We start from the raw sequence: 72,089 nt of genomic DNA, 5'->3' as shown, positions 1-72,089 counted from the left end.
AAGAACACAGGTTGTAAAGACTATACATGGACTGACCCTGGGCTCCAACCTCATAGGTAGCAATGAATATCCTAGTAAGAGCACCAGTGGAAGGGGAAGCCCTGGGTCCTGCTAAGACTGAACCCCAGTGAACTAGACTGTTGGGGGAGGGCGGCAATGGGGAGGGGGGGGAGGGAACACCCACAAGGAAGGGGAGGGGGAGGGGTGTTGGCCTGAAAACCGGAAAGGGAATAACGTTTGAAATGTTAATAAGAAATACCCAATTTAATAAAGATGGAGAAAAAAAAAGAACACAGGTTGTTCTTCCAGAGGTCCTGAGTTCAATTTCCATCAACCACATGGTGGCTCACAACCATCTGTAATGGGATCTGATGCCCTCTTCTGGTGTGTCAGAGAACAGCTACAGTGTACTCACATACATAAAATAAATAAATATTTTTTAAAAAGGGCCTGATGAGACTCCAAGGCAGAAAAAAAGTAAGCCGAGAGAGCCATGGAGAGCAAGCCAGCAAGCAACATTTCTTCATACTCACTGCTTGGATTTCTGCCTTCAGGTTCCTGCCATGTTTGACTTTCTGCCTTGGGTTCCCTCAATGATGATCCGTGAAAGGGGTGTGAGAGCCAAGTGAACCTTTTTCTCTCCGGTTGCTTTTAATCATGGTCTTTAACACAGCAAGAGAAAGCAAACTAAAACTGCTCTCTACTGTCTTCAAGGGATGCAGTATGCACTTCATACACATTATGTTCCTTAATGTTCAGGACAACTCTGAGACAGATACTATTTTTAGAGAGGAAACTGAGACACCAAGCAGCTTGCCCGAGGGTACCCAGGCAATAAATGAGAACGAGAACTTAAACCCGGGGCCCTCTGACTCCACACTCTTTTCCTTTTCCACCATTGTCCCACTCCTTCCATCATATAATTTTTCTAGAACTTTCCATGTGTGCTGGCTACTGTTCTTTTTAAAAAAAAATGTTTTGTTATCATGTGTGAATTATACATAGTAACAGGTTTCATTATGACGTTTTCATACATATGTGGAATGTTTTTAATCGTATTCACTCCCCATTAGCCTCTTGTCTTCATTCCATTAACCCTTTTACCAACTTGTCTCACCTTCTAACTTCCTCTCCCTGTCTCTTTGGTGCTGGCTGCTGTTCTTTATGCTAAAAATACAGGGATGAACAAACCAGACGTGTCTCTGATCTCCGCTTTTAGAGCATCTAATCTCATGGGAGAAGCAATTTTTTTTTTTTTTTGCTTCACACAGCTGTATTCTCCTAGTTTCTGCTGGTCTACTCATCCCAACTCTCATTTGTAGGAAGTTTTGATTTCAATTAACTAGATCACGTGCCCTTTCCTCCTTCCTTTCCTTCCTCCCCTCTTCCTTGATTACAGAAACAGATACTGAGAACCCACACAGGGCAGAGTCTTTTACACAATTAGAGATTGTGTCTAATGGCATTTGTGATTTCCCTGCCCTTTGTGCCATCCTGCCTCTGCACCATCACTCCCGTCATGCCTTGAGTTCTCCCATTATCTTCTTCATGGCCCTGTGCCAAAATTCAAGCCAGTTACCAGGGCCCACCTCAAATCTTGCCTCCATGGTGGTGTCTCTCTTGACCCCTGGCCACAGTCATCCTTCTTCTCTCTGAAGTCATCGAACAATTCCCTGCGAAACTCAAGACTCAGAATAATTTAGCACAATAATTCTCACATCTATATATGGATCTTATGTCTAGACCCAAGAAGCATTTACTGAGTGCTTATCATGGATTTCAGGGGTGGGAAAGGTGGCAAACCTTTGTAGAGGCTTTTCCAGTTGACAAAGGGCTGTTTTATCATGATTGTCACGAAAGCCGCTTCCATTTCATCTTTCAACATCTAAAAGATTGTAATTCAAATGACTTCCTGAAAATATTCTCATCGGGTAAGTGAAAGAATGATCTAACTGCTGTGCTCTTTGATCAGCCCCACTCCCGTGACAGACTCAAAGATACAGAAGCAGAAGATGAGGCTCAGAGAACGGACATGGTGTGCCTGGGCTCACACAGCCTAGTGAACATGAGGGATTGTTCAGACTCATTTCCCCTGGGCTGTTCTCATTTCCCCTGGGCTGTCTTCCAAAGGGCAAGAACCATGTTTATCAGGGGTTCAGTGATAAAGCTGGGGCTGAGGAATCTTTAATCAATGAATTCCCCTGCACATGCCTTTGCTTTGCACAAGCCGTTGTGCTCTGAGGTTACACTTGACCCTATCTAGTCAGTGAAAACTCTTATCATCTCTAGGGGCTCTGTCACTGGGACCCTGAAAGTCTCCTTCAGGAACTTCCACAGCAAGTCGAGACCCGTCAAGCATTTGTTAAATATATGCCATCGAAGGGAATACTAGGTACGGTGTTGTTGAGGAGCTAAGACTTGCCTAACACATCCCACACACTTAGCCGACGGGCCAGCACATGCCCAAATTCTATATTATGCCCTGCTGGTGACGTTCAAGCCAGCAAGCAAATGGCTGAAGCGGTGTTGGGAAGGCTTCTTGGAGGAGGTGGGGCGGACTGCAATAGTTGGCAGGCAGCCTGGGTGGTGAACAGGCTGCGTGAAGAAGCGCGCCCTCTGTAGGCCATTTCCGGAAGGGCGGCTAGAAATCAGCCTGGAGGTGGCCTAAGGGAGACGGAAATGACGGGTATTCCGCGGCCGCCGCTCTTTTGGGTGCACCACGCTGTACTGCTGCTTCCTCTGCTTCTCTTTTGTCCAGTCAGACGCCAAGCGGCTTCCAGCCCCCTTTACGCCCATCGCACTTGCGATTTCCGCTCGGGGCGTTCCCAGCCTTCTCCCCTATTTGTCCTTGGTTTTAGGCGTGGCGAGCAGGGGCGTTTCCTTCAACTCCTCGCCACTTTCCCAGAGGCGATTGTGTCTGCCTGCTACCAAGCAGAAAGCGCCTCGACAAACTTTCCCAGGCAAAGGCCCGCCATCTGAAAAAACCAGATGGGCGGCTACTCAACGAACACGAAAACGGCTTCGGTTTTTGTTTGTTTTGTTTTTTTTTGCTTTGTTTTTACCCAGGCTTCTGGTAAAATACTAACTCTTTTAATCCTCAGCGCTAGACAGGTGGCGTTTCTCAGGCCATTTTACAGGAGAACAAACGGAAGTGCTGAGAGTTGAGTGTCTTTCCCAGAGTCACGCATCTGGAAAGCAGCAGAACCGCTGCAGAAGCCCCTCTCCATAGGCAATTCTGATATGTAAATGCTGGGTCAGTACCCAAATAGGCCCACATTTCCTGGTCTGAACCACTCTCACTTCTAAAAACCTCTGGTCATTTTCCAGACACCAGACCATAGATGGCTGCTGGCTTTCTTGAAGTGGAAACCTATGTGCTGATTAGTTTTTTTATTTATTTTTGTCAGCTGACAAAACACCTGAGTATCACCTGAGAAGAGGGAACTTCAATTGAGAAAATGCCCTCATCAGATTGGCTCTGTACAAAAGCCTGTGGGGCATATTTAAAATTAATGATTGATGTGAAAGGACCTAGCCCACTATGGGTGGTGACATCCCTGGACAGGTGGTTCCAAGGTTTCATTCGTATGTATGTATGTATGTATGTATGTATGTATGTATGTATGTATGTATGTATGTAACTGGATACCTCGGTTTCCCGATCTGGGAGATGGTGATTACAGCACCTGCATTTTAAGACTCTTAGGGGAATTAAATAGGAGAGGCCACATTCAATTAGAGGAAGGTCCGCCCCTCCAGCAAAAGCTGAAGAAATGACAAAAAGCATTATTATGAGAGGGAGCAGCATACAAGAAAAACAGAGCACACTGGCTTTTTAAGCCAGTCAGAGCCCTCATATGCACTCCAGCTTTTCATCTGCTTTCTTTGGATGGGCTTAAGAGTAGGGCACTTTAGGCTCAGGCCTAGGAGCACGCCAGGTCTAATAAGCCCTAGTTAGTCACATGGATGTGCAGTTGGTACAGCTCTAATGGCAGTGTCCTCAGGTGCTCCAATAATATGATTGCTCCTCTCCTCTTGGAGTGCCTTGAATCATCTTGTGTGATAGCCAGTGTTCATTACTGTAGTCAGCACAGCCAGATGCCCATCAAGTACTACACGGAGGGCTCTGTGTTAGAAGTTCAGGAAGGAGTGGCCGGCATATGTTCAAAGAGTGGTAAAAGCATTTGAAGTGGAGTTATATGGGGTCCACAAGGTATGGGGAGGGGATCGTTTCATGCCCCTGCCTCATGTAACAAGGCAAAAGAAACCGTGCCCTGACCAAACTCCTATCATATTCATCTAAGCACACATCTACTCCATGGGTTAGGTTCTCTGTACGGTGTTAGGAATATAAAGAAGAACAAGACAGAGCACCTAATGGAGACAGACAAGGAGATGCTCTGTTCCCATAGGATGAAACAATTACAATAATTAGTTGAACAAATGTTTCTTTCTTTTTTTTTTTTTTTTTTTTTTTTTTTTTTTCCGGAGCTGGGACCAACCCAGGGGCCTTGCGCTTTGCTAGGCAAGCGCTCTGCCCGAGAGCTAAATCCTCAACCCCTGAACAAATGTTTCTTAAATATCTATTACTTGCTAAGTACTGTTCTGCCTAGGCACTGAGGATACAATGGTAAATGAAAGAGAAAAAAATCTCTGCCCTAATGGGGCTGACATAAATGGAGTATTTTAGTGGCCGGGGGAGTGTAGGCAAACTGTAGAGGAGATGTGGTGTGAGCAGAACTTAAAGGCCTGTGCATGAGACCATAAGCATGTGCCAAGTTACAGAACAGAGGAGTATGCTGCTATCTCTCTATCCAAGGTACAGTCTGGTGCTGATGAGATGGCTCTGGGGATAAAAGTACTTGCTGACTGAGAGAACTGACTCCTACAAGTTGTTCTCTGTTTTCCACGGGTACACCGTGGCATTCGTGCATCCCTCGCAGAGATAAAGAAATACAGGTTTCAAAAACGAAGAGCTACAATCAGAGCAAATAGTCCAAAGTCAAAGTCTTGGTATTTTTTTTTTCCTTGAGTGCCACCCTGGCTTAAAAGTAAAGGGCTCCCAATGTCATTTGCTCCTTTGTTTGTACTTGTTAACTGGGGCCTCACCCAATAGGTTAGTCACTCCTATCCCCAGGAGAGGCGCTTAGCAGGGTAGGCTAAGACCCTTCATTTAAAATGCAAGCCTAGGGCTCGGTGGGGAAAGATGTTTGTCGTCTAAACCATCTGCTGAGTTCCATCCTAGGGACTTGCTCACATACACACAAATAAATAGTTTGTAAAGGCAAGCCAATTTTGGAGAAGCTGAAGAAATCTGAATAAAATAAAGCCGCAATCTAGAGCTCTAGCTTTGAGTATTTTGTGCAACGATGATTCCTAACTTTGGCTAAAATAGAAAAACCACCCACATGCTAAGAGTGGTCCCTGTAAGCAGGGCTTTTTATAATGCAAAATTCTGTTTGGTATCTGTCAAAAGGACTCTGTTGGTGGATACTAAAACTATCTGGTGGCTTTCATTGTTATTTTATTTTGTCACTATAGGTAGCCTATGAACTCAAGATCCTCCTGTTTCTTGAATTCAAGAGTTACAGGCCTACCACCATGCCTTGCGGACTTTCAGATTTCAATACGTTTTATGGCTCATGCCTGACATTTCACCTTGAAGTTCTCCTAGAGCTCTTCTGATAAGGCAGCCAGTACAGAGCACATTCCTTTACCTCGCTACAACTCAGTTTTATCAGCTGTAAAATGGATCAACTAATACCACCTACATAGCAGGGATATGGGAGAGGTCAAAACAATGGGCCATGATCTTGAATCTGTAGCTTGAGAGGAATTCCTGGTATGTAGTTGTAGCAATTATTTATTTCATCACCAGAATCGCATTCTCTTCAATCTGTCTGGTTCTAGAAACCCTGGAAAGAACTATAGCCCTATTTAAGAAATAACCCAGAAAAAAAAGAAGAAGAAGCTGGATGTGCCGGGATATGCCTATAATCTACCCCACACCCCACCCCCAGCACTCAGAAGGCTGAGATAGGATAATCAGAAAGATTGCCAGTTGGGAATTTACCTGGGTTACATAGCAAGACCTTGTCCCAATCAACTAGCTAATCAGTCAATTGATCTACTAATATAAAATTCACCTTTGTGGGTAAAAAGATGCTTTCTTGGATGTAATATGCTCTCTCACACGCAGACATACGTATATACATACACACACATAAATACATACATACACATACACAACTCACATGCATACATGCAAGCACAAAACTGGTTGCCAATTTTCTTGATGGAAAAACTGATGGAATGCGACATGATTCAAGAAAGCCATGGGGCTGAAGTAGGATTATAATTTCTATGGCCAATTGTCTAATTGGCAAGCAGAATGCTTTTACCCATAAGCTCAAGTGCTTATTATCCCCTAACCTTCATTTCTAGGGTGAAGCTACATACTACCAGGTCTTTTAAAAATTATTTTTAAAAATATTTTTGGAGTGTCGAACATTGAACATTGGCCTTGGGCTGGCAGGGCAAGCACTCTCCTCACTGAGCTACGTTCCCGTACAACTTTACAGCTTAGGTTTTTTTTTTTTCTTTTACAATGAATGGACTCCTGAACCCTGAACTTACTTGCAAAAGTGAAAGGAGATTACTGCCTTTAAAGGTCTCAGGGGGTTGTCTATTCTCAGCAGTTTCTTTTTCTGGGGAAGGAGTGAAATCACAGGATTGGGCAATCAGGCAAGGGCCTCACAGATTCCTTGAAATACAGCTAGAGCAAAGAGAGCGACAAGAGCCCTGGCGATTGCACCGGGTTGGCTGGCTGAGCAGTACAGACTGCCTGGAGGCAGGCCAGATAGAATTTTGGCCTTTGCTCCCTTTCATAATCAGCGTCGTAAAATAAAACCACATGTGCCCGTTGTCCAGTCCATTCCAGGAGTGTCATTTTCTTTCTTTACAACCTTTTGCTGATTCACTTTCTAGCCAATGCATCTGGAATTTTCTAGAGTCTGCTTTCGAAAAACTGCAGATTGAGCTATGGACATAGCTTAGAATTCTTGCCTAGAGCGCACAAAAACCCTAAGTGTAACTCCAGTAGTGTAGGAAAAAATAAAATGTGCAGACGGAGAATACATCGTTTATGCTATCTTCCCGTCAGTGACATGAAAATAAAATATCTTGATAAAGCAATTAGCTGTGGTAATGGTATTAAAATTGTATGGAAGCTTGGCCGTACAGCCTAGTTATATAGCATGTGCCAAAGTGAGACCTTGATCCTGCTTCCCAGCATAGGTAGGTAGGTAGGTAGATAGGTAGGTAGGTAGGTATGTAGGTAGATAGATAGATAGATAGATAGATAGATAGATAGATAGATAAAGACAAGTGAGCAAAGACCAACAAAAAAATAAAGTTGCTCAGAATACGTCTTTAACATTGTTCTAAGAACTTTCTACATATTAATCCCTTCAACATGTTTTCCCTGAGGTAGATTCTATTTATTCTTGTATTCCAGATGGAGAAAGTGAGGCACAAAAAGCAGCTAGGTAACAGTTGACTATCAAGTGAAACACCGTAGCAGTTGAAAAGCCTGTGAACAGTCCTGAACAGGAAGTCTAGGAGTGGTGGGTTCGGCTCTGAGAGAGAACGAGTAATAAGGAAGTCCCCAGCTTAGGTCTGCCACTCCCCTGGTAGACTGCGCTGGCTGGAAACCACTTCATCTTCAACTCCACAGCAGGAATGGATCCAGGGTTTACAGAAATGTTAGCTTATAGCATTTGGGAGCCTGTTTTTAAAAGCTTATGCAAAGTTTCCCGAACCATCGGAACAAATGAATGCATTGAGGGTCCCTTTCTAAGTCTTGGGGGGGGGGCCTCTGCAAGGGATGCCTGTGAGGAGGATGCAGCCTTAGCATCATCTCCGCCTGTGTGGCTAACATGTCTCCCTTCTCCGCAGCCAGCCATTGGCGCTCACTCAGACAGAAGAGTTCTCTTTTCATTCCCGAACATGGGGGCCCTTGGAAATTGACCTCTCAAGAGCTATTTTGAAGAGACTTTGCTTTGGGTATGTCCATTCTGGGAGTAAAAACAGGCGGTGAAATGCTTTTTTTAATGCGACCAGGTTTTAAATCTCACAGCACTAAATGTATTCCCTGCATAGGCAAAGACTCCTCCTCCCCTACCCCAGGATGGATGATCAAGACCTGCTTCCATTGCCTGCTCTGTTGACAGTCATGGGGAAAACTACAGATTAATAGGCTCTTTTAATTCAACTCAGTCTTGCGTCCGAAAGGGTCCAGTGAAAGCAACCACCCAATCTGTCACTTGAACAGTGTTTATATTTGTTGCTGGGATACCGAAGGCTCTTTTGAGCACTTGGCTAAGAGGGGCACCATGCCTCTGACCTTGTTCACCTGCACACGCAGCAAATAATGGCCAAAATGTTAGGAAAGCGCCTCCAAACATTTGGAGTGTAATGTAAGGCATCTCCAAATTGCAGCATTCGGTATTTGTTGTTTAAATAAATCTCAACTTGAATACATAAGTGCACATTACACATAATAGGATGTTAATTATTTGGCGGTAAATCGGATCACCTCTGACCTACAACCCTGAGCTATAATTTCATGCCTTTGCCTCTTGGTCCTGAAATTGATGTAAATCTTTACATTCGTAATTTTCCTTGCCAACACCAACCCACCCACAGTCTGTAAATGACTGCCCTGAGTCAGAAACGATGCAGTTACAATTGTGTTAGGAATTTTCAAATGTGTTCTGGGAGGATTAAATCACCTAGTCCAAGTCCTTTCGTTGCGTCTGCATTTTCTGTAAAAATAAAAATGATGGAGCTGGGGGATGTTTACACTGGAAGGGACTTTAGAGTTTGTCCTGTCCCCAGATTCAAATCTTTCATGGATGACAAAGTAAGGCTCCAACGTTAGAAATGGTTTGGGGATTTGCCCCCTGGTTGTTCTGTGATCATGGCTAAAACCTTAAACAAGGAAAGTATTGGTTTGGGTGTTAATAAAGGCCACACTCAGTAAACCTTGCTTAGAGTCTAGAAGCTACCTCTTCCCTGCCCTCTTGCCTCCGACAACATCTGTGAGTCTTGGCTCTGGCTTAATGACACTCTCCTCAGGAAAAGAAAATCATGACATTTAAAAATTCAACTGGTGAGAATATGGTTCCGATAAATTAGCTACTGTTGGAACGATAAGCATCAATTTGAAGAGGGTAGATAGATCAGAAACTGCCAATAAGGAGGGAGCTAGGTACGGAAGAGGAAGATGCAAAGATATTTACTGTGCATTTTGTACATTTTCTTTATGACCTGGCTTTGATTACGATATACAGACATTATATTAAAAACTAAAAGGCAACTTACAAATGCCATACATACCCACAAATATCAAAGGAGAAATAGAATGCGCTCTAGTAACACGGATGTTTGAAAAGCCATTGCCCGTTACATCAATACTTAGAAAATATTTTCTTTTCCTCTCAAAGTATCTGCAACAGCTAAGGAGATTGAATGGACTTCCCCGGGGAGTCTGGGGGAAGTGCCAGCAATGGTCCTTGTTTACAAGAACTCACTTTGCTATTTAGCTTTTTAAAAAATACTTTCAAATTAATAAACACGTAGTCTAGCACATCTGCATCTCTTTTAGTCCAAAAATAATGGCTTAAATGACTTACCCTCCACGACAGCTGCCCCTCTGGGAAGGCACCCCTTGTTTCTTTCCCCAGCGGTCTGGAGCACCCGCAGCACACCGCTTCCAGAGGCTGAGTGGAGAGGCCCTTTGGAATAGGAAGCGCGCTCTGCACAAGCTGACCTGTATTCTGGCTCTCTCACCTGGAATCAGGCTCCACAGATCCTGTTATGCATTGAATAGTAACAAAACAACAGCATAAATTAGAGTGTTGCTAAGATTGTGTACCATCAACGTTTGCATGAGCATAATGGACGTAATGAATTCTATAGCACTATCCTGCACAGCTTGGAGAGATTAAAATCACTTTGTCTTTAAATTAAATTTCAAAAATCATTGAACAACAAGAATAGCAAGAACAACAACAGAAACCCCCACCTCATCTGTGTCAGCCTCTGTGTCAGCCACCCAATGACAGGAGGTACCACTTCTTGCTTTCTGGTCATTAATGCCCAGTCCTACGTTTATTTTAATAGCTGGCAGCTCACTGAGTACACATCTATTGTAATAACCATAAAGGGGGCTTGGGTCCTCTTGTATTGTGTTTGAAACCCTAAGTGGAGAGCCTCTTGTTCCCTTTCAGGAATAAAATCTGTAACTGAAAAGCCTGGGCTGAAGTTTATTTTATATCAGTGCTACACAATATGGTATGTCTAGTTTCCTTTTGAGGTGGGCTTGAATTTATTCATAAATACTGCTGTACTTTGTTCACTAGAAATGGATGCTGAATAGAAAAATAAAACTTCACATTTGGGGTGTTGATTAGATGCCATGATTCAGACCTACTTGTCACCAGGCTTCATTATCCTCGTAACACCCCCAAGAAATATGACTGGCATTGCTAGCTTGCCATTTTACCAGTGAAGTGACTGAGACTCTTGGAGAATAACCGACTTGCCTAAGGTCATATACAGTTTGACAATCCAGGCACTTCCGATCATAGAATTGTCAACTACCTCCTGATGATCACAGGGACCATTTAGGGAGTACTTATGTATTGTGTATGTTCTAGGGTATCTGGTTCCCATAAACAAATTTTGCCTTTGCAATGACCCTCTGAAACAAGTGTCATTATCCTTGTTGCATACATAAGAAAAATGGAAGCTTAGAGAAATTAAGAAACTTGCTGAACCCAGAGTCCGAATTTTAGCCGAGGTCTCTGTAATACCAGAACAGCATTGCTTTTAAAATACTTCCCTCCAGGGGCTGGAGAGAGGGTTCAGTGGTTAAGAACTCTGACTTCTCCTCTGGAGGTCCTGAGTTCAATCCCCAGGAACCACACAGTGGCTCACAACCATCTGTAATGGGATCCAATGCCCTCTTTCGCTGTGTTTGAAGACAGTGATAGTGTACTCATATATATAAAATTAAAAAAATACTTCTCTTCAGAAACATCTCAGATGATGCTCTTTATCTTTGCCTGAACAAAGAATGACTACCGAAGATGAGTGGATTGAGGCAAAGCAACCCCGAGTGCTAGCTTTACACAGGAGAGAATGCTGTTACCTTCTTGTCAATACAGAGCTCTGAACTAAGAAATCCTGTTACTCAAGTACTTGGCCAGTCAGTGCACAGCATCTCCCAGGCATTATTAATCAATCCTATTTGTCTATGAACAGCCTTAACATACTTCAGTGAGCAGGATGTGCTCACAAGCTGTGCTTGGGATCACCCATCTTACTTCCTATGCATACTGAGACTTGGCAGGATACTTTATTTTTCATATAAATCTCATGGTTCTAATAAAACCAACTGGATTTCTGAGTCCTAATGAAGAGCTTCCAAATTTGCAATGCTCCCCTGTGAATCCCAAATAAAAGCTTATCCAATAGAAACAGGGGCATTCTCCACTGACAGGCTATGGTACAGGTGGCTGTCATCCAGCACTCTCCATAATCTTTTATTTTTTTCGGAGCTGGGGACCGAACCCAGGGCCTTGCACTTGCTAGGCAAGTGCTTTACCACTGAGCTAAATCCCCAACCCCACTCTCCATAATCTTGACCGGCACTGCAATCTCAGCACTACAGAAAGGTGCCAGCCCTAATCCTCTGCTTTGACTGAGATTAAAAAAGGGCTTGAGCCAGGTGAAGATGAAAGACGGCAAGTGGATGAAAGCAGAACTATGTTATAAGTCATTATAATGACTTATATAATCATTATATATTAATATAACCATAGGAGTAGGGAAACTGGAACAGGATGCTTTCTGGAAGCTCATGCAGCCATGACAGGTTACAAGCAATGAATCAAAAATCTTCAGATACACTGATCCCAAATTTTATTTTGCTAATATATTGGGAATTGAGGGGTACATATCCAAGTTATTTCTTGCAAAATTGTGACGAAGTCCTTTCAGCCAGGCAACGGTGATACATACCTTCAGGCACTCAGCTCTCTGAATTCAAGACCAGCCTGGTCCAGAGTTCTAGGACAGCCAGGGTTGTTTCATAGAGAAACTTGCAAAGAGATACTCAAGAGATACTGCTGTCCTCTATCCAAAGGCAGTGCGCTCCCCTCCCCCACCACATCCCCCACAAAGCAGATTCTTATATGGAAACAAACAACAAACAAAATTGGTTTTGGATATTTTTATTTCTTCAATTTTTTATTATCAGGAGTGACTGAAATAAAAAATATAATTGAGTCCCATCATTATTGTCATTATGGAAATGGCTTTAAGAGAAAACTGGTCAGATGAATATTATTGCTTCCCACTTTTCAACTGGTAAATAGTTGCCATTGATAAAACAGACAAACCCAGAGAATCTGTCCAGAATGTTCAAGAATATGGTCTATTATACAACATGCCTGTTCTCGGGGAGAACACCTAGGACATACTTATGTGTACTTCTTGATCTCATCATACAAGACAAGCACAAAGGCACCACCCATGCCTCTGAGAACGTTGGACCATGCACCCTTGAAAAAGGCCTTGCCTCCTTCGTCTCGAGCGATCTTCCGCCAGCAGTCAAGTGTGCCTGTATACATGATATCAGCTGCAAAGAATAAAGACATGGAACTGATGACTAAAAGCCAGTGACCACCTCCACAATCCTAACACTAAAGAAAATAGAGCCCCACCTTTAAAAAGTAATTTCACGTACATGCTAAGAAAGCTCTACAGCCAATATGGACGCTATGCTGTCCTCCTCATTCTTTCACAGCCCACAGCATTTTAATGATACCGGGGCCTTGAGTATGATGGGCTAGCACTTTACCACTGAGATGTTTCTCCAGCCCCAGACCGCAGTTATTAAAGGCAGCCACCCACTCATTTGTGGCCATAACTTGCCCTCCTCCTGTGACTTTTCATCTTACGCTCAAGCAGAACCTACTTCCTTTGCGTCCAGACTGCATCATCATACGACGGCGAACCGTGTCAAAAGGATAAGAAGTCAGGCCAGCAACAGCAGTGACAGACTGTGCAATCATCCAGCTGATGAAGATGTGAGTATTCTTGGGATCCGGGAGCATTCCTAAAGAGATTTAAAAAAAAAATTCAAAATGTAGTTTTGCTGACCTATTTTCTACACCCAACCAACATTTTATCTACCATGAGCTTCAGACTGGAAGAATTTGGCTTCCTTCAGCAATTAAAAACAAAATGAAAACGTTGAACTTCTGTTAGGTTGGAAGGATCTAGCTACACAGAGAAACCCTGCCTCAAAAACCATAACCAAAAGGAAACCCCCCAACTAGCTTTAGAGCTTAGTTTGATGAGATGGTGAAAAAAAAAAAATCAGGTTCGGTGGTTGATGTCCTCAATCCCAGCACCCAGGAGGCAGAGGCAGGTGAATGGCTGTGAATGGGAAGCCTGGTCTACGTACTGAGTTCCAGGCCAGCCAGGGTTATATAGTGAGATCCTGTTTCAAGAGGGGTGGGGTGGGGAGAACTCAGGGCTTGGGGATATAGCTCAGCACTGGATTAGTATGCAGGAGGGCCTAGGCTGAGTTTTTAGAACTGCAAATAAATACCCCAAGCTCCCACTGCTCCTAAGCATATAGCAAACTTACCCTTTGCAGTGTCATAGATACCGAAGTAGGCAGCACGGTAGATGATAATGCCCTGCACTGACACATTAAAGCCTTGGTACAGGCCCTTAATCCCATCAGATTTGTAGATCTTAACCAGGCAGTCACCAAGGCCTTTGAATTCCCTTTCAGCTCCAGCTTTGCCCACATCAGCTGCTAGATGGGTACGGGCAAAATCAAGAGGGTACACAAAGCACAAGGATGTGGCCCCAGCAGCACCACCTGATGCCAGGTTCCCTGCAAAGTATCGCCAAAACTGGGTCCTCTTGTCCACACCACCCAAAAAGATCTGCTTGTATTTATCTTTGAAGACATAGTTGAGAGCCTGGGTGGGGAAGTATCTGATGACATTGGCCAGGTTACCACGCCAGAAGGACAGGACTCCCTGTTCCTTGGGGATACGAACCACAGTCTATGATGCCCTTGTATTGCTTATCTGCCGTGATTTGCTTGCTGGCGTGCTGCACCTGATGGACAGGAAGGCAATAGGGACAGTTATAACCAGAGAAGGGGAAAGGGAAGAACACACATAAAATCTTTAAGGTTGGTTCCCCTTTCTCCAAATCTAGCTTTCAGAATCACATGAGCCGGACAATTCTAACTGCTGACACTATTGGGGGGAGGGGGAGTGTTGAAGAATTGAGCGACTCCACCAGAAGTAGTAAGCCTCCACCTCTGTGAGTGGGGCACCCTCAAGTGTACCTATGACCTTTAGACCAGGAAGAAAGGTCATTCCCTCCAGGTCAGGTTCAGAGGCATTAGGGTGGGACCCGCATAGGACACAGTCACCTTGGTGACCACAGTCAACTTCTCCAGTCTCCTGAGCTGCTCCCTTTCCGCCCCACCCCCACTTCTGTCGGGAGGGGCGGTGGTGACGACGACTAAACTCTCGCCCGCGAGCGCCCCCTAGAGGCAGTGCGCGACGAGCGCGCGACAGGAAGGCTGGCGAGGGGCTGCGCGGGGGCGGACGTAGCCGGCACATGTTCTTCCCGGCGTCCACTTCCGGCCTGCCGGCCGGCAAGCCTACACCGCGTTGTTCGCCGGCTGCGTGGCCGCGGAACCGGTCCGCGTGGCCTGCCCAAAGCTGTAATCTCCTTGCCGTGACCTTGAGGTTTTCGGTAAGGCCAGGTGTTCTGTTTTCCAGCGCCTGCTTTCAGGCCTATTGCCCTTGACTCTAAATCCTGGCTAGACAGAGTCTCTCGGGCTGCCCCATCCTAGTTCTCTGTGCTGTGAATGGCCCCAAGCTCCTAAGTTCTCTCTGGTCCCCACCACTTGCGACACTCAAACCCCAGGTCCTTAAAGGCACCTTCCTCCGGGAAACCTTTCAGTCTGACACTGTGGCTGGGCCCGGTCTTCACCTTGCCCCAAATCTAAAGACTGAGCTCCACTTTCCCGCTAGGGTACCCCCTTTCTGTGCAGATCCTTTACTTCCTGCCTGGGCCCCTCGATCCCAAGACGTACCTGCAGCAGCAGCTTGACCCGCTCGATGGGTGCTACCGCCGTCTTGGAGATGGCCGCGGCCACTCCACCAGCCAAGAAGTCCTTGGCGAAGGACACAGCGGCATCTGTCATGTTGAAAGCAAAAAAGAAGAGGCAGGCGACTGCAGGACAGGACTGGGTTGACAACCGGCTTTGACTCCCGGACTCTGGGGCGGAGCAAAGCAAATGGCCGACTTATATAGTGGCAGCCAGGCGCTGAGCTGCCGGCGTAAGGGGCGGGCCGAGGCGGGCGCCCAGTACAGGCGCGCGGAATGGCAGAGCTGCTGAGTGGCTCGGGACACGCGGGAGGAGCCTGGGAGGTTGCCCTCCCAGCCTCGCTTGCCCTTGGCACCTGATCAGGCTAGAGTAAGGGGCGGCCGCAGGGAGTACCTACCTACAACTTGGGACCTGGACCCTGAGAAAGGTCAGGAATGGGGAAAAAGAGTGAAGAGAAGTAGTGTGCCCAAACGACAAGACAGAAAGAAGAAAAAGAAAAAAACCAACCCAGGCCTAGGGTGAAGACGCTTCAGACAGACAAAATCTCCCCACACTTCAGGAATCGAGATAAATATCGAATGGTATACTAAAAAAATTCATTCAAACATACTTAAGGTCCGCACTCACCCATTTTTGCAAAGAAAGTTAATTGAAGAACCAGGACTGGTATTACAGTGAGGCACATGAATCAAGGTCATGCTAATACAGGATGGGATCCCTGTCTTGGTAAAGTTCCTAACATTAACAATCCAAGTCTTTTTTTGCATTGGCTTGAGTTTCAAAAGCGTCGCATTTATACATGAAGTTCATTTATCTTGGTTGCTGAGTTGTTCTGGGTCAAGTTCTGTGAACTTCACCCTAAGACCTGGCACCACTTTGAGGCTTTGTCTTCAGGGCCAGAGAAAACTCAGGTACCAGCAGGGCGCGAGCCTGTCAGCATGCCCCAGACTGGTTTGCAAATAGCTTCCAAAGATCTCTTAGGGAACTGGCCTCAGAAAGTCCAAAGGACTGGACTCAAGGTGAGGAAATCATTTTAACTGGAAGCCAAATACAGAGCATCTAGAAGGATAAGAAGCTGTGAAAGGTTAAGATTGCAGTTGGCAGTCGACTCTTTAGACACCAAGTAAAATGCTCTTCCCTTGTTAGATGGCTCAACTTCCACTGTAGTGGCAATGGACCTATTTTCCCTGAGCCCCTGAATCCTGAACTGAGTAAATATCTGTTACAAATAACCTTAAGATCAGGAGTCCTCCCTCATGTTCAGGATGGGAGCAGATAATGTGATCACAAAACTGCTTTTTAAATAAGCAGTGTTTATGTTATAGAAATAAAGGCGACAGTTGAAAATAAAGGCACCTGACCCTATGTCTCCAACTTTCAAAATTCCCAAAGGTAAAATGCCAGTGAGCCCGTCCACACATAGACAAAGTGGGTGTTTTAGTTAGGGCTCCTTCTATTTCTGTGATAAAGCACTGTGACCCAAAACAACTTGAGGAGGAAGAGTTTATTTCATCTTATAGCTTGTAGTCCACGCTGTAGGCAAGAGCTCAAATAGGGCAGAAACCTAGAGGCAGATGTTGCAGAAGCCTTGGAGGGGAGCTGCTTACTGGCTTTTTCCCCCATGGCTTGCTCAGCCTGCTTTTCTGCAGCACCCATGCCCACCAGCCCAGGGGTGGCCCCACCCACAATGAGCCAGGCCTACTCATATGGCCATTCTGGTGGAAGCATTTTTTTCAACTGAGGTTTCCTTCTCAGATGATGCCAGCTTGTGTCAAGTTGACATAAAGGGGGACTGCAGGACTGCATTTTTTTTTTGTAAAAAGTCACTTGATTAGAGCTGTGTGGGTTTATTTTGGGGTCCTCTATGCTATTCCATTGGTTTATGTGCCTGTTTTTGTGCCAATACCATGGGGTTTTTACATTTTTTATTTATTAATTAATTGATTGATTAATTAATTTTTACAATGACTCTGCAGCTTGAAATCTGGCATCGTGATCCATGTGGTGTTTCTGTCAAGAACCAGCAAAAAAAATTCTAAAATTCATATGGGTGTCCGCAAGATTCCAATGCCTAAAGCAATCCTGAGTTAAAAAAAAAAAAGCTACAATTTGTTTGTTGACTTTGTGTCCTGAAACTTTGTTGCGAGTCTTTTTCAGCTGTGAGAACTTTCTGCGGGAGTCTTCAGGGTCTTTTAAGAACCGGCATTATCATTGGTAAATAGGGATGAATTGACATTAGTGAATTTTATTTGAAGCATGTGGATTTTATATTTTTCTTTTCCCTCTCTCCCTTCTTTTCTTTTCCTGTTCCCTTCCTTCCTTCTTTCTTCTTTCCTTTCTTTCTTTCTGAAACAGAGCCTCACCATGCAACTGCTGGCCTGGTGATTACCATGTAGAGCAACTCACGGAGATCAGCTTGCCCCTGCCTCCCAATTACTGGATTAAAGACAAGTACCGGGGTTGGGATTTAGCTCAGTGGTAGAGCGCTTGCCTAGGGAAGCTAAGGCCCTGGGTTAGGTCCCCAGCTCCAAAAAAAAAAAAAGAAAAGAAAAAAAAAAAAAACAAAACAAAAAGACAAGTACCACCACACCTGGGTGATGGACTTAAAAATTATTCATCCATCCATCCATCCATCCATCCATCCATCCATCCATCCATCCATCCATGTGTATGTGTTCTTGTGTGTGTTTATGTGCAGCACATGCGTGCGGGTGTGCAGGTGCCTACAGGGTTCATCAGAGGACATCAGATTTCCTGGAATTGAAGTTGGAATTGAAGTTAGAGGCAGTGCGAGCCGCCTGAAGTGGTGGATGCTGGGAGCCAATCCTAGCCCCCTCTGCAGCAGTTCCAGGTCCCCCAACTACTAAAACGGTCTCTGTAGCTCCAGTTTTTGCGTTTTTTTTATAATTTTTTTATTAACTTGAATATTTCTTATATACATTTCGAGTGTTATTCCCTTTCCCGGTTTCCGGGCAAACATCCCCCTCCCTTCCTTATGGGTGTTCCCTCCCCACCTCCCCCATTGTCGCCCTCCCCCCACCAGTCTAGTTCACTGGGGGTTCAGTCTTAGCAGGACCCAGGGCTTCCCCTTCCACTGGTGCTCTTACTAGGATATTCATTGCTACCTATGAGGTCAGAGTCCAGGGTCAGTCCATGTATAGTCTTTAGGTAGTGGCTTAGTCCCTGGAAGCTCTGGTTGCTTGGCACAGTTTTTGCGTTTTATATAGTGCTGGGGCTTGTGCCTTGTAGATAGCAGGTAAACATTCTATTACGGAGCTACATCTCTAGAGGGTTTTAAAGATTTTATTTATTATTATGTGAGTACACTGTAGCTGTCTTCAGGCACAGCAGAAGAGGGCATCAGATCCCATTCCAGATGGTTGTGAGCCACCATGTGGTTGCTGGGATTTGAACTCAGGACCTCTGGAAGAGCAGTCAGTGCTCTTAACCACTGAGCCAGCTCTCCAGCCCCCATCTCTAGAGGTTTTAAAACTTTTATTTATTTTCTTTTTGGTTATTGCAAATGACAGGATTTCACCATTTGGATACCCTAGCAACACTCCATTGTGCGTAAGTGCTACATTTTCTTTGTGCTACATTGTCTCAGGGCAATGGATATACTGGCTGTGTCTACTTAAGGGTTACTGTTGTAATGCCTGAAATTAATCTGTAAGTCTTACCGGCTCAAGGACCAGGTAACTTCCTGGAGTACTGGGAGTTGTAGTTCTTAGAAAATAACAAAGCCTCATGGGAAAGTATGGTAGCTTATGGGTTTTGTCTATATAAGTGCCTGCAACACGTGTCTCAGGGTCACTCAGCTGGGAAACTCCAGGGAGTGGTCCTGGTCCAAGCCCACCTGTTGGTCAGTGTTTAGTATTTAATAAAACTTGTTTCCGATTTGGTTCCAAATGAAGGAATTGTTTTTTCCTCTGGTGAATCTCAGGATTAATATTATGAATAGTATTGAAATGAATATGGGAAAGATGTCTCTTCAACATACCAAATTGCATTTCTTTTGAATATATACCTACTAGTGAGATTGCTAAATTATATAATGCATCTATCTTTTGAGGAATCTCCAAAGTTTCCCAGGGTGGAATTACTAATTTATATCCTTACCAATGACATGCAAGAATCCTTTTCTCCAGTGTGTTACTAGAGTGTGTTCTCTTTTGTCTTTCTGATAAGAGCAATTATTGTCTCACTCTGGTTTCAGTTTGCACTACCTTAATAATTAGTGGTGTGGAACACTTTTGTTTTCATGATTATTGACCAATTTACAAATCTTCTTTTAGGAAAAGTCTGGTTAGGTTTATTGCTATAGCTTCTTGTATAGGAAAAACCAAGTATAGGTTTATTGCTCAGTCTTTCCTTCCTCCCCCTCCCCTCCTCCTCCCTCCTTCCCTCCTTCCCTCTGTTCCCTCCCTCCCCTTCCCTTCTCTTCTCCCCTCTTCCCCCCTCCTCCTCCCTCCCTTCCCTTCCCCCTTTCCCTTCCCTTCCCCTTTCCCTTTCTCTCTCTCCCTCCCCCCCTTCCCTTCCCTTTCCCCTTCCCTTCCCTTTCCCTTTCTCTCCTCTCCCTCCTCCCTTCCTTCCCCTTTCCCCTTCCCTTCCCTTCCCCTTTCCCTTCCCCTTCCCCCCCTTCCCTTCCCTTTCCCTTCCCTTTCCCTTTCCCTTTCCCTTCCCTTTCCCTTCCCTTCCCCTTCCCTTCCCTTTCCCCCTTTCTCCCTCCCTCCCTCCCTTCCCCTTCCCTTTCCCCTTCCCTTCCCTTTCCCTTTCTCTCTCCCCTCCCCCTCCCCTTCCTTCCCTTTCCCCTTCCTTCCCCTTTCCCCTTTCTCTCCTCCCCTCCCCTCCTTCCCTTCCCTTTCCCCTTCCTTCCCCCCTTCCCCCTTCCCTTCCCTTCCTTCCCTTCCCTTTCCCCTTCCCCCTTCCCTTCCTTCCCTTCCCCTTCCTTCCTTCCCTTCCCTTCCCCTTCCCCTTCCTTCCTTCCCTTCCCTTCCTTCCTTCCCTTTTCCCCTTCCTTCCTTCCTTCCTTCCTTCCCTTCCTTCCTTCCTTCCCTTCCCCCCTTTCCCCTTCCCTTCCCCCTTCCTTCCCTTCCTTCCCCCTTCCCCTTTCCCCTTCCTTCCCTTCCCTTCCTTCCCTTCCCCCTTCCCCCCTTCCCCTTCCCTTCCCTTCCTTCCCTTCCCTTCCCTTCCCTTCCCTTTTTTTCTTTCCTTTTTTTAAAAACAGGGCTTCACTGTGTTGCCCTAGCTCTCTAGAACTCACTCTGTAGATCAGACTCAGAGATCTAGCTGCCTCTCTCTCAAGTGCTGGGATTGGTTCTTTTTTTTTGGTTCTTTTTTTTCGGAGCTGGGGACCGAACCCAGGGCCTTGCGCTTCTTAGGCAAGCGCTCTACCACTGAGCTAAATCCCCAACCCCAAGTGCTGGGATTAAATGTGCCCACCAACACTGCCTTGCTATTGCTTACTTTTTTTAGCAGCATGTTGACAATCTTTATTTTGCTAACACACACACACACACACACACACACACACACACACACACACAGAAGCAATACAACAGTTTACATAGTCCATGGTCTCTAAACACTTAATCACCAACAGTCACTCTGAGAAAGTCCTGTGCCGAGTCTCGTGGAGTCCACTTCTCTTCCTTGCTCCCCACAGCATCAGAAGTCTTGGCAAATGTTTTCCTTGTTCCCCCCACCGCCCGCCCCGTGCTGCTGCTTAATTTGATAGATTTCATTCTCCAGATGTACAACAGTCCACTCCATCTCCTAGTTCTTACTCACCAGCGACACCCAATTTGACTCCATTCTCTCTCAACTTAGCCCCAGCTGTAAGCCGCATGTTCTTGCGCTGCCGGTGTAAATCCTGAATATGTTTTCTTAACTTCTGAAGCTCTTTCTGTGCATGTTCAATCATATGAACAAGATGTTCGTTCTCTACTTTCCAGGCATTACATCTATGCCGTGACATCAGCTCCAGATTCTCAGTCTGACCTGCCTGATGCTCCAACTGGGCCATAGAATTGTTTACACAGTCTTGCCACGCAGTAATGTCATTTTTTTGACCCGAGGAAGGGACTGGCAGTTCATATTGTTTCATGCTGAGTCATTCAGTCGATTGTCGAGCAGCCAGTCTTTCAAATTCACTCCTCATTCTGTCTGTTTCAAAGGCAGAATAATCTGAGCCTGTCAGGTTGCTCAGGTACTTCGTGGTAGGTACGCATCTGCCGTTCCTCCTCCAACAGGGCCGCAGTTGCTTCCCGCACGCCAGGCATCTCATAGCCTTGGTCAAAGTAAGGTAGCGTATCCACCACCACCTCCCGGGCTACCAAGCTGGTGCCCGCCATTGCGTGGTACTCTGCTCCAAGAGTGCCTGTTGCTTATTTTGTAGTTGTGTTTTTGTTTCTGTTGAGATTAGGAGTTCCTTATATTACAGTGGATGTCAACCCACTTTTTTTTTTTTTTTTTTTGGTTCTTTTTTTTTTTTTCGGAGCTGGGGACCAAACCCAGGGCCTTGCGCTTGCTAGGTAAGCGCTCTACCACTGAGCTAAATCCCCAACCCCGTCAACCCACTCTTAAATGTATCCTTTTTGCAAAACTGGGAATTTGGCTTAGGGCCTCATGCATGCTAGGCAAATGCTATACTATACTCCTAGCCCCCTTATACTATTTTTCCAAAATTTTAAAAAAGAGTTATTTATTTATGTGTGTGAGTATACTGTAGCTGTCTTCAGAACTACAGCATAGGGAATTGAACTGCTGCAACATTTTTTTATAAATCTGGAAGTTAAAATTTTTCAAGGGGGCTGGAGAGATGGCTCAGTGGTTAAGAGCACTGACTGCTCTTCCAAAGGTCCTGAGTTCAAATCCCAGCAACCACATGGTGGATCACAACCATCTGCAATGAGATCTGACACCTTCTTCTGATGTGTCTGAAGACAGTGGTAATGTACTCATATAAATAAAGTAAATAAATTAAAAACTTTCAGAAGAAAAAAATCAGGAATATGAAGAGGTCAGGAGAATAACGAATAATATTAATGATGATGATATGGATGATTTACATTTAGTCAGTTCATTAAAATCTCACCCTCCAGAGAGACATAGTGGAACTCTATATTAGTAGTTATTGTGTTTTGGGGAGCTCTGGAAAATACAAGTATAATAAAGAAGCAGGAACTGAAGTTAAAGCACTGCCTATTAGTTCTGAAGGGAAAAAAAAGGAAGAAGCTCAAGCAGTACCTAGGGCCTTGGATATCTCTGTACGAACACCTAGAATGGAGGTAATAAAATGAATGTAAAATGTTAATGCAAGCAGGAAAACCCCATATTGTACACATGGTTCAGACACTGTGGAATGAAAACTCCTGTCTGACATAGTAAAGGAAAGGGATGAGAGATACCACAGGGAAGTGAATGAGAACAATGATTTACCAAGACAGTATTGCCAGTAAGTTATTGACTGAAATGTGAAAAGCATTCACAAGAAGAAGCTGGCCCTTGGGCACTCTGGAGGCTGAAGCAGTAGGACTGTAAGTCTGAAGCCAGCTGACACCCTGTCTCAAAAATAACTAAAGAAGGACAAGCAAGATGTTGCAGGGGTTGAAAAGAACAGATGCGGCCAAATTATCCTGACTTCTGCACATGAACCATGGCACAGATGTACCTGTGTTCACTTTCAGACACATTGTACTCTCTCTGTCCATTTCTCTGTCTCTGTCTGTCTGTCTGTCTGTCTCTCTCTCTATCTCTCTATCTCATAAAACAAGTTTGCTTGTTTTGTTAGTAGGCTCCTTACTATTGGATCAGGCTAGCCTTGAACTCAGAGAGATCCAACTGACTCTCTTTTTTTTTTTGAAAAATTATTTATTTTATGTATATGAGTTCACTACCTGTCTTCAGACACACCAGAAGAGGGCATCAGGTCCCATTACAGATGGTTGTGAGCCACCATATGGTTGCTAGGAATTGAACTCAGGACCTCTGGAAGCATGCACCACTGAATCTAGCTAAAACAAATCCTTCCTTCCTTCCTTCCTTCCTTCCTTCCTTCCTTTCCTTCCTTCCTTCCTCTCTTTCTCTCTCCCTCCCTCTCTTTCTTTCTTTCTTTCTTTCTTTCTTTCTTTCTTTCTTTCTTTCTTTCTTTCTTTCTTTCTTTCTTTCTTTCTTTGGGTTTCTCTGTGTAATAGTCTTGGCTGTCCTGGAACTTGCTTTGTAGACCAGTCTGGTCTTGAACTCACAGAGATCTGCCTGTCTTTGCCTCTAGAGTCCTAGTATTGAAGGCATGCATGACCACACACAGCTAAAATAAATTCTTTTTTAAAAAATTAAAATAAATTATTAAAGAAAAATTACTAAGAATTTCACTCCTGGCATGGTAGCATACCATGTAATCTCAGTATTCAGAAGTCAGAGGCAGGAAGATTGCAGTTTCAGGCTAGCCTTTGGTACATAGTAAATTTCAGGCCAACATGGGCTACACTGGAAGACCCTACACTCCCACCCCCAAAGAAAAACATCACAAAAATAGGACCAAAGAATAAAAGGGAGATAGGAAAATGTAGTTGTGAATATGGATAAGACACAGCTCAGCTAGATGAAAGATATACACAGTACTGCATATAGCTAGCTGTCAGAGGCAAGACATTATGACAACAGACATAAACCACCCATACTGGATAGTTCATTCAGATAGCAACGCATCTGATAAGTTCTTTTCAGAATTTAATTGCAGTTCTGTATTCATTACATGCATATTGGCATGTGTGTGCCATGATGCGTATAGAGCTCAGAGGCCAACTTGCCAGAGTCTGTTCTCTCCACCAGGTAGGGCCGAGTGACTAAAGTCAGGTCATCCAGCTTGGCAGCAAACACCTTTACATGGTCCATGTTTTCTAAATTTCTGACCCTTTTCCTGATAATTAATAGTTCTCGTACTAAGGAGAAACAATGAATGATGTTGCTAGGCTGGACTTAGTGCTGACAATGTGTAAAGATCTGGTTAGTAAGGTGTGAGTGGCAAGAATCTGGACAAATGTGACTGTGGTCTGGCTCTCCTCAACAAACACTGAGCATGGTCACATGGGGTAAATTGTGTGCATACATGCATGTCTGTGTCTGGGTTTAAGGTTGACTTCAGAGAAAAGATAATGTGATAGCCTAGTCAGATACCAAAAGAGAAAGAAAATTCATGAGGGAGAGTAGTCCAAAGAGAAAATTTAGATTTGTACAGAAGGACACCTACTCTTCCCAGGATGAAGACCAACACACCACAGACTTCTGGGAATTGAATACAAAAAGGCAAAGTTCAGAATAGGCTCAGGTTTATAAAATGGGAAGGACCACAATAAAGGGTTTTAACATTCTTTTTAGAGCAAGACATTTAAGGATGTAGAGATAGGATTTAAAGGTAGCAAGAGGTCTTTGAGTACTGGATTGATTGATGCTCAGTGGTTACAAGCACGTAAGGGTTACAAGCTCTTTCTGTTCTTCCAGAAAACCCAGGTTTGATTCCTAACACCCACAGGATCACTCACAACCACCTGTAACTCCAGTCCCAGAGGATCCAGCACCGTCTTCTGGCCTCTTCAGGCACTAGTTTCACACATGGTGCACATACATACATGTAGGCAAGACATCCATACACATAAATACAGTTAAAAGGAAAGAGAGAAAGAGGGTTGGGGATTTAGCTCAGCGGTAGAGCGCTTGCTTAGCAAGCTCAAGGCCCTGGGTTCGGTCCCCAGCTCCGAAAAAAAGAAAAAAAAAAAAAAAGAGAAAGATAACTTGTCGAGTCTTGCTTGAGTTAGACTGATATGGTAGAGAACATAAGATCAGGGAAACTTGGAGTTCTACTTTGTCTTTGTTGGTCAGCCTGTAGTGTCAGGTTCACTTCTGAGTACCACATTTAAGAGGACATTAAGAAACTAAGACAGGCTGGATGAGGTGGCTCACATCTTTAATCCCTGCACTCCAGAGGCAGAGGCAGACAGATCTCTCTGAGTTTGAGGTCAGCCAGGTTTATAGAGCGAGTTCCAGGACAGCCAGGGCTGTGCAATGAAACCCTATCTCAGACATACATACACACATATACACATACATACATATATATATATATATATATACACATACATATATATACAGACACACACAGAGAGAGAGAGAGAGAGAGAGAGAGAGAGAGAGAGAGAGAGAGAGAGAGAGAGAGAGAGAGAGACTAAAATAAAGTCAAACAAGGACATCAGGAAGGTGAAAGCGAAGTGATGAAGGATAATTATTATATCATATGAGAAATGTCTGAGTGGATTAGAGACATTTAATTGGGAAAGGGCTTCGGGTAAAGGAGAGGCAACATAATTTTCCTTATCATAAAAGGACTGTTGGAGTATTCATGAAAGTAGACTTCAGCCCAACAGGAAATTATTTTTTTGGGTGGGGCCAAATGTGAGCAGATTATAATATGTGTAAAATGTCATAATGAAACCCATTATTTTATGTGGCTGGGGGATGTAGTTCAGTTGGAAGGGTACTAATTTAGCATGCACAAAACCCTGGGTTCAGACTCCAGCCCTGCATGAACTGGATGTGATGATGCATGCCTATAATCCCAGCATTTAAGATGTGCAGACAGAAGGGTCACATATTCAGTGGTATTCTAGGCTACATAGTGAGTTTGAGGGAAACAAAGAAAATAAAAAAGGAGAAGAAACCAATTATCTTTGTAGAGTAAAAAAATAAAATGAACTACAGAAAGATATTGTTTTTTAAATTATGAATGGTTTCAAGGTAATATGGGCTGTATGATGGGGTGAATTAATTATTATGGAAATGCTAACTATTCAGAAAGAATAGTCACATACTTAGCAGGGACTCTGGAGAAGAGGTCAAACAAAACCTGGTACACAGTAAGCATTCAGTGCAGGTCTGATTTCTTCAATTGATTTCTTCAATATTAAGAAAAATGCAGGTTGACTGACAAGATTGATTGACAGATTGATTGACTGATAGGTTGCTGAGGATGGATCCCAAGTCTTCCTTGGGCATAGTAGGCAAGCACTGCATCACAACTATATCCTCAGCCCCCCAAATTTGAATTTTAGCAAACAGTCTATTCTAACTTTGCTTACCAAGGTGGTAATCCGTTTAACCTACTTGGCAGTAATGTATGAGACTACGGAAGTAGGATGTGAATTTCTAGTAAGCACCCAGAAGAAGCACTGTTCATTTTCAGGCCTGACTCACATTCCCCATTGAAGCTATTGTCACAGTTGTGTTTGCAGTATAATTATTGAGAAGGAATCTTCTTCTGCCTACTTGGTTGGTATATTGCCTTCTAGACTATTCTTACTTCTTACCAGTTTGTGTGTTTGTTTATTATTATTATTATTATTATTATTACTACTACTACTACTACTACTACTACTACTACTACTACTACTACTACTACTACTATTTTGAAACAGGATTTCACATAGCCTATGATGACCTTAAACTAATTATGAGCCGAGGGTGGCTTTGAACTCCTGATCCTCCAGTTTCCATCTCTCCAGCACTGGGATTACAGGCTTCTGCCACTCTGCCTTACCTCTCATATAGTTTTTATTATATCACATATGTTTCTCCAAAACCTACAGACCTCCCTTTGCTTACTGGATCAAGCCTAAACTCAGATTAGCATTGGAAGCCCTTGCTTTCGTTTTCTCTTTGTACGCCAGTGCATGGAAGGATTTGATTTCTGGAAGGTTAAAAAAGTATTTGATGGATTTCAGCCATGGAGGACTGCTCCAGATAAAGCAAATCAAACAAAACAAACAAGATTTACTGCAGTGCTGTTGATATACAACACAACTGTACAGTCTTTTCTTGTTTGAGGGTGCAAGCCTAAGGCATTATGCAGTTATATATGAAAGGCAAGCATTGACCTACATCTTCCCAGTCTTTGCTTTTTTTTTTTTTTGACAAATGTTGCAGGTCTCATTGTAACCACTGTAATTTAATCTGCTGTAATGGAAGCATGACCTGTATTTCAATTTAGCCACATTGACCAGTTCTGGACATTGACCAACAACAATGCCCATTCTTATGTACAATGAGTCTTCCAATCTTTGTTATTGATACAGGCTCTTACAAGGTAGCTGAGGCTTGCCTCACACTCCTGACTCTCCTGCCCCAGCTTCCCAAGTACTGGGATTATAGGCTTGTGCCATTACCCCCATTAAAAATGTACATATTTGGGGTTGGGGATTTAGCTCAGTGGTAGAGCACTTGCCTAGCAAGTGTAAGGCCCTGGGTTCGGTCCTCAGCTCTGGAAAAAAAAAGGTACATATTTGAAGGGCACAATTTGACAATGTTTACATATGCGTACACTGACAAAACTGTGGCAGTTACATAGTGAAGGGATCTATTACCAAAATTACCACATGTCCCTTTGTAACCCCTCCATCCAAGCAAACAGCTTTCAAAGATTTATTTATTTATTATATATAAGTATACTGTAGACACACCAGAAGAGAACATCAGATCCCATTACAGATGGTTGTGAGCCACCGTGTGGTTGCTGGGACTTGAACTCAGGACCCCTGGAAGAGCAGTCAGTGCTCTTAACTGCTGAGGCATCTCTCTAGCCACAAACAGCTTTCAGCATACTGTCACTTTAGATTAATTTACATGTCCTAGGCTTTTGAATAAAAGGAACCATGCAGTATATATGCTTTCCTTTGTCCTAACTTCTTTTGGCATATTGTCAATTGATGAATATTTGAGCCATTTCTGTTCTTTGCTTATTTTATGTAAGCATACCCAACCAGCCTGCCTTCCTCCCTCCCTCCATCCCTCCCTCTCTCTATCCCTCCCTTCCTTCTATCCTTTCTTCTTGTCCGTGTGTCTCAAACCTGTTTTCTTTTCTTTTCCTTAGAGTTACTGCACCATTCATTGTACATCCCTAACAGAATGGCACAAGCATTTCATTTCTTCTATCTTTAGCTTCTGCCTCCTTAGTTGCATTTCTTGTTGTTTTTCTCACTCTAGAAGTTTCTTCCTTTTCCTTCTTTTAGTAGTCTTGTTCAATTCCTCTGTTTTAATTTTTTTAATTAGAATGTCATATGTGTTTGAGTGTTTTGCCTGCATGTGTGTCTGTGCCCCACATGCATGTGTGGTGCCTGCAGAAGTCAGAAGGCATCAGATCCCTGGAATCTGAGTTATAGATGTTGTGAGCTGGGAAAGGAACCTGGGTCCCTCAAAGAACAGCTAATGGTTTTAACCACTGAGCCCCATCTCCGTCCCCAATCTCTCTGTTTTAAATGCCATTTGCTTGTTGATGACAGTTGTGCTTATGCCTTTCACTATTACTTTTCACCAAACTTCTAATCTGACCCTCTTATTTTAAAATAAATACTATTAGGGTTCTGTTAGTTTCCTCTTGCTGCTGTAATGACTTACCACAAGCACCGTGGGTAAACAATAAAGATTTACTGTGCTACGATTCTGGAAGTCACACCTGTGAAGCAGAAGTCAATGCATTCATTTCTGGAGGCTCCAGGGGAAAACCCATTTTGTAGCTCATTCAAGTTATAGAGTAACCATAGCTCCTTTTGGTTATAGGACTGAAGTTCGTGTCTCCTTACTGGCTGTCGCCTGAGGGTCATTCTTAGATTCTTTTTTTAAAAGAATTATTTATTCATCTTACATGTATGAGTACACTGTAGGTGTCTTCAGACATAGGAGAAGAGGGCATCAGACCCCATTACAGATGGTTGTGAGCCACTATGTGGTTGCTGGGAATTGAACTCAGGACCTTTGGAAGAAAAGTGCTCTTAACCATTGAGCCATCGCTCCAGCCCCATTCTTAGAATCCTGAAACCATCCATGTTCTTTAGTTCCTGGGCACCACTGTGTTCAGAGTCAGTCCTTGTCATGTCTCTTCTGTCCTTGCATTTCTAGTTTACTCCCTATGCTCTGAGTCTCTTAGCAATTTTTGATGGCTCTTGTGGATAGATTGGATACACCCTGACAAACCAGAATACTCTCTCTATCTCAATGACTATAACTTTAATCACTTGTTCAAAATCTCCATTGTCTTAGAGAATGGTGCCTCATGTCTGTAATCGTAGTACCTGAGAAGCTGAGGCAGGTGGCTTGCTATGGGTTGTAATAGTAAGACTCTGTTTCGAAACTATCAATCCTCAATTAAATCAATTAAAATTAACGAAAAGGTCTTGGGCATTAGGATATGGATACTTTGGGGGTCATTATTTCATCTACTACAAATTGGGCAATTGTAGGGACAGTTTAGACTGTGGCCAACTATCAATTTTTTCACTTGGATTTATTCTGGGCATTTTGAATTTAATGTATTACCAATAGAACTTTTAGTTCTTTCTTTCTTTCTTTTTTTTTTTTCCGGAGCTGGGGACCAAACCCAGGGCCTTGCGCTTGCTAGGCGAGCACTCTACCACTGAGCTAAATCCCCAGCCCCCTTTTAGTTCTTTCTTGAGCAAATCTCTGACCCTCTCTCATTTTTCCCATATCCGCAAATGGCAACATAATTTGATTTGTTAAATTAAAGGCCAAAGCATTAGATCCCAACCTCAATGTCCCCCTTTTACTTCCTGGATTCATTTGTTCAGTAAATCTTTCTAAGTCCAACTGCAAAACATATTTTAGTGTTATTTTTGTTTTTACAAATATTATATTTTGCATGTGGGTGTTCTGCCTGCATGTGATTTGCTATAGTGATAGAAACCCTAAGACACTGCCCTTCTCAAGGGCTGGAGTATAATTTCTAGGACCCACACTAGTTGGCTCATATGCATGTACATACATGCAGTGATGAAGGAGAGCAGAAGAGGTTGTTAGATTCCTTAGGGACAGAGTTACAATTTTGAACAGCATGTGGGTGCTGGGAATTGAACTTATATCCTCTGGAAGATCAGCCAGTGCTCTTAACCACTGAGAAATCTCTCTATCATCTATTTTTATTATATTTTAAAGTGTGTGTGTGGGAGGGATGTGAGTGTGTACAAGTGACTGCAGATGCTTTTGGAAGCTAGAAGTGTCAGATCCCTCTGGAGCTGGAGTTAGTAGCAGTTGTGAGTCAACTAGTGTGGGTTCTCGAAATTATACTCCAACCCTTGAGAATGGCAGTGTCTTAGGGTTTCTATTGCTGTGACAAATCACCACGACCAAAAAACAAGTTGCGGAGGAAAGGGCTTATTTGGTTTATACTTCCATATCACTGTTTATTATTGAAGGAAATCAGGACAGGAACTCAAACAGAGCAGAATCCTTGAAGCAGGAGCTGATGCAGAGGTCATGGAGGGATGCTGCTTACTGGCTTGCTTCCCCTGGCTTGCTCAGACTGCTCTCTTATAGAACCCAGGACCACCAGCCCAGGGATGGCACCACCCACAATGGGCCTTGATCACTAATTGAGAAAATGTCTGACAGCTTGGTCTCCTGGAGGCCTTTTCTTAACTGAGGTTCACACTTGCACTTGTTTTTTTCCACTGCTGGGGATGTTCCTTCTGCCGCTCTCTGTGGTTGCCTCATTCTCATCATTTAGGCTTTATCTCCAATTATCTCAGACTCGCCTTCCCTGGCTCCCCGATTGATTGATTTTTACCTTTCTCCCACATAATCCCTTAATTAATGCACTATTTTCCTTCCAACTACAATGTAAAACTGCCTTATTTTTAAATAGTCGTCTATTGACATCTGTGCCCACGAGGATGGGATCTCCATGACAGTGGTCAGTCACATTTGCCTTGCATATCACTGCACGGACAGCGCCCAGCAGTTGTTGGATAAATGCACAAAGCCAGTCTTCTCTCTGTTTCAAGCACTCTTTGCTTGTATCCATCGCTGAGATGCTGCCTATGTCCTTGCATTAGTTACTTTTCTGTTGCTGTAATAAACACCATGATCAAAGCAGTGTGTAGAAGAAAGTTGTTTTGGCTTATCATTCCAAAGGGCTCAGGGCCAGGGGTACAATATCAGAGAAGGCATGGCAGCAAATCAGAAAGCTGAAAGATAACATCTTGCAGAAAGCAGAGTGGAAGTGGATGAGCCTTCCACTCTGCCCCCAGTGACACACATCCTCCAGTAAGGGTGCTCCTAACAGTTCTGTAATATCCAAAAAAAAAAAAAAAAAAAAAAACAAACAAAAAAAAAAAACCACTAACAGCGGCCACCAAGTATTCAAGAATAGGGGAAGGACGTTTCTCATTCAAACTGCTACAGTCCTTCCTTCAAAACTCCATTCTTATTGCCCTGTACAAAGCTTAAGTCCAAGTGGATCAAGGACCTCCACATAAGACCAGATACACTCAAACTAATAGAAGAAAAACTGGGGGAGAGCCTTGAACACATGGGCACTGGGGAAATTTTCCTGAACAAAACACCAATGGCTTATGCTCTAAGATCAAGAATGGACAAATGGGATCTCATAAAACTACAAAGCTTCTGTAAGGCAAAGGACACTGTCATTAGTACAGTTGTCAAACTGCAACCAGCAGATTGGGAAAAGATCTTTACCAATCCTACATCCAACAGAGGGCTAATATCCAAAATATACAAAGAACTCAAGAAGTTAGACTGCAGGGAGACAAATAACCCTATTAAAAATGGGGTACACAGCTAAACAAAGAATTCTAAGCTGAGGAATATCGAATGGCTGAGAAGTACCTAAAGAAATGTTCGACATCCTTAGACATCAGGGAAATGCAAATCAAAACAACCCTGAGATTCGACCTCACACCAGTGAGAATGGCTAAGATAAAATACTTAGGTGATAACTGATGCTGGCAAGGATGTGGAGAAAGAGGAACCCTCCTACATTGTTGGTGGGATTGCAGACTGATACAACCACTCTGGAAATCAGTCTGGAGGTTCCTCAGAAAATTGGATATAGTATTACCTGAGGACCCAGCTATACCACTCCTGGGCATACACCCAAAGGATGCCCCAACATATAACGAAGACACATGCTCCACTATGTTCATAGCAACCTTATTTATAATAGCCAGAACCTGGAAAGAACCCAGATGTCCTACAACAGAGGAATGAATACAGAAAATGTGGTACATCTACACAATGGAATACTACTCAGCTATCAAAAACAATGACTTCATGAAATTCATAGGCAAATGGATTGAACTAGAAAATATCATCCTGAGTAAGGTAACCCAATCACAAAAAACACACATGATATGCTCTCACTGATAAGTGGATATTAGTCCAAAAGCTCGAATTACCCAAGATATATATGACCACATTAAGCTCAAGAAGGACGAGCAAAGTGCAGATGGTTCAGTCCTTCTTAAAAGGAGGAATAAAAATATTCATAGGAGGAGACAAAGTTTGGAGCAGAGACTGAAGGAATGGCCAATCAGAGCCTGCTGCACCTGGGGATCCAGCCCATACACATACAGCCACCAAACCTAGACAATATTGATGAAGCCAAGAAGTGCATGCTGACAGGAATCTGATATAGCTGACTCCTGAGAGGCTCAGCCAGAGCATGACAAATACAGAGGCAAATGCTAGCAGCAAACCATTGAACTGAGAACAGGGTTCCCATTGGAGAAATTAGAGAAAGGATTGAAGGAGCTGAAGGGGCTTTCAACCCCATAAGAACAACAATACCAGCAACCAGAGCTCCCAGGGACTAAACCACCAACCAAAGAGTACACATGGACAGACCCATGGCAAATGTAGCAGAGGATGGCCTTGTTGAGCACAAATGGGAGAAGCCCTTGGTCCTGCCAAGGATGGACCCTTTAGTGTAGGGGTATGTCAGGGTGGGAAGGAGGGGTGGATGGGGAGGGGAATGCCCTCATAGAGGAAGGGAAGGGGGAGGGGATGGGGGCTTATGGACAGGAAACTGGAAAAGGGAATAACATTTGAAATGTAAATAAAAAAGTATTCAATTAAGAAACCTCAGTTCAGAGCCAGGCATGGAGGGGCATACCTCTGATTTTGGTATTTTGGAATCTAAGGGGAGGAGGATCATGAGTCCAAAGCCACCCAGGGCTGTACAATGAGGCCCCTACCTTAAAGCACCAAAACCTAGCAGGCCATTTGTATTTATCCTAATACATTGCAATTCCAACAATGGCAGGAAGATTGCTATGGGTTGGAGGCCACTCTGGAGTACAGTTTCAGTCCTGCCTGAATGCACTACAGGGTGAAACCCTGTCTGAAACAACAGCTCCTTCAAAAGAAGAAAATAAAACAGCAATAAAATTAAAGTCCACCAAAAAAATAACGTAGTTCAAAGCTAAGCAGAGGACAACACCCCTGTGTTTCTAGTACCCGGGAGACAGGCAGGATGATTTCGAGTTCTAGGCCAGTCTGGGTTACAAAGTGAATGGCATTCTAGGACATCCTCTTAACAAAAACCAAAAAAATCCTAAACCTTAATTCAAGACTCCTCACCTCAGTGTCCCTAGTCGTGGCTAGCCTATCTCCTGTGCCTAACCTTTTAATCACGTTCTCAGCACTCACAGACCGAGCACCATGACAGTCTTGTCAGCAGGAGACACTGCTCTGTCGTGCTTTGTGTTTGCTGTGTAATTCCAGTCCTTCATGGATAGAGGTACATTTCATCCCTTAAGATACTGCTGGACGGATATCACACCACACTTCTTCATAGTTCTTCTGAGGTTCTTAGTCCTGTGTGGTGCGTGCTGGTAGACAGAAGCTAGGAAGGCAGAGCATCTTGTTACACCGCTGAGGAAATAAAAACAGCGCTCAGTTCACTTTAAGAACAGAACTAGAGTTTTAAGGAGTCATTCTGAAACTACAGGAAAATGAACCATTTTTAAATTTATTTCAAAAATCACAATTCAGTGAGACTGGAGAGATGGCTCAACTAATCAGAGCACACACTGATCTAGAAGAGGACCAGAGTCTGGTACCCAGAACCATGGCAAGCAGTTTATACCCACCTGAAACTCCAGATCCGAAGGGGTCTGATGCTTCCTTCTGGCCTCCACAGGCGTCTGCACTCACACACACGTGCCCTCATCCCCACATAGAAATAATTACGAATAACTCCAAAACAACTGGAAGCGCAAACACCCCTGTGCCAAGTACCATGTTTTACAGTTGTGGAAGAATGCACAGAAGAAATACTAAGATGTGTATCATCTGATGCTAGATTTTCAAATTTGTCAGAAAATGTGTTTACAGTATTCGGTGCTTTCTGAAAATTTGTTGCTTAAAAGGAAATAGTAATTGATAAACATGGAGTATTGACTGAATTCTGTATTTGCCTCCCCCCAAACACTAACAGATTGGGCTACAGAAGTGTGTCAACTTCATTCCATATAAAACAGTCTGTCACAGGAGTTTGAAAAACGAGTTATTTTGCATATTTAAATCAGACAATGGTCTAAGAATTTAACCATAGTTTTATAACTATGATTTGAAATAAGTAACTGACACATTTTTCTTTTAAAGATTTATTTATTTATTATATATAAGTACACTACAGCTGTCTTCAGACACACCAGAAGAGGGCATCAGATCCCATTACAGATGGTTGTGAGCCACCATGTGGTTGCTGGGATTTGAACTCAGGACCTCAGGAAGAGCAGCAGTCAGTGCCTGTGATTGCAGCTGGGCACCATCCCATCTAGTTACATATTAGGCAGGAGGATTTCTGTGAGTTCAAGACTGGCCTGGTCTATAGAGTGAGTTCCAGGACAGCCAGCAAACACAGAGAAACCTTGACCCAGTAGGTGTGGGGGATCGGAGGTAGAAATCCCGGAGAACACTGCCTTCTTGCAATAAAAGCGTCTAAGCGTGGGCTGCTTGGTTTTTCAATAAAGAATGAGAGCTCTAGGGTACCAGTGTGACAGAACACACTTTTCATCCCAGCCACCTGGGAGGCTAGGCTGGAGCATCCTGACTCTGAGGGCAGCCTGGACTTTGTATCAAGATCATTTGAAAAACAAAAAAAATGTTTTTATTTGGAGATTTTGATAAGTCCTAACCTACAGGGTGGTTTGTGCTCTCAGAAGCCAGCAGAGTTTCAGAAGTCTGTGTGGGGAAGCCATAGGTCAAAGACATTGAACTTGGCCTACTCAATGGGGACTCCTGTGACTGGGCTTGTGCCACAGACTCTGCTCTTCCTCCTCAGCTACAAGATGCTTTGAAGTGCTGTGGCTACACTTTTTTTTTTATTCCTTTTTTTTTATTAACTTGAATATTTCTTATGAACATTTCGAGTGTTATTCCCTTTCCCGGTTTCCGGGCAAACATCCCCCTCCCCCCTCCCCCTCCCCCTTATGGGTGTTCCCCTCCCCCCCCCCCCCCCATTTCCGCCCTTCCCCCCCACAGTCTAGTTCACTGGGGGTTCAGTCTTAGCAGGACCCAGGGCTTCCCCTTCCACTGGTGCTCTTACTAGGATATTCATTGCTACCTATGAGGTCAGAGTCCAGGGTCAGTCCATGTATAGTCTTTAGGTAGTGGCTTAGTCCCTGGAAGCTCTGGTTGCTTGGCATTGTTGTACATATGGGGTCTCGAGCTCCTTCAAGCTCTTCCAGTTCTTTCTCTGATTCCTTCAACGGGGGTCCTATTCTCAGTTCAGTGGTTTGCTGCTGGCATTCGCCTCTGTATTTGCTGTATTCTGGCTGTGTCTCTCAGGAGCGATCTACATCCGGCTCCTGTCGGTCTGCACTTCTTTGCTTCATCCATCTTGTCTAATTGGGTGGCTGTATATATATGGGCCACATGTGGGACAGGCTCTGAATGGGTGTTCCTTCAGTTTCTGTTTTAATCTTTGCCTCTCTCTTCCCTGCCAAGGGTATTCTTGTTCCCCTTTTAAAGAAGGACTGAAGCATTCACATTTTGATCATCCGTCTTGAGTTTCATTTGTTCTAGGCATCTAGGGTAATTCAAGCATTTGGGCTAATAGCCACTTATCAATGAGTGCATACCATGTATGTCTTTCTGTGATTGGGTTAGCTCGCTCAGGATGATATTTTCCAGTTCCAACCATTTGCCTACGAATTTCATAAAGTCGTTGTTTTTGATAGCTGAGTAATATTCCATTGTGTAGATGTACCACATTTTCTGTATCCATTCCTCTGTTGAAGAGCATCTGGGTTCTTTCCAGCTTCTGGCTATTATAAATAAGGCTGCGATGAACATAGTGGAGCACGTGTCTTTTTTATATGTTGGGGCATCTTTTGGGTATATGCCCAAGAGAGGTATAGCTGGATCCTCAGGCAGTTCAATGTCCAATTTTCTGAGGAACCTCCAGACTGATTTCCAGAATGGTTGTACCAGTCTGCAACCCACCAACAATGGAGGAGTGTTCCTCTTTCTCCATCCTCGCCAGCATTTGCTGTCACCTGAGTTTTGATCTTAGCCATTCTCACTGGTGTGAGGTGAAATCTCAGGGTTGTTTTGATTTGCATTTCCCTGATGACTAAAGATGTTGAACATTTCTTTAGGTGTTTCTCAGCCATTCGGCATTCCTCAGCTGTGAATTCTTTGTTTAGCTCTGAACCTCATTTTTTTTAATAGGGTTATTTGTCTCCCTCGGTCTAACTTTTTGAGTTCTTTGTATATTTTGGATATAAGGCCTCTATCTGTTGTAGGATTGGTAAAGATCTTTTCCCAATCTGTTGGTTGCCGTTTTGTCCTAACCACAGTGTCCTTTGTGGCTACACTTCTTTGCAGTGTTTCTCTCCCCTCGGAGGGTCTATTAGCATGTGATTACCTCTAGGCTTTCTTACAGTCTGCTGGAATGCCATAGTGACAGGGCAGTGTCAGCGAAGCTTCTCCAAGCACAGATATTCACAGGGAAAGTTTGCAGTTCCGAGGTGATGTATGGTCTAGTCCTCTCATTTCTTCTCTCCCCTCCGGATGTGCACAGTTCAGAGGTCATATTCATCTGTCAGTGCTGTACCTCTACCAGGGTAGTTTCATTCAGTTTTACAGAGTTGGTATTTTCGAGTGCAGTCTTCTGGGTTAGAATAACTTCTTTATTTCCCGTAACTCTTGGGGTTTCAAACTTTGGTCCACTCCTGGGGTTAGTTTATAGGTCAGGGGGGACAGGGTGTAACCATTTTGATAAAGAAAGATTCTCTTACAGAACTCAAACATGCCAAACATAACTCCAAAATATGGAACTACCTGTTGAAACAGAAAATGAAAATTGTGTTAAATTCTTCAAAAGAAAAGACTTATTTTTATTTATTCATCTGTGCGTCTGTCTGAGTGTGGGGAGACATGGGAGGGGGGAGCAGAGGAGGGTATTGGATCCCTAGGAGATAGGGTTTTGTGTGGTTGTGAGCCTTTCAACATGGGTACTGGCAACTAAACTCAGGTTATCTGGAAGAGCAGCAAACACTCTTATTCACTGAGCTACCTCTGCAGCTTACATATTAAACAACGTTTTATTTTTTTTCTTCCATTTTTATTAAATTGGGTATTTCTTATTTACATTTCAAATGTTATTCCTTTTCTAAGTTTCCTGTCCATCAGCCTCCTAGCCCCTCCCCTCCCCTTCTCTATGGGTGTTCCCCTCGGCTTCCTTCCCCATTACGCCCCCCCATATTCCCCTGCACTGGGGGTCCAACTTTGGCAGGACCAAGGGCTTCCCCTTCCAGTGGTGTCCCAACAAGGCTATTCACTGATAAATATGCATTTGGAGCCCTGGGTCAGTCCATGTATAATCTTCAGTAAATAACATTTTAAATTAAAAAAATTAAATTTTAATTTTTTATTGATGTGGACTAGGAAGAATATGAACAGAGAATTCCTCTCTATTCAGTCATTTCCACTAGCCAGTTTCAATGTCCCAAAGTTTAATTAACAGAACAGGGAAGCTGCCCTGAACTGAACTCAACACTTCAGAGTCGTATCTTAAACTCTTACAAAAGGGTACTTCTGCAATGGAGTTATACCAGAGTAAACTAAGATGATAGCGGAGGGCAGTGCTCCATGCTAACTCCTTTTCGAATCAAAGAATATGGAAAAAGGAAAGCTGGTCCAGTGTGGAAGGGGATGAAAGGCTTCAGAACCAGTGAAGGGTATGCCCTGCGTAAGCATTAATATCCATGTAGTTAATTGGCCATTGCCCATCTCTATACGTTGGTCTTGACTGGATATTTACATGTGAGATGGGGACCTGTAGTCTCCTTACAGAGAGGTCCGTGTGTCCTAGTATTGGAAACCTCCAGTTGGTACCAAATGCTCAGCTCTTCCAGGGTGTGGTATTAGATACTAAAGCTTTGTGTTCGTCTAGGTTGACGCACACGGACTATCAGTGGTGACTGAGGTATTTTCATGCAAATTGTACTGAGAAGATCAGGAAGGGAAAGGACTGGAAGAGGCAGAGAAGCAGGGACCGTCACTCTTCTTACCTTCAGTAAGTTAGCCGTCAGTCCGTTCCAGAGCCCCAGGACCCCTTGGGTCTTCACTATCTGTCTGAAGCAGTCCACTGCTCCTGAGAAGTGGACATCTACTCCTCCATAGTGGGGAAGATAAGGGCTTTGAGCCTGGCAGGAAATAGAAGGTACAGGGAAGTGACTTAAGTACCGGGAAGTAAATGTCCTACACAAAGTAAACAGCGTCTCAGGTCTGGACTCTGGATGCACCTGTGCCAAGATGGTGGCAAAAAGTAGTAACCAGAGTTCGTCTTCCTCCACAGTCTTAGAATGTTTTTTGAGACAGGGTCTTGCTTATATAGTTCAGGTTGGCTAGACCTTCATCATACTTCTGTTTAAGTCTCCTGAATGCTGAGATTACAGGTGTGAGCTACTAATTTAGAATGAATATTAATCTGCTATAGAACCATAATGCCTCATTCACAAATTTGTGTGTATTTTGTTTAAAAGAAAATAGGCATTTGAGAAAGACTCAATGTCTTACTTACATTCCAACTTAGCCTATGCCCAGTGGACCTGTTACACAGTCCTATGCCTCTAAACTTTTTTGAGACTTATTTATTTTTTATTTTATATATATATATATATATATAAGAGATTTGTCTACATATATGTCTGTGAACCAAGTACATGTGAGGGCATCAGATCTCCTTAGAACTGAAGTTATACATGGTTGTGAGCCACCATGTGGTTGCTGGGATTTGAACTCAGGACCTCTGGAAGAGCAGTCAGTGCTCTTAACCACTAAGCCATCTCTCCAGTCCCAGACTTTAATCTTTCCTCATGCCCTCCTGACTTCTTAACTGATCCCTCTTCTGGGAAACTACCAAGTAGGCATTGATTTTCCCATACCACAAATGTCACAGGGTTGAGAACAAGATGACTGTGGCATTCTTCTGGCTGCTTCACTGTGTGACAAAAGTACTCATCTGGGCCTCAAGCGGCTCCATAGTCCTTGTCCTGTTGTCATCTACCGACCCCCTGGCCACTCTTCTCCATTTACTGGAGACTGACACCTGGTGGTTTCAATTAGCCCAGCCTCACTGTTATCTTAGGAAACTAAAAAGAAAAGAGGGAAAAAGAAAAAGCAAAGGAAAGGGGAAAATGAAATTGGAGAGAGGAGATACACTGTGGGGATAGACCAGGGGAAGCTGGAGGAAGTGAGTGAGGGATGGGTATAACCAAGATACTTGTATATATTTTTCAAATACGAGAATGCAAAAAGGACAGTCTGTGCCAATCTCAGTCTGGCCCTCATCCTCAGGATTCCCCACTTTTATACTTTCGGCCACCTTTCCTTCAGCCATCCTTGTATTTCATGACCACCCAGAACTACCTGAGGAAAGTGGCATCATCAAAATGCTCAATTCCTGAAAATAACTTTCTTGTGGCTTTAATCTCAGTACTTATGAGGCTGAGGCAGGCACTCCCACACAGGAGTATATACCCGCCCTCCATACACATAATTTAAACTAAAACAAATGTGTAAGAAAGAAAGAACAAACCAGGGCTGGAGAGACTGCTCAGTGGTTAAGAGAACTTGCTGCTCTTGCAGAGGACTAAATTCAGTTCTGATCACTGTAGGCACCCAAGGTTGTGTACGTATCCACACACAGAAATACACAGATTAAACATAAACTGAAACATAAATCTTTTAAAATTGGAAACAATAAGCTATTCCCGAATACAATAGTATGAATGCACTCTAGAGTCACTACACTGAGGGAGCTATTCTCCAAACAGAAAATTACAGGGATGGGGAGCACACACAGTGTTACCATTGTAGGGGTGGTCCTGGAGGCCTTGACTGCAAAGAGATGGCACATGAGAATTGGGGGATTGATGGAACGCTTCTATGTCCTGACGGTGGGAGCAGTCACACAAATCCATACATCTGTCCACACTCCTAGACATCTGCATCAGAACAAGCTACTTTGGCTGTGTTGAGTTGGGAGTAAGAGTGGGCAATGTTCTGAAAGGCAAAGTTAGGATTTGGAGGAAGAAATGGTTTTTCACGGGGGTGGGACTTGAATTTACTCATCTATTAAGGAGGAATGGTGCCCAAGAGGAACTTGAAGTGTGACACCCAGGACACCACCAAGAAGGAGGGATGTCATGCAAAGAAGCCAAAGGTTGAGTCTGTTTACCTTCTGTTTTCCCCAGGAAAGAGCCAGCCAGGTTACCCGCCTCAGGTGGACGTGCTGGGTGTGTAGCGGGGAGTTTGGTCAAATTTGAAAAAGCTCTCATGAAGGATGGACAAAGGACATTCTGAAGACTAGCTCTGTGACTGAGGAGCAGCACAGACTGGAGGTCATGAACTTTCTGTGCCCCTCAGCTGCCCTTCCGTGCACTCATCTTCAGCTGTATATGAACCACCAGGAGTTTGTGGGGTTAAGGAAAAGCTGAGGAACCAGTGGCATGGATTTTCAGAATCGGAACAAAAAAAAAAAAAAAAAGCCACAAACACTGTAACAAAGCCCTGGGTTCCATCTCCAGCACCACATGAACTGGCCATGATGATACATGTCTGAAATTCTAGCACTGGGAAGGCGAAGGCAGCAGTATCAAAACTTCAAGGCCATCTTCGGCTAGTATCAACTTGAAGGGAAGCCTGGGATATGTGAGACCCTGTCCCAAAGTAGACAACAAAAAGGGTCTGGAGATAGAGTGCAGTCAGTTAAGATGTCTGTTGTCAAGAAGGTCTGGTTTCAATTCTCATCACCCAGGTAAAAAGATGGGCTTGATGACGCATGCGTATTCAAGTGCTGGTGAGGCAGAGACCGGGGCTCAGTGGCCAGACATCATAGCCTACTTGCCTAGTGCAAGGTCTCAGTGAGAGATTCCCTCTAAAAACAAGGTGGATGGCTTCTGAGGAAACACCAAATGTTGACCTCTGACCTCCACAAGTACAGACATGTGATGTGGACCAATACTGAAATACTCACATCATTAGGGGGGAGGGAGGAAAGAAGGAACAAGGAGAGGAGGAGGGAGAGGGAAGGAGAAAATGGAACTAAGGAACATGAAGTTAACAGGATGCTGGTGGCCTAGATATAAAGGAGCAAGTAAGTGACCAGAGGCATTAATAATCTGAGGGACTGTGGTGAATATATTTGAGGGACTGTATGACATATTTGTTCTTGATGTGGTTACATGTTGATTCTTTGGTACTTTTTTTCTTTTTTCTTTTTTCTTTTTTTTGGTTCTTTTTTTTTCGGAGCAGGGGACCGAACCCAGGGCCTTGCGCTTCCTAGGCAAGCGCTCTACCACTGAGCTAAATCCCCAACCCCGGTACTTTTTTTCTTGAGGTGCTGGGGACTGAATCCAGGACCTTGTAATATACTAAACATATACTAACTCTTTTGGGTTCACTCAGCCCTCTTTTGTGTTTCAGAAAATAGCTCAATTCTGGATTCATTCAGCTTTCCTGTCCCATCCATTCCCTCATCTACATCCTTACTGCACCTCACCACAGGCCTGGCTACTTTCACGTCATGCTTCAGGCTCTGGAGCTAGACACCTTGTAATACCTCACACCTGTGACCTTCAGCAAATGCCTTGATCTGTCTGAGCCCCACCCCCTTTTTCTGTAAAATGGAGTAATTATAACATGTACCTGTAAGGTAATGTAAGGACTGTTGTTCGTATTAAGTAATTTAGTGCATGCAAAGTGCTTAGAACTGTACTTGATATACAGCAAGCACTAAATAAGTGACTGCAGTCATTAAGGTCATTATTATAATTATCTAAACTTGGAGGAGAGACAAGTATGCTGAGGACCAAACCAACCTGCTAGACTGGAATGTTACGCTGCTGTGTTCTTCAATTGTATGTCATTGGCAAAGAGAAACAGGACATAGTAGATGGCTAATCACACGGGCCTCAACATAAGGCTTCTTCTACACAAGCCAGGCAACTCGCTAGGCTAATAAAATGTAGCCACCTGCTTCAGGTCCTCAGGAGGACCACACTGGATCCTGCAGTGGAACATCACCTGCAAGAAATCATGAGGACTAGACCTGGCTCTGCCACTATCACTGTAACCTTGACTAAGTCATTGGCTTCTTCAGACCTTACTTTCCTCAGTCTACTGAGGAGATTGAAATGAAATGACCTTGAAGACCCTTTCCAGCTTCCGCAATCCTTGCAGCTGCTCCAACTCCCTGAACCTTCCTACGTCTGCTGTTCCCTCTGTCTTGCCAAGTTCTCATAATGACCGGAAGAAACAGCAGATCTGCAGACAAAGCTTATCAAACACTTTTTTGGTCACCATGTTCTTCACGGCACTTGATAAGAATGTGATCTGTTGTCTATAACTATTTCTTCCTTGTGTTCTCTTCTTAGTCCTTATCCTACTGTGACCACAAATACCACAGGGCCGGTGACCACATCTGCCTTGACATGGGTCTTTCCCAAAAGTGTACAGAAAAAGGAGGAGCCAACTTACATGAATGTGATGAACAAACACTTCAAAGCTGGACATTTGGGTGTTTCTGTGCTAAACCTCCCAGGCCTCCCAGAAGAGGTAGTACTCACTAAATATTATTTCCATGAAACACTGATTAGTTTAACAATAGTTACAAAATGGCCACACACACACACACACACACACACACACACACACACACACACATTCCCATGTTTTTGATGACAGGGTCATATGAAATCCAAGCTGACTTTGTGGGTTGAAGGTGACCTTGAACTTCTGATTCTTCTGCTTCTATTTCCCGAATGCTGGGATTACAGGTATTTACCACCTCTCCCAGTTTATTAGGTACTAGGGCTTCATGAATGTCAAACAAGGACTCCACCAAATGGCTATATATCTAGGCCACCATGTACTCTTTTGGCCAAAATACTACTACTCCATGGAATCTATTCTGCAGTTATATCTGCATATATCTGAAACGATGTATATTAAAGGATATTTGCTACTGCAGTGGTAGTATAATAGCAAAAGAGTGGAGAAAATAAGTCTGAATGTTTACCACTAGGAAATAAGACATCGTGCTAGAGAATATTATGTCATAATTAAAATATGTGGCTGCTCCATCTGGTGGATAGGGTGTCACTAGCAAGACAAATTTTTAGTGAAAAAGAAAGGATGTAGAAGACTACGCATGTATATTGCTGACTATGTAAAATCAGAAAGAACACCCCTGCACATTTATGGAGACCTTTGCATAAGCCGTCTTTGGAAAGATACTCCTAAGAAAGTGGCAACCTTAGTGTTGTCTCTGGGAGAGAACTGAATGGGAGGGCACAAAGGGTGAGGACACTTGGTTTTCAATGTCTCTTTATGCCACCTTTTGGATTTCATGTGCACGTATTATTACCTAGTGAAAAGAAAATGTTTCATTGTAAGGATTTTAAGATAGCAAGACAAAGTATAGTCTGGAGTGGGGGTGAGGAGGGTAGGCAGGAGGAACACATGAGGCTAGCAGTTCACGGTCAGTGGGTCAGGGAAGAGAAGGGAAAAATAAGTAGAAAAAAGATGGAGCTCAGAACTTTTCAACTTGTTGCTGGGAAATGCCCTTTATTTTCTGGAGATAGGTAGGATTCAACTTGAAGGCAAAATGTGCATTTCCAAAGCCATCTGAGGCATGTAAGTGGAAGAGCCTCAAATCCTTTAGCAAACAAACACTGGGCTGCTTTACCTGTCACTTTGGTAGAGCCTAGAGAGTCTTAGTGAGGAATTACATGATCCTGTTGGCCTGTGGGCATGCCACAGCAGCAGCAGCAGGGGACTGTCCTGATTGTTGATTGATGTAGGAAGAACTGCCTCACTGTGGACAGCACTAGTCCCCAGCCTGGGCCCTAAACTGCATAACAGTAAGAAACCTAACTGAGCTGGAAGGAAGGAAGGAAGGAAGGAAGTAAGGAAGAAGGAAGGAAGGAAGGAAGGAAGGAAGGAAGGGTGGGTCAGTCAATCCATTTGTTTATTCTGTATGCTCTTGACTATGCTTTAAGTTCCCATCTCAGCTTTCTCTCAATAGTAGATTATAACCTAGAATTGCAGGCTGAATAAAACCCCTCCTCTTCTGAGTCGCCTTTTGTCAGAATATTTTATTACAATTAGGTGCTTCATAGCCTCTCGGTAAACGTCTGTACTGACTGGGGATGGAACTCAGGGCCATGTGCATGTCAGGCAAGTACTTTTCAACTGAACTGTATCCCTGGTCCTTTTGATTTTATTTTAAAAATTTGGCCTGGTAAGGTGGCCTAGCCAGTAAGGGCACATGCAGCCAAGGCTGACAGCCTAGAGCCTATGTAGAAGGAGAAGACTGACTCTCTCTCTCTCTCTCTCTCTCTCTCTCTCTCTCTCTCTCTCTCTCTCTCTCTCTCTCTCTCACACACACACACACACACACACACCCAGTATAAGAAAATGTTTTAAAAATTGAGACTGGGGGCTGGAGAGATGGCTCAGTGGTTAAGAGCACCAACTGCTCTTCCAGAGGACCTGAGTTCAAATCCCAGCAACCACATGGTGGCTCACAACCATCTGTAATGAGATCTGATGCCCTCTTCTGGTGTGTCTGAAGACAGCTACAATGTACTCATATATAATAAATAAATAAAATATTTTAAAAAAATTGAGACTGAGGGCTGGAGAGATGGCTCAATGGTCAAGAGCACTGACTGCTCTTCCAGAGATTCTGAGTTCAAATCCCAGCAACCACATGGTGGCTCACAACCATCTGTAATGGGATCCAATACCCTTTTCTGGTGCGTCTGAAGACAGCTACAGTGTACTCATATACATTAAATAAACAGATCTTTATAAAATTGAGACTGAGTCTCACTAAATTACCCAGGCTGAGCTTACTCTGTTGTCAAGGCGGGCCTTGAATTCATGATCTTCCTGCCTCCTGCCTCAGCCACTTCAGGCTTGCACCACGGGGCCTGCCTAATAAATGCTTATTAAACTAACCCAACAAAAGAATAATGACCTCGCTTGCCATCACTACTTATCAAGATGGAGGGGCTACTGAGGTTTTGTTATCCTGGCCCTTTTGTGTATTGATAGTAAGTTCAGGAAACAGAAACGCACCTGGCTTGGCTTTATAGAATTCTAATCAGGCCCCCAGCGCTATCGTCTATGCATAGATTCTGAAGAGGTGCTCCAAGCACAATGAGAGCAGCATTTGCATTGTGCCTATGTTCAATAACCTAATTCAGTCTTTTGCACAGGTACACGAAGAAGGCACAGTTCTCGGCTTCACACTGTATAGATGAGGGAGAAGAGGCTCAGAGAGGGCCTGTGGCCTATCCCAGTGCACCGGGAGGATTCAGGGCCACGCTAGATCCAATGCCCGTGTCATTATCCCTGTGAGCTCAGGGGGGACACAGCCATAAGTAACTACTGACAACTATATGGGGAGGGGCTGGGTGAAAATAGGTGCTTCATCTCCAGCACTGGCTACAAGCGAGCAGTGCGGTTAGTCAACAACATTGTCTATAGCCTTCAGATAACAGAGGCTTCCCAGGTAGCTGCTGACCTTTCTTGTTGACAATAGATGTTTTCTGAGACCTTTTTCTCCCCCTTTCCCTTATCTTCACTTGCTCTTTTTGGGGACAGAGGTGGGAGGTCTTATCTTACCTTCTGTTAGTGTTTAGACAGAGCTCAGCTGTTTGGACTCCCAGATTTTTATTGCTTCAAAAGAACGAGCCAGCTCAGGTCAGGAGAAAAGGGCAGTGAGCCGTGTTCAGTTCACTGGAACTGGGCAGGCACCTCCCTATTCCCTCCTTGTCTGCCCTCTAGGGACAGTCTTGTTTCCCTGATCAACAACTGCTATTCCCAAAGTGTTTAGAGAACTGTATACTTTTTAAGAGAACACAGGTGGGGGTCAGTTTCTCTTTCCCTTCACTTTAATAACAAAGCTGCCCCCCAAACTCCTACCTTGCCTAATGGATGTTCAGACATTCACCTGCCCTCACAAGGCATCCTTTACTTCTGATTGCTAAGGCAACGCTACTCCCTTGGGCAGAAGTGAGTCCTCAAAGGGGCCAGACATCAGTGAGACTGCAACAAAGGCAAGGGTCAGTCCCTCACCTCTGAGAGCTCAGTACTCAGCACTCTACACTGTATGTCAAGACAGGTATGTGGTCTTTTAGGAGAACATCCTTTCTCTTACTAAGAATAGATGCTGTGCCGACCAGAAGAGGCTCAAGTAGGCAGAACGATTAAACTTGGTTAGCACTTTTTTTCTTTTTCTTTTTTTTTTTTTTTTTTTTTACAGAGCTGGGGACCAACCCAGGGCCTTGCACTTGCTAGGCAAGCGCTCTACCACTGAGCCAAATCCCCAACCCCTTGGTTAGCATTTTTTACTAGTGGCTGGGACAACAATTTCCTTACCTTTCCTGGCATCATCCTTCCAGGGCACTAAGGACTTTCTTCCCAGTCCTCCGATCAGTCAGATCAGTCTGTAGCTGACCAAAGGATGGTGGCTGGGAATGGTCTACTGACTGCGGAGAGCTTGTTAAAGCTGCCAATGGAGTTTCCAATGACAGGATACTGATTCCAAACTCCAGGATTCTAGAGTTTTCCTAAGATTTTTTTTCCCACTTTAATTTGAGGTAACCAGCTTCTGCCCTAAACCAGGCATATTAAAGTCCAAACATTTGTGTTTCCTTCCAATTTCTGTGTTGAAATCCTGATGGCACGTAATGTTTCTGGAGGTGGAGCCTTTGGACGATAATAAGATCACGAGGCCAGAGCCCTCAGGAATGGGATTAGGGTCCAAAAAGCCATGCCAGGAGTTGCCCTGCTTCTTCTACTACAGAAGGACAGAACAGGAATGTGCTACCTAGGAATGAGAAGGCGAGCATTCACCAGATATTAAATGTGCTTTGACCTTGCACATTCCGGCCTCCAGAACTACAAGAAATCCACTTGTATTGTTCAGAAGCCACCCGGCTTCCCGTTGTAGAGCAGTTTAAATGGACGAAGGCTTCTGAGCCTTTGCACATTGTTATTTTTCTCCACCGTTCATGCACTGAAACATCGAGCTGCCAGTTCTCAGGGGCCAGCGTCTGCCATCTTAGCAGAGGCAAAGTAACGAAAGGCTAAATTAACTGCCTAGCATCTAGAAGGAGCCCTGTACTTCCTGGTGGCTAAAGGAAAGCTGGGGGGAAGGAGAGAGCCAGCTTTAATATATACTAGCTGTGTGACTTCTGAGCAAGTAGCGTCCCCTTTCTGTGCCTCATTTTCCCACCCATGAAATAAGGGTCATAATAGTACCTATTTTGGAGGTTGATAACAAGGATTAAATGAATTAAGAATCTGCCTTATATGTATGTATTATCTGGCCAATAAATGGTAGAACAGTTACAATTCCTTAATCCAGGGCAGACTTTTCCTGTCATTATCTTCTTGCACAAATCTTCATGTATCTAACCCTGACAAAAGCTTCAGTAAAAGAACAGCAAAGTCGTATACATTCCTACACTTTCTGAAAGCAGTCACATAAGGACTAGGAATTGGATGGTGGTGTGATTTGCCAAATGCCCCCCAGATCCATGCACAGTGATGGGAGGTTGGAATGCGGAGAGAGTACACATGGGAACCATGTGAAGTTTTATTTTTCCTATTCTCTTTTCTGTTTGCCTCACACGCAGCCCTACAAAATTGCCCAGACTAGCTTTGAACTTGCTCTGTAGCCCAGGGAGGTCTGAATAGTTTGATCCTTCAGTCTCAGCCTCCTGGATATTGGGATTACAAGCTTTGGACATTGTGTCTGGTTCTATCTTGTCCTTTTAGCACACTTGCCAATCTTGCCAGTTAACAGATGTTGGCCATGCGTGGCACAGGACAGGATTGCTATGGTAGGAGACAGTGCATTCTTAGAAAGGCACACAAAAATTTCATATATATTTTATTTTATAAAGCATGAAGGTAACTTTATGCAGTCTTACTACATTTTTATTTTATTATTATATACATATGCATGTGTATGTGGTGTGCGTGGCTCTGTGTGGGGTACATATGTGCTGTAACTTACGTGTGGAGGTTAGAGGACAATCTCAGATGTGCTCCTGGCTTCCCTCTTATTAGATACACAGCATCTCTGTTTACCGCTGTGTAGGTGAGGCCATGAGTTTCTGTGGATTCTTTTAATTCTGTTCCCCATCTCAACATAGGAGCACTGGAATTGTAGATGCCCACTCCTACCATGCCTAGCTTTTATTGGTTTGGGGACTTCAAGCTGAAGCTTCTGTGCATATGTAATAACCATCTCCCCAGCCCCATCTAAGGGCTTTTCAGTGTGACTGTATTTTGTTTGCAGTCCTTTCCTTGATGTCAGTTGCAGAAGCTCGCATCATGGGGATGCTCGAAGTTTCTGCCTTTAGAGCATTTTGAATTTGAGAGTTCCAGAGTAGGGATGCTTAAAACTAAGCAAACTAAGACACTAGGATTAAGGAAAGTGCTTCTGCTTGGGAAAGTAAGATAGCCTCTATCAGGAGGTAGTTTGGGCAGGGGGTGGGGGGACGGCAGAGCAATGATGTTGAGATAAAAATGGTGAGACAGGAATAAATACTTTAGAAGGGAAATTGTCAGAGTGAGAGGACCCATGGAGAGGCTAACAATACCCTTTCAAAGGAGTTACTCACCCACAACTTTTGGGAATACAACTACTGTGCCCACAGACATGGGAGAATTGGGAGTCAGTGGAAAACATCGTCCACCTTTTCAGAGAAGGTCCCCTACCATTAATTTACTTTCTTCCTCCCCAGGAACCCAGTGGGCTGGAGTGTCTGCACTGTGGCTCTCAAAGGCTTAAATATCTGCCTTTACCCATTATCTGAAAGTGAGTGCCGGATGGGTGGGAAAAGCCAGCAAACAAAAGCAACGGATACTACTACCAAGGTAAGCTCAGTTGGACTTTTACAGAGACAGAAGTGATGCTTGGGCAGAGAGAGGTCACTGCACGAACAAAGGCCTGTTGACCGGAATATAAAATACATTTGGGCTTGGGGGAGGGGAACTTCTTCACTATTGCAACTGGATGCCTCAGTTGAACAAGAGGCCAAAAGAAGGCATATTTTGCTTTGCCCGGTCAGTATTGTTTATTTGTAACCTTAAAAATCGAAAGATCTTACATCTTAAATCTGGATTTAGGGGCTCCCTTGAAAACGGGGCTTGCATTTCTAAATGACAACCATCCTTCTGCAAAGAGACTCTTGTAGCTTAGCAGCAGCCCCCACAGGCTCTCGTCACTCTTTTCTGCTACGCATATTTAAATGCTAATCACATTCTGTGGGCACAGAGTTTAGTTCTCCAGAATGCTTTCAAAAGGCACGACGGCTTAGAATGCATTTAAAGGCTTATTGTTTGGGGCTGAGTGCCTGTTATCTGGGTCTCTCTAGCTCTCCTGTCCATGCTGCTTCTGCATTCTTACAAGACATTTGATTCTGCAACTCCCTATACAAAGGGTCTCTATACAAGAGGAACAGTGAAGTCGGTGAGGGAAACATGCCAGACTAATGGGCCGTCCTTTCTCCTCTAATTCTTCTCTAAAGGTGAGAGAGAAGGAGCAACACTGACAGGGCTAAAGAACATTTGTTCTGGGGTTGGGATTTAGCTCAGTGGTAGAGCGCTTGCCTAGCAAGCGCAAGGCCCTGTTCGGGTCCCCAGCTCCAAAAAAAAAAAAAAAAAAAAAAAAAAAAAAAAAAGAACATTTGTTCTGCAAGAAACCCACGGCCTCAGCGGCTGGGACTGAAGTGCAAACTGCATGGCCCTTCTCCCAGTTCCATTGCTCGAGGATGGGCTTGTGATCTACAGAACCTCTGAGGCCTCAGTTTTCTCATCTCAATAGGCAAGATGGCTCAACAGGTAAAAGTGCTCGCTGCTAAGACTTGCTGATTTGAGTTTAAGCTCCCGAACCTGCGTGGTGGACAGAGATCACTGATTCCTTTAAGTTGTCTGACTTCTATATGGGCCCTGTGACAGACACACAACAGAGAGAGAGAGAGAGAGAGAGAGAGAGAGAGAGAAAAAGAGAGAGAGACAGAGAGAGAGAGAAAGAGAGAGAGAGAGAGAGGGAGACAGAGAGACAGAGACAGAGACAGAGAGACACAGAGAGAGAGAGAGAGAGAGACAAAGACAGAGAGAGACAGAGAGACACACACAGAGAGAGAGAGAGACAGAGAGAGACACAGAGAGAGAGAGAGAGAGACAAAGACAGACAGACACACACACACACACAGAGAGAGAGAGAGAGAGAGAGAGAGAGAGAGAGAGAGAGAGAGAGAGAGAGAGGTAGGTGCAATAAAGCAGGGCTCACTTTATAAATGGTTGTAAGGACTGGATGATATAATGAATATCCACTTGGCCCAGTGGCTGCTGTAGCTTCCCCTCAGTGCTAATGGTCACTTTTAGAATCAATCTTAGAGAACAGAATGTGCCGCAGTATGAGGTGATAAGGCCTTTGACTGGAGGCAGGGCAATAAAAGAAAGGACCCATGTGGGAAACTTATGAATGCAGAAGCAACTGGGCTTTGGGTTGGTTGGATGAAGGGACAGCAGAGCCAAACATAACTTCCGAATGCTTAGCTTGGGTATCTGGGCCAATGATAGCCCAGAAAGGGAAAACTCTAGGTAGAAAGTGTGAGGGGAACAAGAGTAACTTTGACAGACAGTGGGTTGGTTGGAAGTGATCATGAGGATGTGAGACTCTATGGCACAAGTCAGCAAAGCAGGCTGTGAGAACCATGAGCCCAGGACTGAGGAGGGAGGCGGGGGTGTGTGTGTGAAGACAGAATGGAGCAGGAGCAGCTCTGAGGAGTGGGTAAATGAAGGGAGTGTGTCCTACTCAGCAAAGGTTGCTCAAGGTGGTAACCATCTCGGTCAGCTTGGAGTCTATTTGAGCAGGCTGGGGCCTCTGTTTATTCACTGACCATGTGTGTTCTGCTCACTGAGCTGTGCCGCTTGGATACCACCTTTGTCCTTCATTTTATGCACTTTCAGTTCAAACGCTGACCTGGCCTAATCCTGCTTACCTTGTGAGTTGTGGTGGAGCAAAGTCCACTGGGGTATAAATCAACAGGGTGACACATGGGTTCGTGTTTGATGAAATGGAGATACGTGATACGAGCAGCAGAGTGCAGGGGATGCAGGGGGACCTCCTTCCGGTTCTTTTGAACGCCTATCAGACTCCAGGTCCCATGCCCAAAGCTGTTCCTCAGCTTCCCAGCAAAGTGTTTCCCAGCCTGTCCACCTTCTCTTTCAAATACCAGTCTATGGAACCGTTATAGGTTTTTTTTTTTTCTTCAGAATTCTTTGGTTCTTATTACAGATTAATCAGATAAAATATTTTTGTCAACATTTCTTCTGTCTTATATTTTCTTTTATTGAATCCTTTTCTTTTCTTCACCGCCCCAGCCCTTTTCAGACAATCTCTCACTGTGTAGGTCTGGCTGGCTTTGAACTTGCTATGTGGACAAGGTTTTCCTCAAACTCACACACACACAAAAATTGCCTGCCTCTGCCTGCCTAAAGGTTATGGCACTATGCCCAGCCTATTGTTTCTCCAATACACTTACTGCTGCCAGCATCTTCTGGCCCAGGGTCTTAGCCAGGTGGTGATCCAGATAGAAGGGCCTGGCTTGGCTGTATCTAGAAGAGCTTGGGTTAAAATGTACAGAGCAGTGGAAAAGGAGATTTCAGGCAGGGTGGTTAGAGCCTGTGAAAGCACATGAGGTAGTGGCATTTCATTCCACACACAACTGACCCTTCTCCCCAGAAACCTTCTCTCAAAACATGCACATGCATAAATTATTTACCTCTCCATCCTCCAGCAGGCCAAGCAAGGAAAAGCAGAATAAAATGAATGTAAGCCCGGTGAAGGAAGGGATCAGGTGGCTGAACAAGACTTCTGATTATTGTCATTAATGTTTAGAATAGTTCCAACCTGGCGTGGTATTGGACGGACAGATTGTATGTATGAATGTCTGGATAAAAGCCTATGAAGACAGCTAGGCACTCAGACAAAGGCACCAGCCGCTGTGGGGGGGGGGACTCCTTGTTCGGTTAGCTATCCACCAGACACCTGCTGTTGATTTGCTTCATGTTGGGCAGTGCCGTGGAGAAAACCAATGGAATGCAAGTGTTACCATTAACTGTGTTCAGGTCACAGCAGCTTGGTGCCCTTGTGACAAAGCAAGTGGGTAAACCTGCCTGATCCAGTGAGGGCAGGTGGTTCTTGTGGCTCTCTCTTCCCGATGAATATTGCATTGTGTGCTTTACAGGAAAAAAAAACCCTTTAGGTGTTTCCTGTTGCTTCTGGCCCCTTATCGTCCTACCTAAGTAATTCTGAGCTGGGACTGTGAGGTTGGTAACTCACTAAGCTCTGGTTCATAGCTTTCCACGGCTCAGATACTATGTGTTTACTGCAGTGACACCTAGTGGCTGGAGAAGGTAATGCCATGTTTGCATTTAAAAGCCTGTGGCTTTCTCATGGGTGTTAATTTTTTAAAAGAATATAGAGATGGCTCAGTAGTTAAGAACACTGACTGCTCTTCCAGAGGTTATGAGTTCAATTCTTAGCAACCACATGGTGGCTCACAGCCTTCTTCTGCTGTCTGACATAAAATTTCAGAAAGAAAAGAATATATTATGGACAAAGTTATTATATTTATTAACCCATAAAAAATAAAATTTTGGCTGAGTCATGTTGAGTTACTATATCTTCAGATGACATTTATGATGTTAGTCATAATTAGATGCCAGTCCTATTTTACAGAACAATTACCTTGTGTTTTTGAAAACAACCACTATGACTTTGCATTTATTTGAAAGCTGTTTTTTTTTTCTGATTTTGTTTTCTTGAGGCTAATCTCAAACTGGCTATGTATATGATGGTGACCTTGGAGTTTTGATCTTCTTGCCTCTGTCACTGAGCTCACCAGCATGCACCACCATACTCAGTGTGACTGCAGCATGTTGGCACACTATATATGCATCATTTAGAAGGTTCCCCCACAAAGGGAAAATGATTAGGACTACACTCAAATTCTCACTCTCAGTGTATCTTATACCCTGGTTGGAGGCAGATTATTATGGTATGGTGATAGTGTAGTGCAGAATGTAGTGTTGGCTAGAATCTCCTAGAAAGAGTCTTTGTTTTAGCTCCCAGAAAGAGAAAGGAAAGCTTTCTTCCATAAAGGTTTATGGAAGAAGATTTATGGAGAAGACCAAAATCTCTCAGCTTCACATCCAGATATCACTGAATTTTACCTGAATCCTTTTCTGATGACTAGCCTTAGCCCCAGGTCTCAAGGTTCTATTTTAGGTAGGTCCATTAGTGGTAGGTAGCTAAGCTCACCTAACCTTACATAAGCTAGGATAGACTCAAAAGAGGATACAAAGTGTTGGGAATTTCTCTCTTCCTTCCTCCTCCCTCTCTTTCCCTCCTTCCTTCTGTGTGTGTGTGTGTGCGCGCGCACATGCGTCTGTCTGTCTGTCTGTCTGTCTGTCTCTGTCTCGCTGTCTCTATTTCTCTGAGACAGTGTTTGTCTGTGTAGCCCTGGCTGTCTTGGAACTCTGTAGACTAGGCTGGCCTTGAACTCATAGCAATCCACTTGTCTCTGCCTCCTGAGAGCTGGGATTAAAGGTGTCCTAGGATTGCAACTTATGAAGTCAGCATTTGAATATGTTAAACAGGTTGGGTAGTAGCAGACTTATATGATATGATTAAACCTAAAGAAAGATGCTTGGAACTAAAGAAGGGCCACATACTGTGGTCCTGAAAAGAAAACGGAATGTTTTACATGAATTACTGCAAGTTTGTACTGTGATGCGGTTTCAATGCTAAACATAAGACGGATTTGAAGTTTACCAGGAAGGACAGGTGACTGTGAAAAACCAAAGGAAAGTAAAGAAAAGCAGTGAAGTTAGGAGTGTGTTAGAAAGACGTGAACATTGAAATGGGACAGTACTGGTGCAAGGACGGTCAAAAGGACAACTGAGCAGAACACGCTGCCAGACATAGAGACCCTGGGAAGACAGACTTACTGTGCGGTAAAGGCCACATCACATAGTGGGTGAGAAAAGAAAGATTATTTTCAAATGGTGCACAAGCAATTGGCGAACTACAAATCCTAAATGTAATAAAATGTTAAGTGTTGGAGTCATACTAAAATGTACTTAAGGAACAAATAGGTGACTAGCCATAGGGCTAGGGGCTAGGGACATAAATCAGTGGTAGAGCCCTTGCCTAGCATGTGTGAGGTTCTGGATTGCATCAGTACTGACTAAAAGGATTGTAGCGGCAGAAATTTAAAGCAGAGAAATAACGTTAGAAACAAAAAAGAAGCAAGGACAAAAGTATATAGTCACATCACATTTCAAAATATATCATCATAACACATAAACAGGTCTGGAAGAGGTGGTGTGTGTCTGTTACCTCAGCAATTAGGAGGTGACAGCAGAAGATTGGCACACGTTTTATGACCAGCCTGGGTTACACTGTGAGGTTTTTTATCTCAAAAATCCCACAGAAGGAGCATTAAGGCAAATGTTAGAAAATATGATATGAAAGAGAATGTGCAGTACATGCGAAGGTTGATACCTTTACTAGGCAAAGACCTGTTACTAACAATAGGAAAATCTAGATACCCCAGAAAAATAGGCAAAGAACATATACAAATTATAAAGCAATGCAAAAGGGCAACTGTGCAATCTCACTTGTAAACAATGCATTAGAGAAGTGACAGTTGATGACAGTGACAGGAGATGGACCACCCGCCCTTACTGCTGGTGCAAATGAATGCCTCTAATTTTTTGGAGTGTCAATTTCATTATGAGTCAGCATGGTGGCGCAGGCCTTTAATCCCAACCCTTGGGAGGAAGAAGCAGACAGATCTCTGAATTTGAGACCAGCCTGCGTCTACACAGTGAGTTCTAGGACATCCAGGGCTACATAGAAACCCTGTCTTAAAAACAAAGAAGGTGGAGAGATGATGGCTCACAATAATCTAAACTGGAGTCTGATGCCCTCTTCTGTCATACAGGGGTATAGGCGGACAGAGCACTAACACACATGAAATACATAAATAAATAATTAAATGTAAAAAAAAAAAAACAAAGGAAAAAACAACTAGGGAGCGAGCTCACATGAGCAACAGAGAGGAAGTGTGCTGGGCATGGTAGCTCATGCTGGAAATCCCCGTACCCTGGAGACTGAGGCAGGAAGCTCTTAAATCTGAAGCCTTTCCTGATTATATGGGAAGATCAAGGCCTGTCCTGATAATTTAAGGAGCTCTTGGCACGCACAAAAATATGCAAGGGCAGGGGATGTAGCTTACGGGCAGTAGAATACTAGTCTAAGTCACACATGTCCTGTGGCTCAGTCCTCAATACCTAAAAATTAGGATGCTTTAGACTCATTCAGGCCTTGTGACCTACAAGTCAGTTTCTAGGAATATAATGTGAAAAACACAAGAGATTTTATTAAAGTGTTGTTACACTTAAAAATTAGAACTAGCCCCATTATTTAGAAGCTGAGAAATTTCAGCTATTTCTAACATTCAAATGCAAAATGACATTTGATAACTGAACAGTTAATTGTCTGGACCTGTATCTGCTATGTGATAAGTAAAAAAAAGCAAGCTACCAACTTTTATTTGTAGCTTTTCTTTTTCTTTTTCTTTTTATTTGTTTCTAAACTGCATTCACACATTGCCAATATGTGTGTGTGAGAAAGAGAGAGCAAGTGTGTGTGTGTGTGTGTGTGTGTGTGTGTGTGTGTGTGTGTGTGTGAACATACATAGGAAAAACTAGTAACTATTAGAATCTATAGGTATTGGGCATTTTCCTTTTTTTCCTGCTTTGCTATGTGTCCTAAAATTTCTAACAACCACATGTCCATTACTTTTTTTTTAAAGATTTATTTATTGTATATGAGTACATTGTAGCTGTCTTCAGACACACCAGAAGAGGGCATTGGATCTCATTACAGATGGTTGAGTCACCATGTGGTTGCTGGGATTTGAACTCAGGACCTCTGGAAGAGCAATCAGTGCTCTTAACCACTGAGCCATCTCTCCAGCCCCCCATTACTTTTTTTTTATTGTGACCAAACATACATAATGTGAAATCAACCCTTTAAACCACGTTTTAAGGGCTGGAGAGATGGCTCAGTGGTTAAGAGCACCACTGCTCTTTCCAGAGGTCCTGAGTTCAAATCCCAGCAACTACATGGTAGCTCACAACCATCTGTAATGAGGTCTGATGCCCTCTTCTGGCTTGCATGTGTATATGCAGGCAGAAAGCTGTATGATGTATTATAATAAATAAATATTAAAAAAACGTTTTAATATGGGCATTATTTTTTTTTAATCAGAAGTTATGTTCATTATGTTTTGCACTATAGTCATACCAGTGTAGCAATGGTTCATCTGGACAAGGACAGGAGAGAAGAAACCCAGACAGATGAGATGTTTTGGGGATCGGAGTGCCAGAGTGGAGTATCATCTTGTCAGAAGACACCACTAGGAAGTCAAGTCCCTTCAGGCTTTTTGGCACTGGCCACACTGGCCAAAGGATACTGTAGCAGGGAAACAGGAAGTTGGGAGTAGCATTGAGAAACTGGAGAAACAAGTCAGAGTCATGTGGAGAAACCAACAAGTGGAACTTCTTATTTCAAGTGGCATGCAAATGACCTCACATTCATTTCCACACAGAGCTTCAGGGACACGTAAGTCACTAAGTGAGGCCGAAGAGGCAGAGGAGCCAAGGGAGTGTGTACAGGATTAGGGGAAGATACAAAAACAGTCAGTCTTGCTTGGATTCTGGTTAGCCACAGGTGGCTGTAACGCCCTCATATTTTATCGACTGATCAGATTGGCGCTTTTGATAAGAATGTAGGCTAAGCTAGTTCGTTAATTTGCAGCCTCTACCTTTTGATTTTGCTTTTGTGTTCTGTAGAGAACATGTTTCTCTAGTAATTGTTAGGACGATGCATGGACAGTTGCACCAAAGAAAGAACACTTTTGAAATGCAGTTTCTTTCTCAGGCCCCTTGTTGAATGATTCTTGGTTTATTTTAGTCCTTGCCAGTCAGGAAAGGCACAGCGACAAGAAAGAGTGCTATATCTTCCCTGCATCAAGAAGGCAAGTTAGCAGGTTGCATTATGCAGTCTCCTTCATTTTTGGTATTGGAGGAAGAAGAACCATAAGTGATGTAACCAGGGACCAGGAAAGAAAAGGGAGACTAATCTGGAAGACAGATACATAAAAGAGAGGTAGAGGCATTGGCTTAAGCTAGTAGCCCCGAGGTTAGCAGAAGTGGTTTGCATAGTATTTGCATAAGCAGTCCTGAGCTCTTAGAAAAATGTCCTCAGTGGTGCGGCTGTAGAACAGGATGGGGAGGTAGGTGGGTGGAATCAAAATATTCTTTGTGGTTACTCCACTGCAAATGCTTCAAGGTAATCCGCCACCCCCACCCCACCCTCCGCCCACCCCGATGCTCCGCACCTGCATCTTTCTCTTCACAGTGTCAAAGGGGAAGGAGACAGTCTGGCTCACAGCAGCGGCCACACAGACAGTGGCAAAGTTCTGCAGGTGAGAAAAGCGGTCCCGGGGTCCAGTCCAGATTTTTTCCAGGTTCACGTAAACTAGAAGAGAGCCAGCCGAGAAGGGAACAGCACCTGGGAATCAAGTACAGAGAGGTCGCCGTCTTGGAGAACCACTGTCTGGATGAAAAAAAAATGCCTCTGGGGGGAAACACAAGGGTGTATAAGTGGTGCCCAGGGCTGCTTAAAGCTCTTCCAGTCAGCTAGCAAAAGCGTGTTCTGGGGGCAGGAGTGACAGCACTGTAAGGTCGGGATGTAAGAGCTGCTCACTCAAGGTTGTACAGTTTATAGTAAATAAATGCTATACAAAAGGCCTGTAAACAAACCTTTAGAGGTAGGTGTGGCGGCACACACCAATAATCCCATCATCTGGGTGGTAGAGGCAGGAGGATCAGTAGCAGTTCAAGTTCATCCTTACCTACATAGCAAAGGTTTGGGCCAGCCTGAGCTTCTTGAGTACACGAGACACTGCATCAGGCAGAAGGAAATAACCCCTAACCCAGAAACTGAACTTGGGTTTGTGAAACAGATGTTGAAGGCTTTGGGGGGTATACTGGTATTTGTAACTTACACTAAAAGCACCGAAGAAGAAGATGGATTTATGAATGGCTCTGAGATACATAGACATGTGATAAAGTAAAAATATAAACTGGTGCATTATTCAGTGAGTGTGTGGTTATTTATAATTCTAAGAACTTTTCTGTGTGCTTGAGATACAAAAAAAAGGAGAAAAATAAAAAGAAACATGGAGAGAGAAAAGTCATTTCCATGGTACTGAATGGATGGCCCATAAGGTAAGAGCACTTACTGCTCTTGTAGAGCATTGGGTGGCTCACAACCACCCGTGACTCCAGCTCTAGGGAATCTGACACTATCTTCTAGCCCCCCAACAGCCCAGGTACTCATGTGTCCGCACACAGACTTTTACAAAGAAAATAAAAATAAAAATAAAGCACTTCCGTTGAGTACTTGATATTGTATTGGCTGCTAGAAAAGGACTGTCCTCTCGTGAAGAAGGAAACATTTATGATAACTGTGCCCATGAGGTTACCTGACTTGGCTTAGATATCATAAGGCCTGGTTAGTATCATACACTGTGTATCTCTACCTTCCTAGTAACTAAGACAGTGAGCAAATAATGTGCTATCTGATACTCTTACACATTTCCAGAAACTTTCAGAGCCATCTTCAGTTCACAGAGAGATTAAATTTGTCCCTCAAAAAATGAGATCTGGGCTACAGATGGCTTCGTGGTTTAGAGCACAGGCCGCTCTTGCAGAGAACTCAGGTTCAATTCCCAGAATGCATACTGTGGCTCAGAACTATTTGTAACTCCAGTTTCAGAGGCTCTGATACCTTTTTCTAGCCTTTATGGGCACTGCACACAGATGTGAATGCAGGCAAAATACCCCTATACATAAAAGTAAAAAATAAAAATACACAAAGAGATCTAATAGATGGGAAAGGCTATAGATGTAATTCATCCAAAAAAGGAAGCAGAATAGCAGTAGGTTATTGTTTATTTATTATATTTAATAAACATATTTAAAAAGACTCACCAACTTCCTATTTTCTTTTTTTTTAATATTATTTATTTGATATATATGATTACACTGTAGCTGTCTTCAGACACACCAGAAGAGGGCATCAGATCTCATTACAGATGGTTGTGAGCCACCATGTGGTTGCTGGGATTTGAACTCAGAACCTCTGGAAGAGCAGTCAGTGCTCTTAACCACTAAGCCATCTCACCAGCCCCCAACTTCCTATTTTCATCGAAAAACATTTAGGGAAGCCAGGCATGGTAGCACATGTCTATAATCTCAGCACTAGAGAGGCTGAGGCAGGATGACCGGTTCGAAGCCAGCCTTGTCTACACAGCAAGCTCAAGCCCAGCCTTCACTATATTACAGTCTGTCTCTAAATAGTGTTGGGCACTATGCCAGGTGCTAGGACTACAGCTCAGAGCAAGCTAATTTCTGGAGAATTTACCATCAAATACAGGTACTAACTAGGGAATACTACATATTAACATCCCTGTGCATTTAGTGGGTTATGTAAGATGCTTTATGTGCACAAGTGTCAGAATATTAATTTTGCCCTGAAGAACCAGGAAAGAATTGAAAGAAAATAGATCTATCTCTGTCTCTCTGTGTTGTGTTAGGGATTGAACATATAGTCCCAACACTACTCCCCTACCGCCGTCACCTTTTCAACTTTTTGACATTGACCACAGTAAATTGCCTAGATTGGCTTGAACTCTATAGCCCAGATGGGCCTTTGAACTTTTACTTCTGTCTCTACCTCCTGAAGCTAGGGGGATCACAGACCGGCTTGTGTATAGTCAAGACAGGAACACTTACATAGCCAAGATAAGCCTGGATTTCATCATCCTCCTGCCTTAACCTCCAGAGTACTAGGATTATATTATATGCATGTATCATCACCCGTGGCTTAGAACACAGAACTTTTGAATTGGGACTTGAGCAAAGACACACTAAGAGAGGAAAGGCAGGTCCAGGCAAATACAATCAGCACTGTATCTCAAAGAAGCACACACATTTTTGTATGGCTTGAACATGAGAGCAGGGAGAGGCATACATAGTACAGGATAGGATGAGGTAGGGCAGATTGGCAGGGGCCAGCTCCAGATGATCTGGAATGCCATAGGAATTCTGGCTTTCTCCTTTAGCTTTTAAGGAATGGAGTAAAAACAAAGCAGATCATTTGGGAAGATCATCCCAGTCTGGCAGCAGTATACAGGGCACACCAGGCATAGGGCCACAGAGGAACATGAGCCTGCAGGAGAGGCTGAGTTCCTAGAGTCAGGAAGGAAGATGATGCAGGGATGAGCTGTTGAGCTAGGACAGAAGGCAGAAGGCAGAGGTAGAAGCAGAGACAGAGTCAGAAGGAAGAAGGCAGAAGGCAGAAAGCAGAGGCCAGGGGCCAGGGGCCAAAGCAAGAGGGACCCGGCGTCGGGGGTGGGACAAGGGACAAGGGGCAGGGCCAGAGGACCGGAGGGCCGGAGGAGGAGGCGGAGGCAGAGGCAGAGGCAGAGGCAGAGGCAGGCAGATCTCTGAGTTTGAGGAGCCATCTTGGTCTACAGATAAAGTTCCAGAACAGCCAAGACTATAATAGTGGGACTCCGTCTCCCCAAAGCAAAAAACAAAACAAAACAAAAAACCCCCAAAACAAGAACAAAACAAAAAAAATACTAAACAGAAACTATACCCCCAAATTATAATAAATAAAATAAAAAAATAAATAAAAAAAAAGAGTAAGTCAGACAGCCTTGGCAAGGTGTCACATATGTGTAATTCTAGCACTCAGAAAACTGAGGCAGCAGGACAATCAAGAGTTAAAGGGCAGACTGGAATACCTAGAAAGTTCCAGGCCACTCTAGGTTTAAAAAATAGTAAAAATAAGTTTTTGTGGGGGAGGGAGAGTTCTATTTCTTTAAGAGCGTGGCTCTGATAGATTGACCATGAGCTGCAGGATAGCTCTATACCCATAGGTGTGTGTACAGCACAGTTGGACTGGATTGGGTTATTAACAAAGATGACATGAAGTTGAGAGGGGGTAGGGAGGTGACGGGGTAGATCTTAAAGGAGTTAGGGGAGGATTGGGGATGCATATGATCAAAATACGTTTTGTAAAATTCTCAAAGAATTAAAAATATTATATTAAAACCTAAAAAATAAAGATAAAAATATTTGAATGCAAAAATATAGTCATAGCTTCTGGAAAAGTACTTAATACCCAGAGAGCACCCCTAAAATATTAGCATTACAATTAAAGATATTAGGAGTTAAAGTATCCTCGTGCTTGTTGAAGCTACAAGATGGGCTCACCTGGAGAGGGGATGCAGGGCAAGACAGCCAATGAAGAAGGCTGGGTATGGTGATATGTGCTTGCAATCTTAGTACAAAGGAGGCAGAGGCAGCAGGATCACTGCAGGTTTGAGTCCAGCCTGGTCTACATAGCATGATTTGTTTTCTAACGAACAAACAAACATAAACACCAACAAAAAAGAAAGCCAACATAGAGGGTAAAAATAAAGCTGAGGGAGGAGGCTGAGGAACAAACTTAAGCAAGCTGGCAGTGTCAGAGGACCTAAAAAAAGCCAAGTATATTGGATAAGAAAGATCTGCAGGAGAGCTGTGAAGATACTCAGGGGACAGTAGTACCCTAGAAGCCAACTTTCCAGAGGACAGACTGACTGATCTCATTTAGTACTGCATACATGGACTAAGTCAACCCTTCTGCATTTGGCAAACAGAGGCCTTGTTTATCTGTAGCTCTGTCAAAGGCTACGAATACCATTGAGATCCTGCTGTGCTAACACATGGATACACACACTGAAGACTCCTGTTAGCTGAGCAGTTTTGAGGGTGACCTGGAATCCAGGCTTTTCTGAGTCACTTGCATTGCTTGGCCTACAATCCTTAGGCCTCTAAAATTGTGCTATGGTGATCTGTGCCTGCAATTTTAGTACACAGAAGACAGAGGTACAAACTACCTTCACATGTGCCCACATGTGTCAACGAACAGCCTTTTCTTGGATATCGAATTCCACCTTACCTAAAACAGTGAGGGATGCCCCTCGATAAAGGGCCAGGAACCCTTCTTGTTGATAAATAGTAGAAAGAGCATGAATAAGCCCCCTGTAAGATGGTTCCAGCATGTTCTGCACAATCAATCGGGTTTTGATGAGGTCTGTAGGGTATGTGACAATCGTGGAAACCATGCCTGCGAGACTTCCAGCCACAATGGAGCTCCACTGGGAAATACGGCCCAGGTCATCCATGAATAACACAACAAACCTGGTGGTGGGAAACAGAGAAAGCTCAGATATGAGGTCTGGACTGTGCTAGTATGCTCTATAAGGCTTCAAATATTTCCTAGCATTTGGAATTATTTTACAATGTGTCTTAGGGTTTTTATTGCTGTGAAGAGAAACCATGACTATAGCAACTCATTAAGGAAACATTTAATTGGGGCTGGCTTACACGTTCAGAGGTTTAGTTTATCATCATCATGGCAGGAAGCATGACAGCATCCAGGCACACATAAGCTGCTGACAGTTCTACATCTTAATCTGCAGACAGAGGTGACTTTGAGTCACATTGGGCATAGCTTGAACAAATGAGACCTCAAAGCAGACCCTCAAAGTGACTGTATGTCCTCCAATAAGGCCACACCCATTTTTAAAAAGAATTATTTATTGATTTTATGTATATCAGTACATTGTAGCTGTCTTCAGACACACCAGAAGGGGACATCAGATTCCATCACAGATGATTGTGAGTCACCATTTGGTTGCTGGGATTTGAACTCAGGATCTCTGGAAGAGCAGTCAGTGCTCTTAACCACTGAGCCATCTCTCCAGCCCCAACTATACCCATTTCAACAATGAGTCACATGTCCTAATAATCCCACTCCCTATGGGCCAAGCATTCAAACATATGAGTTTATGGGGCCCCTTTTTTTTTTTTTTTTTTTTTTTTTTTTTTTTTTTTTTCGAGCTGGGGACCCAACCCAGGGCCTTGCGCTTCCTAGGTAAGGGCTCTACCGCTGAGCTAAATCCCCAGCCTATGGGGGCCACTCTTATGTAAACCACCACACAACATGAAAAATATCATAGAATTATAATGGAATTACTGGGTAGTAAATTTAAATTCCACCATCATATAATGCTAGCTAACTATAAGGAAGTTCAGCCTCTGATGAATATCTTCTCCAAATCTTCCCACTTCACTTCCAGCATTTCTCCACCTTTGATCTGAATAATCTAACTTGCCAGTGGTCTGTAAATAAACAAAAACACCTGGCAATTGCATGCTGCAAACTTTCCGTCCTCCTCACACTTAAAAGGAACAGAATTTCCTGAAATGAATTGAAAACAGAAATCCCACTCTCCTCCAGCACCGGGAATGGAAGCCAGAGTGTTCTACACATTAGGTATACACTTCTGTCACTGAGGTACATCCTACGTCCAGCATCCCAGAAATTGAGTTTTGAGCCCAGTAGACCAAGCCAATGTTAACTTTAATTGTAGCCACTGGGCTTTGGCTAGCTGCAAAAGGCCCTACATCCAGTTAGCTGATTAGGCTCTAATGATATCAGTTGGCTGGCTTGATGACTGAACTGTCACCAATTAAGCTGTTTTCCATACCTTGCTTTTTGTTTTCCTGGAAATGCTATCTAATTGTCATGTGATGGGTTAGACTTCTTGGAAACTCCTTGGTTCTGGGCGCGATCTGATTGGAGTTTGATTTGGTTTTGCTCAAATATACTGTTAAATTTAGTCTAAAGAATTAGTTTTCTTCAACCAGAGCTTCCAGGGACTAAGCCACTACCTAAAGACTATACATGGACTGACCCTGGACTCTGACCTCATAGGTAGCAATGAATATCCTAGTAAGAGCACCAGTGGAAGGGGAAGCCCTGGGTCCTGCTAAGACTGAACCCCAGTGAACTAGACTGTCGGGGAGGGCGGCAATGGGGGGAGGGTGGGGAGGGAACACCCCATAAGGAAGGGGGAGGGAAGGGATGTTGCCCGAAACCGGAAAAGGAATAACACTCGAAATGTAAATACAGAAATATTCAAGTTAATAAAGAAAAAAAAAAGAATTAGTTTCCTTAATAATGATAATGGTGATTATAAGCGATGTTACTATTTTACCAGTTATTAGAAAAACAATGAACAAAAACCTGTGACAAGATATTTACTTCTCACCCAGCAGACTGGCATCACAGCGAATGATGAGGGGATTGTGTGGAAACTGATAACCCTCACCCTTTGCTTTGCAGTATCTAGCAAAGTTGGAGGAGCACGGGTATTTACTCCATAATTCCATTTCCCAGCCTAGAGTAACCCTTACAGCTCTAAACATGAAGACACACTACAAACATTCCTTATAACAATGAAATCGCCAACAATTAAATGGCAAAATGTAGGGGAACAGATGAAGGACGGCATTGCCATTCAATGGAGCCCAGATGGTTAAAATGAATGAACTTAGACAAATCATAGAAACACAAGAAATAAGCCATGATGAATGAATAAAACAAGCTGTAAAGTGATCTGTAGTATATGGCCACCACAAACAATAAAACCTGGGAGTATTGTGTAACATACACAGGTACTTAGGAGGAGCATACAAGTAGATGCCTGGGAAAGGGAAAAGGGACTAGGACCAAGAACAAACATAGAAGAGGAGTCTACCTTCATCCAGGTTTTAGTATATTTCAAAGAGAGACGTGGGAGCCAGGTCTTGTCAAGTCATGGCTTCTAAGGAGGCTGTGGAAGAATCACTTGAGCAATTTAAGCCCTGCTTGGCCAAGACTCAAACTCAAAAATGAAACAAGGGGGTTGTGGATGGAGTTCAGTGGTAGCATGCTAATTTAGCATGCTCAAGGCCCTGGGTTTGATGCCCAGCATTGCCAAAAACCAAATAGAAAACCCAAACACGGGCTTGAGAGATGGCTCAGTGGTTAAGAGCACTGACTGCTCTTCCAGAGGTCCTGAGTTCAATTCCCCAGCAACCACATGGTGGCTCACAACCATCTGTAATGAGATCTCGATGATTCTTCTGGTGTGTATCTGAAGACAGCTACAGTGTACTTATATACATAATAAATAAATCTTAAAAAAAGAAAACCCAAACACACCCAAACACACACAGGCACACACACACACGCACACACGCACGCACACCCCTCAACAAAGAGTTTGGGATTGGTGTTATGGGGCTAGTGTAGCTTATAAAGAGAGACCGTCTAAAAATAGTATGTGAAGTGTGGATGGTAGGCATGAGTTTTGGACAAACTATGCTTTGTATTTCTTAGTAGGTTTACAATTTAGTTAAAATTACTTTATGGAGTTTTACAAACACAAACTACCCTGTTAGAAGCCTTCTGAGAAGCAGGGCATTGCCAATCTTGAGTGCTTACCCCAGAAGAAATATTTATAGGGGTGCACAGTACACCCTTCCAGGTCACAAAAAAGCAAGTTCATTCCTTAGTGAGGAGGCTGGGAAAACAGGAAAAATAGTACTTTCTGCCAAGGAATGGTATAGGGAGAAGGTACTGAGGGTTTGGAATAAAAGTAAGTAACAGAGTTGGGCTAAAATAATAGTTTTATCTTTTTCAGAATGAAAGCACTCCCAGTTCTTTGGCTCTCAAACTTCCGGTGGAAGGGTAGGTTTCCTGTTGTTTAGGTGACAGCCGGCCTGATGAATAACGAGTGGCCATTCAAGTGAAAGCAGCTGGGCCATTCCAGGCTACTGCTTCTGCTCCCAAGTAAAAAGGAGCTCATTCGTGACATCTCCTTAAGGGGTTATTGGTGCATCTCAATTGGACTCCTGGCTATGCTCCCAGCGTCGACAGGAAATGATACACAGAGAATTAGAACTGGTATTCACCAATGGCCATTTGCCTCTATGTTAATGCTGGCTTACTGCTTTTCCCCCTCTGGCCAGTCAGGTTGGAGAGACAGGAGACACAGGAAGTAGAAATGATCATCATATTGTCTGCATCAGGCCAAAAAAGAAAATCCACTTTGAGTTTGGAATGCAAAAGCACCATTTTTTTCCCATGATCCCAATCTCATTCCCTAAACCACTCCACCATTCTAGGACATAGGCTAATTTACTGTCCATTTGTTGACATACCATAATGTGCCAGAACCTGGGCTAGTTCTCAGCTTAGATCACGTAGGAGAGAGCTCAGCAGCTCTGACAAGGAAATGGCTGATAGAGGCATCTAGGGGGAAACAGGCCTTTGGCTTACTAAAGTCTTTGAACTATCTTATTATGTTGGCTTGTTGTATGAAGTAGTCTGAAGGAAGTTCTTTAGACTCTTAACCACTAATCTTTCCTTACAATAGCAAAGTCAAAGGGCTGGAGAGATGACTCAGTGCTTAAGAGCACTGGCTGCTCTTCCAGAGGACCAGGGTTTGGTTCCTACCACCCACATGGCAGTTCACAGCCATCAATAACTCCAGTTTCAGGGCATCTGGTGCACTGTTCTGACCTTTGTGGGTATAGGAATGTACCTAGTGCATGCTCATAAGTACATGCAGGCAAACACTTGTACACATTTAAAAAAACAGTCAAGGTAGAGAACCTCGTTAGGCTACAGATGACATCACGTTGGTCCCTGTATCTTAAAATTCTTGTCTGACTGGCTATGGCAGCAGTGCTCCAATTTTGTTCTTCCTCATGGACATATGAATGAGTGAGCACAGAAGCTTTTTTCCATGGAGGCTGAATGCGCTGCTGATCTGCGGGAACCCCTTCCTTTCAGCTAGCTCAGATTCTACACACACCCCTGGATATATGCGATCGGTACTTGTAACGCTAACACAAGCTAGCAGCCAACATACCCCACTACAAATTCTCGACTGGCTGAGTAATAAGGAAATGCTGTTGGCTCCGAACAATTTGTAACTGTCGGGATCCAAACTAATGTATATTCAGACAAACAAGCAGTTTTGCAGTAAAGCTGAGGAGGACCTTTTTTTTTTTTTTTTTTTTTTTTTTCGAGCTGGGGACCCGAACCCAGGCCTTTACGCTCACAAACAAGCGCCTACCACTGAGCTAAATCCCCAACCCGAGGACCTTCTTTTTTATGCATTTGAAAGCTACCCCTTGTATCAGCTGTTATTTGTTTGTGGCAGAAACATAGCACCCAACACTCTAACCAGTAATCTCCTTTCATTGTTCAGCCAATTAAGCAGACATTTTAGCTGTGGAGTAGTAGACAGAACTGTGGACTAAAGAGCCAGATGCTCTGTTTTTTTTTTTTGTTTTGTTTTGTTTTTTTCCGGAGCTGGGGACCGAACCCAGGACCTTGCGCAGACGCTCTGTTTTTAAGCTTGAGCTCTGTCACTGTAATTATGGGCACTTTTTTTTTTTCATTCACTGACTACGCTGGATGTTTTGTTCCAATCAGACAGTGTACTGTTATTTCCAGTCACCTGTTTTGCAACTTCATGGTCAGGAGAGAGTACAAATGAATGGATATAATGATTGGCCATGATTGTCCTCGTGGCTTCACAGCTAATCAACCTTTCTAACTATACCTTGTCTTTCACTGGAATGTTTCTCTTCGGTTTTCAGAAAGAAAATAACCTTAGCCAATCTAGTCTGTGGAATTCTTCGCTCTTCTGTCACCATCTCATTCCAGATGCTCTCTCTAGCTGCTGCTTCCACCCACACAGTCTTTCTTCTCTCCCATCCTACCCTGCCACCATGAGACAATCACTTCCCTCCCCTTGAGGGTTTTTTTTTAATTCCAGCATTTCCCCCACCCTGCATAAATATTTTCCACAGCCCTCCTCACATACCAAGTCTGATTTTCAAGATCTCATTCCAACCTGCTTTTCCAGCCGGTTATGCTGCATGCTCTTCCTCTTCTCTGCCTGTGCTGACATTCCCTGCAACGCCTCATTTTTGCCTATCGGATTCTTACTCATTCTCCCAAGGCCAAACTCAGATATTTTCTTCTCCTCTGTGAAGCCTTCCCACCTCCTCATCCCTCACCTGGTGTTCGTTTCCATAGTATTTGATTCACAGCAGTCACATGCCACCTCGAACTTTATGTGTGTGGATGGAGACATACCAGTTTTTTTTTTTTTTTTTAACTAGTATGTTATAAACTGAGGTAGGGGACCATAATTCTTTCATTCTTGCATTTTCCTCTGGCTTCATGTCTGTGGTGGTTACTTCTGTGTTCTAACTAATGTCTAATGAGTGCAGAGAGGAAGGTGGTGTGATGTGCTACAAACAGTATGAGGTTTGGAATCAGAAGGCCAAGTGACAGTACTGTCACTGATTTGAGGTGTCCCAGCGTGAGCCCAGTTTTATATCAGTAAAGATGGACATAGTGCTTCCTGTCCTGTGTCCTATGACTATTATAGGCAGAATGCAGAAGTTATGAAAGCCAAATGGTGTAAATATATAAGATGGTTACAAAAAAAAAAAAGCAATGCCATTAGAATCAGGCTTTGAAAATCTGTTCTCGCCCTCTGCTCCTTTGTATACATTCTATTTTATCCAATGATAGATTTCCCTACCACTCTGTGGAGAAGTGAGGGAAACAGGGAAAACAATTGAATCATTAAAAGTCCAGACTGCAGGCAAGATGTTGCTGGGGGGAAACAGCAGAAGCCACAGGAGAATGCTGGTTGGGAACACTTTAAAGAGAAGGATGATTCCATTCAGAGTGTCAACTGCCAGTCAAGCCTCCCAGCCTTTTAACTAACCTCTTGACTCTCCCTCAAGGCTGAACTGTGGTTAGGAGTGACCAGTTCTTAGGGCTGGGAATAATATATAGTGGTAAAGCACCTCGCTAGCCTGCTCCAAGGCCTGGGGTTTCACTTCCAGCACTGGAAACAACGTAAAAACAAAACAAAGAGTGTCCGGATCAGCTCCGGAGGGTAGATGCTTGTCTAATTCAGAGCCAAGGCCAGTCTCTAGAGCTGGCCTTGAGCCTACGGAATGAGGAACTTACAGACCATCCCCAATAGAGGAACAGCCCCTCCCCCAGAGTCGCCATTACCGGCTCTCATTTTTAGGCTTCCTTTCCACCTCCCATGCAAATATCCTTGAGCTCTTTTGAAGGTCACTCACTTGCATCCGTCATTTGCATCTTTCGATCTTACCCTCAGTAGCAAAGGCTGATGTGGGAGGTGAGAAAACTCCCAGGATGAGATCAGGGGACAGCTGGGAGTGGGGGAAACATTAGGCTGAAGAGAAAGGACGAGGAAAGGATGGTGCGGGCTCCATTGGATCCTAAAGCCAAGTTAGGCTGAGTTTCGAGTTGGGGGTGGTGGGCAGGAATCTTTTTAAGGCAACAGACTGGTCCCTCTTCCTGTACTAAGCACTTACTCCTTAAGACACTGGTCTCACTTTTTAAACACCATCAAAAGCATTCTTTCCTAAGCCAGAAAAAGCAAACATTTTCAAGTTACTACACATTGGGAATGGATAGAACTCATCTCCTTGGGAAGCCTTTTTGTTTCTTTACCTCCAGATACCATTTCCTAATTCTCCCTCCTCCTCTCGTTCCTCAAAGACTTAAGAGTTCATAAGAGTTCGCAGGGCAGGAATCTCAAGAGCATTTGAAAAAACTGCTACTGTACTTTAGGAGCCATAGGAGCCATACATATGGTCTTGTAGCCCCAAAGCCAACCTCCGCCCCCACCCTACTTCGGCCCCACCTTCCAGAAGTAAGGGAGGCTGGGACCTCTTAGGATTCCCGGGGCTGGCAGCAGAGTAGTAGCTCTGCCATTGCAGTCCAACCTCCCGACCCCTCCCGCTGGGCTCTTACTTTCGGTAGGCAGCCAGCTGCACCACACTGCAGGGGAAGAGGCGCAGGCACGCCACGCCATTCCCTTTCCACAGGGCTCTTGGCCCTTCGGACAGCCACACGCGGCGTCCGGTGGCCCACAGTCCCTGGGAGTGGCTTTGCACCCTGCCGACTTGGGCCAGCACAGTGGCGAGCTCCAGGGGAGCGGTGAGACTGAGGCTGAACGCCCCCGCCAGCCCCGCACACAGGAACCTCTGGCTGCCGGTTAGCCGGCCATCCCGCCTCCACGTAGCCATCCAGACCCAGCCCCGTGCCGGCCACCTCGTGGCTGGTGCCCCGGGCTCGCGGGGCAGCTAGAGCAGTCCGGCCAGGCCCCGCCCGGCTTGGGGCGGACTTGCGAGGTGAACTCGGGAAGCCAGGTTCACACCCGATCAGCGCCTCGGGGCTAGGGTGGGATCAAAGGCGAATCTCTCAGGTATCTGAGGCATGCTCAGTCAGTGTCTGTTTGCAACGCAATAGGCAAGACCGAGGCTTCCATTTTCTGTGGCGAATAGTCACTCTGTTCTTTCAAGGCCTAGCCAGCAACACGCATTTCTTAGATATCCCTGTAGGTACCTTGCTTCTTCTGGGTCCCTTTTCACATTTTTTTTTTTTTTTTTAATTTTTTGCATTTTCTGTAGGCTAATTTTTTTTTTTTTTTTTTTTTTTGGTTCTTTTTTTCGAGCTGGGGACCCGAACCCAGGCCTTGCGCTTCCTAGGCAAGCGCTCATCATGAGCTAAATCCCCAACCCCAGCCCTTTTCACATTCTATCTCCTCCCCGCTCTCCTGACTACCTTCTCTTCCATCAGCCTCTTTTATTTTAAATCCTGAGTGCAGAAAAGACAGACCTTGAGTACCAACCACAGCTGCTACCTAGCAGACACTTGCCAAACGTGGCTCACACACACCAGCTTTTTAGCAGATAGGGCCTCATTTTCAGGTGTGGATTGAGGCTTTTGGAACCTATACCTACCTTAAAATCCTTAGCTCTGCAGGTGACCTGTCAGAGGAGGGTAGGGAAGTCATTGGCTCTCTTTGTGTCTCGGTTGCTTCACATGTACTATGAAGATAGTACTTTCAAAGAATTACTATAAAGATAAATGAACAGTGACTGCAAGAAGTAAACTATCTGTGTGTGTTGCTTCTGAGGGTCCGATTAGATGTTAGCTTATAGAAGAGGAAACTAAGACACGAAGACACTTGCTCAAAGCTGAGTGTCCACTACCACGCGGAATCACTGTTCCTATGTAGGTCAATTTTAGACCTACATCTACTAAGGGCCACACACAAAGGTTGCGTAGCTGTATGGACATTCAGTGATTCTGTTGGGTAAGGGATAGGACCATAAAGATTAAAAGGTGCTAACTGTGGCTTGGCCAGAATCTAAGAAGGATTTTAAAATATTAACCACTTTCCAATTTTAATTCTGCTTTATAAAAAACAAATAATTACAAGGAAAGGGACGGTGAGTAAACCCGCTGCTGGTGTACGTCATCCTGGGGCTGTTTCTTATTTTCTACACTGGTTATCATGCTGTT

General features: G+C 43.9%; 2 protein-coding genes, 2 non-coding genes and 1 pseudogene across 4 annotated transcripts; all 5 read right to left on the bottom strand.

The window, feature by feature from the left end:
* Positions 1-12,283: 12,283 nt before the first annotated feature.
* Slc25a5 (solute carrier family 25 member 5) lies at positions 12,284-15,419 on the bottom strand. Its single transcript, XM_032890041.1, is given in 5 exon segments — positions 12,284-12,706; positions 13,046-13,186; positions 13,724-14,148; positions 14,150-14,208; positions 15,203-15,419. Coding segments are annotated over 5 exon segments (894 nt in total). The 5' UTR covers positions 15,314-15,419; the 3' UTR covers positions 12,284-12,548.
* Positions 15,420-20,884: 5,465 nt separating this feature from the next.
* Positions 20,885-21,570, bottom strand: LOC116889248 (annotated as a pseudogene).
* A 5,612-nt stretch (positions 21,571-27,182) lies between these two features.
* On the bottom strand, positions 27,183-27,319 carry LOC116889478. The gene has a single exon (XR_004386429.1). It is a non-coding gene; the product is annotated as a small nucleolar RNA SNORA1 (small nucleolar RNA).
* Positions 27,320-37,165: 9,846 nt separating this feature from the next.
* Positions 37,166-70,837, bottom strand: Slc25a43 (solute carrier family 25 member 43). Its single transcript, XM_032889472.1, is given in 5 exon segments — positions 37,166-37,366; positions 38,599-38,733; positions 58,099-58,271; positions 62,778-63,019; positions 70,533-70,837. Coding segments are annotated over 5 exon segments (1,026 nt in total). The 5' UTR covers positions 70,808-70,837.
* On the bottom strand, positions 37,960-38,091 carry LOC116889474. The gene has a single exon (XR_004386426.1). It is a non-coding gene; the product is annotated as a small nucleolar RNA SNORA36 family (small nucleolar RNA).
* Positions 70,838-72,089: the final 1,252 nt, after the last annotated feature.

The sequence above is a fragment of the Rattus rattus genome, chromosome X (genome assembly GCF_011064425.1).
Source record: "Rattus rattus isolate New Zealand chromosome X, Rrattus_CSIRO_v1, whole genome shotgun sequence".
NCBI lineage: Eukaryota > Metazoa > Chordata > Mammalia > Rodentia > Muridae > Rattus > Rattus rattus.
The sequence above is the reverse complement of the archived record's forward strand: the minus strand, read 5'-3'. Positions and strand labels throughout refer to the sequence as shown.